Below are 72,089 nucleotides of genomic sequence, written 5' to 3'. Positions count from 1 at the left end.
TGGCCGGAATATACACGTCATCTCTAATCTATCTTGTCACCTTTAAACTTCATTGAGTTTGAAACGTCCCCTTTGGAAAATTAAGAATGACAATGCTAGTAAACCTCTTACGTTATTTGATTTTCAAACAGCTGAGGAAACTGAACGTACTCAGACCTTTCTCTCTCTTATTCTGATCATCATTAAACTGACACAATATTTTTAGCGCAACGCAATCTGACTTTCAATAATCTCTACAAAAGAATGGCCCTGACTAATAATAACCTATACATTTCATGAATCACTTACCTAACAAAAATCGTTACTTGAACTACTGCAATACAGCGTACTCCAATACTGCCAGCTAAATAAAAGATTCTAACTACTGAAGGCACTAACTATTGATAGGCATAGTCAGCAAATGAAAGATTTTGATAAAGAACAAACAATGTACTTACCTTAATCGTGTTCAAAAGTCATATATATATATATATATCTCAGTTCATGCCATCCGGTCTTACAAATTTCGTTTTTCTGACGGACACACGTCCAGATCATCCGCTCTCAAAACTCCGCCATCTCTCTCCCCACATCCACCACTGCTGGCGGCTCACCTCCAACTGCCCAACGCTACGAGCTGTTCACAGCCAACAGCCCAACACTACAATAGCGAATATTCCAACAATGCAAACCAGCCACAGACTGCACACAGCACAGCCAGTGAATGTCATACAGAGCTCTTCGTGGCGTTACCAACATAAAAACCTAAACAACCTACTTACAAGTTTCTACAAATTACTAACATTCTTGAGATTGCAGGCTTTCTCTACGTATTCCAGTGATGAACTCTTCTCGGGTGATCAACCGAGTGGTGGCGTCGTCTTGTCGCAACGTTTCGAAGAGTTTCGTACCCATTATCCTCAAGCGAGGTCTAACATTCTAACTTAACACCCTCCATTTCTGTTAATTTAATTTTTCTTTCTCGTATTACCACTTCGAATTTTTATTGCTGCAAATAATTTTTGTTCTAGTGAACAATTTATGTGATGGCATCAAAAATGTAAATGGCACAACCTGATTTTAAGATACACTCTAAGAAGAAAAAAGGACGCATCACGAAGAAAATAGCCAAAATATCCGAATGGGACGTAAATCAGTGGATGTGATGGGCGTGTACAGATGAGAACGTTTGGAACATAATGGACAGCGCCCTAAATCCATCTCGGGAATTGACGATGTAATGCGCTATTGGATACAATTTGTCACGATATCCCTCAAAAGTACATACAACAACTCGTGTCAGTCAACGATAAGCCGAATAGGTGCTTGCAGAAGGGTCAGATGTGGACCAACGCGTCACTGACGTTCTCAATTTGTGAAGCTCTTTGTCTTGAACAAATCATCAATTTTTTATACTTTAATCATTTGTCTGTACGTACATGTACATCACATCCACCGATTTCCGTACCATTTAGATAATTCCTTAATGGTGCGTCGTTTCTTCTTTCTTTATTTCTTAATTTTTCTTTTTTCTTTCTTCTTTTCTCATTTTTTCCCTTTTACTGGCTAAGAGGTCGCTAAATATTCAATGAAATTAAATGGATAAAATACTTTGAACAACTTTACAGACAATCGGATACAGTGATTGTCTCCCAGTAGTAGCTTTAATCCCATCGTTCAGCAAATATTTTTCCAGCATAGATCATCCTTACCAATTCATAGGGGAAATAATAGGCGAATGCAATGTCGTTATAGTCAGTCCATCAGACAGCATGTGATGGGTACATTCGTTTTTAACTGTCCCGTATAATTTGAAACAGAATTTATATAGAGCTCTTAAAGGAAAAAGAACAACATGGGAATGCAACCTTTCTCGTCGAAAATCGATGATGCTTTCTCTGGATATCAGCCTAGTCAGGGCGTCGTTTTGCGGCAACGTTTCGACAAGTTTCATCGTCAGGCGGACACACTTCACACGAAGATGACGAGAACGAGACTTGTCGAAACGTTGCCGCAGAACGACGTCTTGATTAGGCTGATAACCCGAGAAAACTTGATCATGGAAAAGAGGAAGTTGTAAAATACTTGACGCATGTGACGGTAGAGGACGGGAGCCAGACTACTGGGTGAGTCAGCGAAGCCAGCAGGAAGCGGAAAGGGGGAGGGGAAGGAGAGGAATGGAATGGCGCCACGAATAGCGTGCGTGTGTGCGTGTCCCACGCGTCAGTGGAGTGCGTGAGCGGGAGGGAGGCAACGTCAGGTCTCAGCTGTCAGAGAGCGCTGGAGGACGACGTCGATGTCGTATGTTGTTCGCCCTACTGCGTGTACACCTAGCTGCAGTGAAACCTTCCTAAAGCCAAGATCGCGTAAATATTTCTTTATTTACAAACAACCGATTTCAAGAGTCATGTCTCCATCTTCAGGCCTTCAAAAATATTCGTTGTAAAACGTGTCCATTTTGAGCTGGACCTCACACGAAGTTGTCATGTTGATAAAAAGTAGCACATTATATAAATTCTTTATAAAAAAAGGCGGGAATTTGAAGTCCTGAACATGGCAGAAAAGTCTGTCGAAACAGGCTGTTTGTAAGTAAAGAAATATTTAAACCAATTTAGGTTTAGCAAGTTTTTAATAAATAAAACAGATCGCTCCTTCTACTTTTCCAGCATGAGAAAATTCATTAAGTGTACAGCTATGGTTCTGTCAGACAGCAAAGGACTTGGAAGAGTAGTTGAACGGAATGGACAGTGTCTTGAAAGGAGGGTATAAGATGAACATCAATAAAAGCAAAACGAGGATAATGGAATGTAGTCGAATTAAGTCGGGTGATGCTGAGGAAATTAGATTAGTAAATGAGACGCTTTAAGTAGTAAAGGAGTTTTGCTATTTGGGGAGCAAAATAACTGATGATGGTCGAAGTAGAGAGGATATAAAATGTAGACTGGCAATGGAAAGGAAAGCGTTTCTGAAGAAGAGAAATTTGTTAACATCGAGTATAGATTTAAATGTCAGGAAGTCGTCTCTGGAAGTATTTGTACGGAGTGTAGTCATGTATGGAAGTGAAACATGGACGATAAATACTATAGATAAGAAGAGAATAGCTTTCGAAATGTGGTGCTACAGAAGAATACTGAAGATTAGATGGGTAGATCACATAACTAATGAGGAGGTATTGAATAGAATTGGGGAGAAGAGAAATTTGTGGCACAACTTGACTAGAAGAAGGGATCGGTTGGTAGGACATGTTCTGAGGTATCAAGGGATCACCAATTTAGTACTGGAGGGCAGCGTAGAGGGTAAAAATCGTAGAATGAGACCAAGAGATGAATACACTAAGCAGATTCTGAAGGATGTAGGCTGCAGTAGGTACTGGGAGATGAAGAAGCTTGCACAGGATAGAGTAGTATGGAGAGCTGCATCAAACCAGTCTCAGGACTGAAGACCACAACAGCAGCAGCATGGTTTTACTGTGCACGCCCAGTTGCCGGGTTTGCTTATGGGTACTTCCCGCACGCGGGACCAAAGGTTCTTCTTCACAGCACTCTTGCTCCACACTGCTGGCCGTTAGAACTGAAAACCAAGAAGGCGGCATGCTACAAACGTTAGTCCGGCAGAACGTGTGCTGCGTGCTTGCATGTGTAAAAGGTCGGCGTTTTCTCCCTACCGGGAGGAGGTCATTCTAACCAGGTTGCGTATTGGGCAGTGCCTTTTCAGCCATCGTCATTTGATAAGTGACACTCCCCCACCATTTTGTACACATTGTGGCCAAGTTTTAACTGTCCACCTCTTCCTGACGGTATGTCCATCTTTCAACCATTTACGTTACCGCTTGTGTTTGGGGCCGTAGTAGCAAATGACTTCCGGGCTGTGGACCACGTTTTACTTTTTATGCGTCATAGCAATATGGCGAACGCCATTATTTTTTAGTTTTGCACTTCCGTTTCTTTCTCGTATCTTTAGTAGCCCTTTCTCGTAGTCGTTTTTCGTGTTCTATAGTTTTGTCGTGGGCGCGTATGACCCCAGTTGTTTTTGCGCCCTAAAACAGAACAAAAAAACTGCGGCGACTACAGCCGCTACGAAACGTATCTCAGTTGCGAATAAACATCGGCCTTAATCCTTTGCCCGTCTCTGCACGACCGACGCCTAGACCCAAACTTCCACATGTCATCGTTCCTGTGTCACAACAGTCCTCGTTCATACGTCACGCACATTCCCGTACAGGGGAGAACATGCACGCATGTCCGAAGGAACAGCACATCGTTCTTCTTAACAACACAGGCACTGAAATATTCTATTTACCCGCCGATACTAGACAGCGACTTTCAATTAAAATGTTCTCCCCTGTACGGGAATTTCGTATTATGTGTACAGAGTACAGAGAGAATTTCAAATTTCTTGCCCAATTTTACATCGTAGAACACTTTTGCCAGGTTGACAAATCCTATGTAGGTGTCCTGGTGTTTCTGAAGTCTTGCATCCATTATTCATCAAGGTAAGCGTCGATATTTACTGTTGTCTGAATCTAGTGAACAACAAACGTAGGCACACTATTGGCCCTTAAAATTGCTACACCACGAAGATGACGTGCTAGAGACACGAAATTTAACCGACAGGAAGAAGATGCTGTGATATACAAATGATTAGCTTTTCAGAGCATTCACACAAGGTTGGCGACGCCTACAACGTGCTGACATGAGGGAAGTTTTCAACCGATTTCTCATACACAAACAGCAGTTGTCCGGCGTTGGCTGGTGAGACGTTGTTGTGATGCCTCGTGTGAGGAGGAGAAATGCGTACCATCACGTTTCCGACTTTGATAAAGGTCAGATTGTAGCCTATCGCGATTGCGGTTTATCGTTTCGCGACATTGCTGTTCGCGTTGGTCGAGATCCAATGACTGTTAGCAGAATATGGAATCTGTGGGTTCAGAAGGGTAATACGGAGCGCCGACCTGGATCCCAACGGCCTCGTATCGCTAGCAGTCCAGATGACAGGCATCTTATCCGCATGGCTGTAACGGATCGTGCAGCCACGTCTCGATCGCTAAGTGAACAGATGGGACGTTTGCATGACAACAACGATCTGCACGAACAGTTCGACGACGTTTGCAGCAGCATGGACTATCAGCTCGGAGACCACGGCTGCGGTTACCCTTGACGCTGCATCACAGAGAGGAGGCCTGCAATGGTGCACGAATGGCTAAATGCCATTTTTTCGGTTGAATCCAGGTTTTATTTACAGCATCATGATGGTCGCATCCCTGTTTGGCGACATCGCGGTGAACGCACATTAGAAGCATGTATTCGTCATCGTCATACTGGAGTATCACCCGGCGTGATGGTATGGGGTGCCATTGGTCAGACGTCTCGGTCACCTCATGTTCGCATTGACGGCACTTTGTACCTTAAATTTCAGATGTGTTACGGCCCGTGGCTCTACCCTTCATTCTATCCCTGCGAAACCCTACATTTCAGCAGGATAATGCACGACCGCTTGTTACAGGTCCTGTGCAGGCCTTTCTGGATACAGAAAATGTTCGACTGCTGCCCTGGCCAGCACATTCTCCAGATCTCTCACCAATTGAAAACGTCTGGTAAATGGCGGCCGAGCAACTCTTTCGTCACAATACGCCAGTCGCTACTCTTGATGAACTGTGGTACCGTGTTGAAGCTGCATGGGCAGCTGTACCTGTACACGCCATCGAAGCTCTGTTTGACTCAACGCCCAGGCGTATCGAGGCCGTTATTACGGCCAGAGGTGGTTGTTGTGGGTACTGATTGCTTAGGATCTATGCACCCAAACTGCGTGAAAATGTAATCACATGTCAGTTCTAGTATAACATATATCCAATAATACCCGTTTATCATCTGCATTTCTTCTTGGTGTAGCAATTTTAATGGCCAGTAGTGTAGTTTCACAAAGTCGCTCACTGTGGAATCCGAGCTGACTGCTACAGAGAACATTTTCGTGCTCCAAAAGGGCTGCTCCATGCCAGCGTAAAGCTCGTTCCATCATTGTACAATAGAAAAAGTCAGCGGTACAGGCCTATAGCGAACAATATCTGTCTGACAACCCTTCTCAAAAACTGGAATGACGGTGCCGCATTTTATTAGCTTGGAGCCTTTTGCGACCCAAGCACATCCCTGCCCCTCGTTCCATTGTATTCGCCCTCAGAACAGTAACATAACGTAGCTCGTAAATGTTTATGCTTAGCTTTCGAGTTGTTGCTTGCCCTGAGCGCATGAATAATTTCACACTCGCTTCTTCCCCCCACCCCACCGACTCCCTCCTTCAGTAAGCACACGCTGGCGACTGCCTGGCCTCGGTGTATGGTCTGTTGTTTTCTGTTGTTTATACTTCTTCCTTCCTTGCTCCTTCTCGCGCAGACAAAAGCAACTTGGTGACTGAGTTTGTGACACGCGGACTGTCTGCCCGGCGAGTGTTGACGCCAGGGGAAGGGGGAGCGGCCCGTCCATCACGTAGAGAGTGCGTGTGTGTGCGTGTGTTTATTGTGCGTTCGTTGGCGCCCGACTGTCAGGCAGTGCTATCACCACTGCCTGTGAGCGCGCGCGCGCGCGCGCGCGCGCTCTCGCGCGCACACACACACACACACACACACACACACACACACAGCGCGCCGGTATTTATAACTCTGTTCTCTCGCCTACATACATACGGCTTGTTCATGCAACGGCGCCGTTAAAACTGTTCTTCCTACAGGAAGTGTCCACTCACCTTTCGGTCGTATCTTCTTCCGCAGTCCGGTCCTCACGCAGGACCTCTTAGAAAAGGAATAACGTTCTGCTGGTAGAGAAAAAGCTGTAGCGGAATCTAGCCGGACTACACGCATTTCATCAAATCTTTCCTGGGATCTGGTTAACGGAGCTGTTAAACGATCGATGGTCTGCGAGTGAAAACTTTCATGTATTATTACTCGTTTGCCTCAAAAACACAACACAACATAACATACAGTTTCGACACTAACACGTTATCACAGTGACTCGTAATAGGCTGAATTTTCTCATGCTGAGAAATTAGATGGAGCGATCAGTTTTACTCGGTAAAAACGTGTAAAGCAAAGATCTCGTAAATATTTCTTTACTTACAAACAGCTGGTTTCGACATACTTTGCCGTCATCTTCGGGTCTCCAAAATTTTCATCACAAAACTTGTTGATTCTGAGTTGGACTTCAATCCAAGTTCTCCAGCTGGCCGGAGTGGTCGAGCGGTTCTAGGCGCTTCAGTCTAAAACCGCGTGACAGCTACAGCCGCAGGTTCGAATCCTGCCTCGGACATGAATGCGTGTGATGTCCTTAGGTTAGTTAGTTTTAAGTATTTCTAAGTTCTAGGGCACTGATGACCTCAGATGTTAAGTCCCATACTGCTCAGAGCCATCTGAACCAAGTTGTCCTTGTTGATAAAATCTAGCAAATAATACAAACGTTAACAAAATATTTAAAATCAAGAAGCAACTTGTGTTCATGGCTATGTCTATAAACGTAGCGCTCATATGATAGTTGCGTCACATAAAACATAGTATACAATAAAATAGACAGTATAACGTCTGTTAATGTTAGCTGTACATGTTCTAATCACTGAAGATCAATGATAAGAATACTTCTAGCTAACAATAAAAGATGTGTGTGTGTCTGATTGTATACTTTGTCTCCTGTGAGTCATGCGTGAGCGCTACATGTATGCACTTTGCGGCACTCCACGGTCAAGTTCAGCTCACTGTTTCACAAAATTACTGTATCTATTCAGATCCCCTAATGTATGCGTCCGAACATGATGGTAGCTCAGCTCAGAACTGAACTTAAACTTTAGAAAGTAATTATTCTTCTGTCCCACAAAATACGTACGAACGTACTGTCTTCTGAGTGGCTGACACACAACGGATTATACAGGGTGTTTCCGTAAGAACGTGCGAAAATGTAACAGGACATAGAGGGTGCTCCACTGAACAATTTGAGACAGGGAACCTGGGGTCAGAGAAGGCAGCTTAAGGAGATAACAGCAATAAAATCACATTACTGTGTGCTTTTTTTTATTTACATGCTGATGTTTTTTCGGTAGGGAAGAAGTGTCTAGGTTGCACACAAGGCATAAGCTTTACCGACGCATTTTGTCTTTTTGAGGCCTCTTCGGAATTCGTTTAGGAATCGCGTGTAAAGCATTAATCGTAAGAAATCAAAACTTCGGTGTGCACCTACGGCTGAGACATGGAGCTATGCTTAGATACGTGCACTGACGGTATCGAGGCAAGGGTGCATGCATGCGGTCATGTATTCAGGGCCGCTACAATTTGTTTACCAGCATTTGTGTAAAGATTACAAGTCCTATTATTCTTGTTAACAACTTGGGTACCTGCTACCAGCAAAGCTTTTATTTTCTATTTATTTATTTATTTATTTATTTAAAGACAGTCTACGTAACCCGTGCCAGTCAACTTCCTACATCTCTCTTGCTTCGGCCATCCTGCCTGATCTTGCTGCCTAGGCAGAACAATTCTGTAGCTTCTTTCACTACTCTTTGGTCAAACTTTCCGTGTTAACCAACTCGTTGTTCTGCTTTCTGCTGGTGTTCGTCAGTTTACTCTCATCTTTAAACCATATTCTGTACAAGCACGTTGACCATCCCAGTCAACAGATCTTCTAACAGAAAGTGTTCCTAGTATTCGACCACAAGGGATATGCTATATGCTATCTGCTGTCCTTAAAACTGATAACCGATTATCTTCGTCCTTTACTTCACTTCCAACAATTTGTTACTGATGTTCACCTGTTCCTCGACGTACTAGATGGTGAGTCAGGGTGATAAGTTCAACCTCTAGATCACAATTATTAACCGCTGAGCCGGTTCATAGTCTACCGTTTGCTGTAGATTGTGTATCTAACAGGCTTCCAGGGGCAACAAAAACTAAATTTTCGGTAACTGAGATGGAAAGTGAATAGGCATCTCTTGTTGGAGAAGTAAGATTCTCAATACAGCCAAAAGGTTCCATAATGTCTAAAATATCCATCTTCGTTTTTTTGTGTATTATAATAGTACGTCTGTTATAACAATTACATTACAATAATTCATTCTGTACATACCTGTATCAATTTGAAAATTGTTCGAATCGATTATATGATTAAAAGCAATCGATGTCATTCTTTTGACCAAGTGAGGTGGCGCAGTGGTTAGCACACTGGACTCGCATACGGGGGGACGACGGTTCAGACCCGCGTACGGCCATCCTGATTTAGGTTTTCCGTGATTTTTCCCTGAATCACTTCAGGCAAATGCCGGGTTGGTTCCTGTGAAAGGGCAAGGCTGATTTCCTTCCCCATCCTTCCCTAATCCGAGCTTGTGCTTCGTCTCTAATGATCTCGTCATACACGGGAAGTTAAACACTACCCACCACCACCTCCTCCTCTTCCTCCTCTCCTCTTCCTCTTCCTCTTCCTCACTTTTCTGAAAACGAATCTTTGTTACTGGGAAATCACATTGGCCTGACAAGAGCTGCTTTCAAAACCTGGCAGCTGTATATGCAATGATTTACGAAACAGCGTTGCCTAAATTTTAGAGGCATTTAAGGATCTCAGGTTTTTGTGCAAAACAACAGCATTTTGTGATTACAATAGCGCCAAACAAGTAAAGTGGTCCCTTTTTTATACTCTCCTGGAAATGGAAAAAAGAACACATTGACACCGGTGTGTCAGACCCACCATACTTGCTCCGGACACTGCGAGAGGGCTGTACAAGCAATGATCACAGGCACGGCACAGCGGACACACCAGGAACCGCGGTGTTGGCCGTCGAATGGCGCTAGCTGCGCAGCATTTGTGCACCGCCGCCGTCAGTGTCAGCCAGTTTGCCGTGGCATACGGAGCTCCATCGCAGTCTTTAACACTGGTAGCATGCCGCGACAGCGTGGACGTGAACCGTATGTGCAGTTGACGGACTTTGAGCGAGGGCGTATAGTGGGCATGCGGGAGGCCGGGTGGACGTACCGCCGAATTGCTCAACACGTGGGGCGTGAGGTCTCCACAGTACATCGATGTTGTCGCCAGTGGTCGGCGGAAGGTGCACGTGCCCGTCGACCTGGGACCGGACCGCAGCGACGCACGGATGCACTCAAAGACGGTAGGATCCTACGCAGTGCCGTAGGGGACCGCACCGCCACTTCCCAGCAAATTAGGGACACTGTTGCTCCTGGGGTATCGACGAGGACCATTCGCAACCGTCTCCATGAAGCTGGGCTACGGTCCAGCACACCGTTAGGCCGTCTTCCGCTCACGCCCCAACATCGTGCAGCCCGCCTCCAGTGGTGTCGCGACAGGCGTGAATGGAGGGACGAATGGAGACGTGTCGTCTTCAGCGATGAGAGTCGCTTCTGCCTTGGTGCCAATGATGGTCGTATGCGTGTTTGGCGCCGTGCAGGTGAGCGCCACAATCAGGACTGCATACGACCGAGGCACACAGGGCCAACACCCGGCATCATGGTGTGGGGAGCGATCTCCTACACTGGCCGTACACCACTGGTGATCGTCGAGGGGACACTGAATAGTGCACGGTACATCCAAACCATCATCGAACCCATCGTTCTACCATTCCTAGACCGGCAAGGGAACTTGCTGTTCCAACAGGACAATGCACGTCCGCATGTATCCCGTGCCACCCAACGTGCTCTAGAAGGTGTAGGTCAACTACCCTGGCCAGCAAGATCTCCGGATCTGTCCCCCATTGAGCATGTTTGGGACTGGATGAAGCGTCGTCTCACGCGGTCTGCACGTCCAGCACGAACGCTGGTCCAACTGAGGCGCCAGGTGGAAATGGCATGGCAAGCCGTTCCACAGGACTACATCCAGCATCTCTACGATCGTCTCCATGGGAGAATAGCAGCCTGCATTGCTGCGAAAGGTGGATATACACTGTACTAGTGCCGACATTGTGCATGCTCTGTTGCCTGTGTCTATGTGCCTGTGGTTCTGTCAGTGTGATCATGTGATGTATCTGACCCCAGGAATGTGTCAATAAAGTTTCCCCTTCCTGGGACAATGAATTCACGGTGTTCTTATTCCAATTACCAGGAGTGTATATCAGCTATAAATGCCTACAGATAAACATAATTTCCAACTCTTAAGAAACTCCCACTCCATGACAGCCCCCAGAAAGTGATGAAACGGAAAGGGCTTTTCCATTACTAAATTTGCGCTGCTGTTGCAGTAAAGCATCACACACGACAATTTAAATTAATTACTTCTTTACTATCAATGCTATTCGCAACGCAGTTTGCAGACAGTATCCACCTACGCCGCTGAATAGACCTGCAAGATTATATATCACTGTACTATCCAAGTTGAGGAGACATAACCGTCATAACCAATGACGCGCGTCAAAAACGTGCTTTCGTTTAAAATGGAGCAAAAATTACCTAGACTATAATCGTACACTCTCTGCTAATGAGAACACACAGCGATTTTTTTTAAAAAAAACGTGAGTATAATCTGAATGAAACCTTTTCTAAATTCTTTCACGCTCAGATGATAAACGTTGCCGCGCGGAGTTAGCCGAGCGGTCTACGGGCGCTGCAGTCATGGACTGTGCGGCTGGTCCCGGCGGAGGTTCGAGTCCTCCCTCGGGCGTGTGTGTGTGTGTGTGTGTGTGTGTGTGTGTGTGTGTGTGTGTGTGTGTGTGTGTGTGTGTGTGTGTGTTTGTCCTTAGGATAATGCAGGTTAAGTAGTTAGCTTAGGGACTGATAACCTTAGCCGTTAAGTCCCATAAGATTTCACACACATTTGAACAATTTTTTGATAAACGTCAAATACCTAATAAATCGTCATTTCTGAAGTAATGAAACTATGGAGTATCCGCGTTGGAATAATGAGAATATTACGAAAAGGATGGTCTGCTACTCATGTAGCAGAGATGTTGAGTCGCGCACAGGTACAACAAGACGACTGCTGAGCAAGTAAGCTGTCAGCCAAAGGGCCTTCTTCTCAATTACACACACACACACACACACACACACACATAACAGCTGTTCATACACACACGACCAGACTGTGTTCCAAGCAGCAAGAGTGTGTGTGTGTGTGTGTGTGTGTGTGTGTGTGAGAGAGAGAGAGAGAGAGAGAGAGAGAGAGAGAGAGAGAGAGAGACGCGGTTGATTGTTTGTGTTTGAGCGGGGGGGGGGGGGGGGGGTGTTATTGAGACGAAGGCCCTTTCGCCGAAAGCTTACTTAGAAGGGTTTTTCTTGTGCCTGTCTGCGATTCTGAATTAATTAGAAACTTGAAGCTGCTTTATGCATGGTAGTTCGATTATTTAAAGAACCAGTAGTTGGGGGCTCAGTGGTTAATACCAGAAACTGTATTTCACTGTCACATTTCTCTGTAGGGTAATTCCAGATATAGGTAACTAACTCACGGTGTTTCAGAAACCTCCAGACTTGGGACATGGCAGTGTTTTATCAGATCATCTACCGTCGGCCCTTTCAATTACTGCCACCGGTATGAGGAACTGCGATGTGAGAGCTGTTTGGCAGGGCGCCCCCCCTCCCTCAGGGCTCTGCCCCTCGTGTTTCCATTGTTCAGCGCCACCCCCGCGACCACGCACTCCACACGATGACACCCTCCGCCGCCACCCCAGTGACCCTAAGCGCGCCACAGCCGCATTCATCGGCCTCTGATGGCGTGCGCTGGAGTTCGTCGTTAACGCCCGTCGCTCACCGCCCCGTCTAACTTAGGGATGGGAGGGTGAGGGGGGGGGGGGGAGTGCTGGGGCTTTGGTGGGAGCCTCGAGGCCTGATGCCTCCCCGACATCCAAGTGATGCCCTCTCCATGGGCGATAAGTGACGTCACGTCACGGACCAAGTGCTATCGCGTGAATAAGGCTAAAACAAACCAACTACACCACGAAAATAAGTACTGAAATAACGTGGGATAGAGGTGCACATACAGAAGGCGGTATCATCGCGAACACAAGGTATGAAAGGGCAGTGCATTGAGGGAGCTGTCATTTGTATCCAGGCGCTTGATGTGAGAAGGTCTGCGACGTGATTACGGTCGCACGACTGGAACGGACAGACTTCGAACGCAGAATGGTAGTTGGAGCTAGACAAATGCGAAACTCCATTTCGGAAATCGTTAAGCAAACCAGTATTCCGCTCTTCACTTAACGTCCGAGAGCAGCTGCGTTTGCTTAGAGGTATTGAAACGCCCGCTAAACCAACTGGGCAGAACAGGAAATAGGATTGTGGAAAGAGCCAAGGGTTGAAGTCAGTTTCTGCTTCTATTGTCATTTATTGTAATTTAGCAACTCTTTCATGGCTGAAGGGCTCCAACAAGAAATCCTAACAAGATAAAAAAAATCCAATTAAGATAGCAATAAAATAATTCAAAAACAACATACGCAAAGTGAAATGCAAATGGCTGAGGGCCACAATTAATTTCCAAAATTTTACAATATTTTACCATAGACCTTTAAAGGCAGAAGGCCCACAAGAATTCTTAAAAAAAATCAAAAAGTAAATTAAGATAGCAATAAAATATTTTAAAACCCAAAAGGCAACATATAAAAGGTGCAACACAAATGGCTGAGGACCACAATAAAACTTCAAAATTTCAAAATATATTACCATATTCTTTAAAGGCAGAAGGTCGCAGTGTTTAAGCTTGAAAGATAAATTTAAAAATTAATTTGAAAATTTTGAGAAACAAACAATAACCATAATCCTAAAATTTAAAATAGCTGACAACAGATAATTAAACACCAGTGGCACTCAGAAGCCTCCAGGGAGGTCGGTCTGCCCTCGTTCACTTAGGCAAGACAGGTGGTGACCCGACTACACTTGATAGGTCGGAACCCAACCAAGGGACAGCCACGGACCGATCGACAAGACGACTTGCTTCTCATCAATCGGTACATGAGAACTGAAAAGGTTACGAACGTAATTATCCACAATGAAGTATGTACAAACACTCGGTGTTGCTCGCAGGAAAACAAACGAACCACCACAACATGAATGGACGTGGCTTGGGTAGTTGAAACCACTACTCAGACGTCGTGGTTCGGTGCGCTCGGACGGCTCCACACACGCTCCGACACTGCGCAGGGACCGGCAGAGGACCCAGCGACTGCACCTCGCGGAGATAACTTCCCTGGTCCGCAGCAGCCGACCGACTGCCTGCTGGTCCGTCCGCGACTGCACTGCTGGTGCGTCTCCCACTCACTTCCAGACACACGACGGTGGAAAATGCTGGCTCGGACCCAACCGTGCAGAGGAAACACGCCCACTGGCTGAACGACATCCCTGCACCAGGAAAGGACCGAGCCAAGTTCCACTAGACGGTAATTGAAGGGGACCAGGAGCGCTCAGAGAACCAGTTACACGTCGCCGATGAGACGGAGCACTGCCTTCAGAATGACAACACCTAAAATAGTCATCAATGGAAATAACGGCTACTACACGCACAACCTGACAAACACTAACACGAAGACCTGAACGGTACCCAACAGTCACTAAGCTGTCGACGCAGAGCTCACTGCTGCTCCAACCCGACTGCACTAGTGCCGCATTGCAACTCCCCGACCTGCAGGTCCGGACTGCCCTCCAACTGACTGGCAGCCCGAACTCGCGAGCCGAACTGGTTTACGACAGACAAGGACCGTGAAGTAATAGCAGTCTAGCAAAGATACTAAGAGAGGGGATATATCGATACGCGCTGCTAACGCCGCTCACGGTCGGGCAAAGCAGCAACAGTGACAGTAGTAATTTAAATTAACGTAGTGAGTTGGAAGTACGTTAAAAACACGGTGTAAAATACACAATGGCGGGAACACGAGCCACGCATGGCTCAGGTATGCGTGCTAACAGACAAGTAACACTGCTTGAAATAACAGCAGAAATCAATGTGGGACGTACGACGAACGTAGCTGTTAGGATAGTGCGGCGAAATTTGACGGTAATGGGCTGTGGCAGGACACGGCCTTTGCTAACAGAAAGACATCGCCTGCAGCACCTCTCCTGGGCTCGTGACCGTATCGGTTGGACCCTAGGCGACTGGAAAACCCGTGACCTGCTGAGATGAGTCCCGATTTGAGTTGGTAAGAGCGGACTGTAGGGTTCGAGAGTAGTGCAGGCCTCCCGAAGCCATGGACCAAAGTTTTCAACAGGGCACTGTGCAATCTGGTTGTAACTTCCATATTAGTGGGGGCTGTGTTTGCATGGAATGAGCCGATCATTCACTGGAAAGAGTTCGGCTACTCGAGACCATTTGCAGCCACTGATTGACTTTGTGTTCTCAGACATGTCACCGGGCCACGGTTTTTCACGACTGGTTTGAAGAATATTCAGGACAATTCCAACGGATAGTTCATGTTTACAGATAGCCCGACATGAATTTCATCGAACATATATGGTATATAATCGAGACGTCAGTCCGTGCACAAAATCCCACTCCGGCAACACTTTTGCCGTTGTGGACGGTTATAGAGGCAGAGTGGCTATACAGGGTGAATCGTGTAGGACGTAACTCCCCCATTACTCCGGGGGGCGATTGCACGTATCGACAAGCGGTGTTCGGCGAATCATAGTCGACTATGCGGCACATACGTTGGTACGTGCACAATAATCAGAACGTTTATATTGACCGAGATAATGAGGCAAGTACATGTTTTTTAAATGGGACGATATACTTTTTTTACCATCATTCGAAGGCTCTGGAAAAGACGCGTATATTGATGTAACGCATGTTGCTATTGTGATTCAAACTTCGCTTAAAAGACGCTGGGAAATATTGTAAGATTGAAGGTCGAGGCGGTCGGAAGCGGCTGCAGATTGTAAACACGCCTCGCGCGACCCGCAGGCCGAGTTGCCGTGCTCTGTGCAGCACGCACGGCCTACGCTACGTAGGTAAATCCACATCAGCACTCTTTTAAGCAAAGTTTGAATCACAATAGCAACATGGCGTTACATCACTATACGCGTCTTTTCCAGAGCCTTCGAATGATGGTAAAAAAAGTATAGCGTCCCATTTAAAAACATGTACTTGCCTCATTATCTCGGTCAATATAAATGTTGTGATTATTGTGCATGTACCAACGTATGTGACCCATAGTCCACTATGATTCGCCAAAAACCGCACGCCGATACGTGCAATCGCCCCCGGAATAAAGGGGGTGTTACTTTTTAAGCGGCTCACCACATATTATTGCAGGGGACTTCCTAAAGGTTGTGGAGTTCTTTGCACGTCGAATGGCCGATTCTGATAGAAAGAAACTGTACTTTAATACCCTTTTCAGGTTTCTCTTTGGTTTCCTTCATTCAGTTTGCTCAATGTACAGACTCAAAAACATCTCAGCCCCTTTTCAATTACTGCATCCGCTTTCATATCAGAGTGTTAGAACTGCAGTTTGGTTTCTGTACAAGTTGTACACAACCTTTCGCTCGATGTATTGTATTCTATTTCTGCTGTCTTCAGACATCCAAAGAACGTATTCCATTCGACATCTTCACCAGCTTTTTGTAAATCATCAAATGCTATTCCCGTGGTTTCGTGTTCATTCAACTTTCTTGTCCGCTAACGTGATTATTGCTTCACGTGTTTCTAATTTTCTACTGCAGCTGTTATTCCCCGAATTCGGTTTCTACATCCCAATATACTGCATATGTTTGCATTGTGTTGTTCATTTATGCGAATCGCTCATAAACCTTCCATCTACCATCTTCAGATATTTGTGTTCAAACACTAATCTCTGAGAACATGTTTCGTTGAAAACAGCTGTTCGCTTAAAAATACTTTAAAAGTGGATTAAAAACAGTCTTGACTGTAATAAGATACTTCCAGAATGAGATTTACACTCTGCAGCTGAGTGTGCGCTGCAAGGTTCGCAGGAGAGCTTCTGTAAAGTTTCGAAGGTAGGAGACGAGATACTGGCAGAAGTAAAGCTGTGAGGACGGGGCGTGAGTCGTGCTTGGGTAGCTCATATGGTAGAGCACTTACCCGCGAAAGGCAAAGGTCCCGAGTTCGAAACTCGGTCCCGCACACAGTTTTAATCTGCCAGGAAGATTGAATAAAATACGTAATTACAGCAGTTCCCGGTTTCGGTCAGAATGTGACCATGTCCACACCATCTGTACCACGGTGGTTGGTGGTGATACGAACACGAACGTCAGCTGTTCAGTATCGTCGAATCGTAACATCTGCTCCGTTCACAGCCACCGCCAACCACTGTGCTACAAATGGTCTGCAGATGGTCACATTCTGACCGAAACTGGAAACCACTGTAAACATATATTTCATTTCGGTCAAGACTGTTCTAATCCATTCCTAAAGTAATGTCCATACACTGCTGATAAAAACAGTGAAGTACCTAGAAAAGGAGAAAAAAACTAAATGAAACTTCGCTGAAATGGTATGATATTTCAGTGATTACAATCTCGAGTGAAATCTAGAAAGTACATAGCAGTAGGAGTCCAGGTCTCAGTATGGCGTAGCACCGACTCTGGCCTTAATGAACGCTCTCATTCGGTTGGTAACGTTGTCGTCAAGCCGCGTTATCCTCCCTTCGGGCAATTTGGGCCCAAACTCTTGTAACTGGTCCTTGATATTCGGGATACTGGCACTCAGACACAACTGACGTCAGAGTTGCGCCCCCCCCCCCCCCCCCCGCCCCCCCACACATTCTGTCGGTGACATATCTGGGGATCTTGCTGGCCACAAGAGTACGCAGGCAGAGCACAGACACCCGTGTCATGCGTGAGCGAGCTTTGTCCTGTTGAAAAATACCGCCACAATACTGTCACATAACACTCAACACATGTGGACGCGGGATACACACTGAGGTGGCAAAATTCGTGGGATACGTCTCAATATCGCGTCGGTCCTCGTTATGCTCGATGTAGTGCAGCAACATCTGCATGGACTCAACAAGTCGTTGGGAAATCCACTGCATAAATACTGATCCACGCTGCCTCTATAGACGTCCACAACTGCGAAAGTTTTGCCTTTGCACGCTGTTTGGCAGCAGCTGACCTCTCGATTAAGTCCCATAAAAGTTCCATGGGATTCACGTCGGGCTACCTGGGTGCTCAAATCATTCGCTCGAATTGCTGAGAATGTTCTTCAAACCAGTCGCAAACAGTTGTGGAGCAGTTACACAGTACATCGTCATCCACAAAAATCCATTCTCCTTTTGGCTGCAAATAGCCGCCAAGTAGGAAGTGACCGAGCAGAACCATTTTCCGGTCAAACGATTGCTTCAGTTGGACCAGAGGACCCACTCGATTCTATGTAGAAACAGCCAACACCATTAATGAGCTACCACCAACCTGCACAGTGCCTTGACAACAACTTCGCTCCATGCTTTCGTGGCGTGTGTGTCATCCTCCAACCCTGCAGTCTACGAGGCACTGCAGTCTATGAGGTGCGACACTAAAGTAATGAGACTGATTTTCTTTGCAAGATGTTGCAACCCTGCAGACTTGCGTAGGCACAATATCTTTGACCTTGGTCTATAAGCTGCTTCTAGTCCAAGTGGCACATCGATGCAACTAGCCAGTCGTGAGTTGTGCTGTAATAAGTTAACACGTGCTTGCGTCTCTCGTCACGGAAATGGGACCGAATATGTTGCGAATAGGTATGCCATTTCTTTTTGCGTTAAATTGAGTGAAAACGTGGCAACTTCCGGTAAGCTTCAGAAGGCTTTTGGAGAGGAGGTTATGTCAAGAGCTCAAGTTTTTCATTGGCGTAAATGTTTAGTGAAGCCAGAACAAATGTTGAAGATGATGACTGCAGTGGACGACCATCAACCTCACGGACGGGTGTCAACTTGGCCAGGGTGTGAACTCGTACGATCTGATCGAAGAGTATCCGTGAAAATGATTGCAGAAGAACTGAAGATCTTGGTATGAGAAAGATTTGTGCAAAAATGGTCCCCAAAAATCTTACACCACAACAGCGAGAAACAAGGAAAAATGTGGCAGCCGATCTGTTAGAGCAAACGGAAGTCAATCCAGAATTGTTGAGCCGTGTTATCACTGCTGATGAAAGTTGTTTTTTTTCAGTACGATCCAGGGGCAAAACGCCAAAGTTCGCAATGGCACTCAAAGGGATCACCCAGACCAAAAAAAAGCTCGCATCTCAAAGTCCAAGGTAGTGGGTGCCTCCTGGACAAACAGTTAACCAATACCACTACAAAGAAGTTTTAGAAAGACTTTGTAAAAGAGTTCTTCGTGTTCGTGCCAACATTGCTGATAATTGGATTCTGCATCACGATAATGCGCCATCCCATACTGCTCTGTCAGTACAGAAATTTTTAACCTCAAAACAGATTTCAGTACTGCCACAGCCACCTTATTCAGCAGATATCGCCCCGTGCGACTATTTTCTATTTCCAAGAGTCAAAACGGCGGTCAAGCGATACCATTTTCAAACAACACAAGATGTCCAAAAAGCTGACGAGGGTCTTGAAGGATATTACAGAAGATGAGTTCCAGAAATGTTACCATCAATGGCAGAAGCGCTGGGAAAAGTGTGTGCCATTAGAAGGGAACTACTTTGAAGGAGGCAGCACTAAACTTGACTAAAACGTTAAGCTACATTTTTTCACATCAGTCTCATTACTTTGTCGTTCCTCGTATGTCGTGCTGTTAGCAAAGGCACTCGCTTCCGTCATTTCGTTAAAAGAATCTCTCATTGACCTTCTGACAGTTGCTTTCATTTCGCATATTTTCTGTTTGACAGCGGGGCAATGACTACGTTTAAAATGACTGCAAAATTCTCTGCTTTCTCAGCAACTTCCTAATATGTTTGTTGTACCTTGGCGGATCCTTTCCCTCCCCTATATTTTTGCTAGGCACATACTTCTCTAGCACGTGGTGGACAATATTCTCTAGAATAAATCATCACAATTTTTCGAAAATTGTGATTATATGTTTGTCTGTACATATACTTCATAGCTACCGATTTCCGTTCTATCCGAATAATTTCTTGTAGGTGCAACTTATTTTTGTCTGAGTGTTTTTACAAGCCATGAAGTTATCTCGTGAATTTCACTATTTGACACACTGCCACTGAACACCCTTCAGTTCCAAGCTGCTCACCACGGTGAACCTTTAGCTTCAATGTGTAAGTTAAAATTCATCCACAGTTGCTGTCGTCATTCAAACTGAAGACGCAGCAAATTAACGCCAAAATCCGCCCAACTTTCCTAAACGGATACGTTCCTTGTTCGTTCCACACTGATTTCTGCGGTTATTTCAAGCGGTGTTGCTTGTCTGTTAACACTGTCAACTATACGCAGACGCTGCTGCTCTCGTTCGTTGAGTCACTGGATTGCCCATGGTGAGAGGTAATGCCTGAAATTGGGTATTTATTCTCGGCACACTCTTGACTCTGTGGGCTGAATTCCCTAACGATTTCCAAAATGGAATGTCCCATGGGTCTATCTCCAACCACCATTCCGCGTTCGAAGTCTGTTAATTCCATTCGTGCGCAAACGTTTTCAGAGGAATCATCTGACAGAAATGATAGTTCGAAAGTACAGTACCCTTTTTTTATCTTGTTTACGCAACATTACCGCCATCCGTTAGTGTGTGTGTATCGCTTTCTGACGACTTTTGTCACGCCAGTGTACAGTATTTCAGGCGCAGAAGTGAAGGGGTTACAATGCGCTTAGGTTGTCGGGCCAGAAGCTCAGCTACGAGCAGACCGTCCTCTCGTCCCCATCTGGCCACAGCCTACTGGGCGCTTTGTGTGAGGCGCCGTAGAGCGTGGTTTTACGTTCCAGATTTGCTAGTCCGTGCACTGACGAAATTGCGTCGCAGCTGTAAAGGACGCTCTTGGCGGTGAGCCCCGTTACGAGCAGCGACCCGTCCGGCTGTTAATAGCGCCGTTGCGGAATTAACTCATAAACGCCGCTGCTGGGAGAGGAATCAGCCGAGAGTGTGGTGGCGAGTGCCAGAAATAGAGCGGGCAGGCTGCAAGCCAGGGAGAGGTGGGGACGGCGGCGCCGCACCTGGAAACCCGCTCACCTCTGCATCAGGCTGCACGAGGCTGTGGATGAGTTTTAACTTACGCACTGAAGCTAAAGGTTCACCGTGGTGAGTAGCTTGGAACTGAAGGGTGTTCAGTGGCAGTGTGTCAAACAGTGAAGTTCAGGACGTAAGTTCACAGCTTAAAAAAAAAAAAAAAAAACCTCAAACCTCGAGGACACAAAAGACGACGCACCTACAAGAAATTATTCGGCTAGAACGGAAATCGGTAGGTATGAAGTATATGTACAAACAAACATGTTGTTGTTGTGGTCTTCAGTCCTGAGACTGGTTTGATGCAGCTCTCCATGCTATTCTATCCTGTGCAAGCTTCTTCATCTCCCAGTACCTACTGCAACCTACATCCTTCCCCCCTGCGGGTCCGGGGTAAGAATAGGCCCGAGGTATTCCTGCCTGTCGTACGAGGCGACTAAAAGGAGCTTCAACCGTTTCGGCCTTCCATGTGTTGCTCCCCCTTGGGGTTTGACCTCCATTTTTCAAAATTCTACAGAAGTACGAGCCTTTTGGGGAAGGACACCTTATGTGGTGTACCACTGGTCCTACGTGCACTAAGACCTTGGCACTCAGTATTGTACCGGCGTTGTAACCATACCCACTATTCCTCAAATTGGGCCTAAACGCCTGATGGGTTGTCCAAGTTACGCCCATAGTGCATCTCCATCTGCCCCAGCGATCATGATGGACTTTCCATGGCACCAGAAATCCAGCACAGTAGCCAGCCCGTTGTGGTGGGGTCGTCATGTACCCTCTAGGTGGTAGCCCCCTGACAACACAGGGATCGTACTGCCGATACCTGAGCTGCACCCTCCCCACGTCAGCCAAGGAGTAGATGCCCGTCTCCTTGGGGCATCAGGACTCCCGGCAATGGTCATCCTGCCAGGTGGCCCTTGCTGCGGCTGGGTGGCGCCCGTGGGGAGAGCCCCTGATCGGAGTGGACGTTTCGCAGATGAAACGTCAACACGTATCAGGTCGCTCTGCGGCCGAGTCTTTCAAAAGAAAAGGTACCGTTTCTAGTCCTGGTTCTCCTGCCCTTTCCCCCTTGGCCACTCCATGGGAGGAGGGACAGGCCCGCCGGCTTGGGGCGAAGTACTTCCCCCGCTATTTGGTCTGTTCTCGAACCGATGGGGGGACATTCGCCACCTCCAAGCCCATGTTCTTTGTTGAGCACAGTGAGGACATCTTCGGGGAAATCGAGGCTCTCAGCAAGATGCGTTCAGGGTCTGTACTTATCAAGACCACCTCCGCCACACAGTCGGCGGCGCTCCAGGCGTGCGACCGCCTAGGGGACATCCCAGTATCCATTGTCCCACATCTGGCACTAAATAGGACGCAGGGGGTTATTTTTCATCGTGACCTCCTGCTACAATCTGATGAGGAGCTCAGGGCCAACCTGGAGCGCCGAGGCGTGCATTTCGTCCGGCGAGTCCAGCGCGGCCCCAAAGACCGTCGCATCGACACCGGGGCCTTCATCCTCACCTTCGAGGGGGACGTTCTCCCGGAGAAGGTAAAGGTGATGAGCTACCGCTGTGACGTGCGACCGTACGTCCCGCCTCCTATGCGCTGTTTTAGGTGTTTGCGCTTTGGGCACATGTCGTCACGGTGTGAGGCTGAGCCCCTTTGTGGCGACTGTGGACATCCTCTTCGTGAGGAACATACTTGCACCCCACCACCTCGGTGCATTAATTGTCCTGGCGTCCACTCGCCTAGATCCTCAGACTGCCCCGCCTATCAGAAGGAGAAGAAGATACAAGAAATCAGAACTTTGGATCGGCTCTCTTATTCTGCGGCCAGGAAGAAGTATGATCGCCTTCATCCCGTGCCATTGACCACTTCGTTTGCCTCAGTTGTGTCCACTCCTTCCACGGTATCCTCACCCCTATCCTGTCCCCCCTCCGCCTTCTCCGCCCATCAGGGGCCTCTGCCCCCGCCTCCCAAATCCCTCCCTTCCAAATCCTCCTCCCCTGTGGCCCCCACCCCCTCTGCCCCAGGGGCCACCCTTCCTCCTCCTCCTCCTCCCCCCCCCACGCCACCTGAGAAGCGATCCTCTTCTCAGGCGTCCATCAGGGAATCGTTCCGGACCCCAATTTCCGAGGTCCGGCGTTCCAAAACGGACCCCGCGCGTGAGGACCTTCTTCGGGTCCAGCGCACCATCCCTGTGCCTCCTCGGCCTTCCAAGAAGGCCTCCAAGAAGAAGTCTCTATCCCCCTCTCCACCCCGGCGCGTTTCGCCTGACGCTTCATCCGTGAGTCGCTGCTCCCGGCCGTCCTCAGTTTCGCCGGGACGCTCTGCTGCCAGGCGCTCCGCCGGCCTTTCGTCGGCAAATGATGCGGCCCCTTCTACACAACCAGGGACAGTGGCCGCAGCTGGCGACGAGTCGATGGAACCGGATCCGCCTCCCGTCGGTTGTAGCGTTGTTCCCTCGCAACCTGGCCCTCCGCGGCCGTCGAGGTGACCAGCTCTTCCCCCGTCTCGTTCCCCCAACTTCTTGACTAGCGATGGCGTTGTTTCATTGGAACATAAGAGGTATTCGATCTAATCGGGAGGAATTACGACTGCTCCTCCGCCTGCACTGTCCACTCGTCCTTGGTCTCCAGGAAACCAAGTTGCGCCCGACTGACCGTATTGCCTTTACCCACTATACCTCGGAGCGGTATGACCTCACCCCTGTGGACGGTATCCCAGCTCATGGTGGGGTCATGTTGCTCGTTCGGGATGATGTCTATTACCGTCCCATCCCATTGACCACCCCACTCCAAGCAATAGCTGTCCACATTACTCTTTCTGCTTTTACTTTTTCAGTTTGTACCATCTACACTCCACCGTCCCCTGCTGTTAGTCGGGCTGACATGATGCACCTGATCGTTCAGCTTCCCCCGCCGTTCTTATTGTTTGGCGACTTCAATGCCCATCATCCCCTTTGGGGCTCTCCTGCATCCTGTCCAAGAGGCTCACTCTTGGCGGATGTCTTCAACCATCTCAATCTTGTCTGCCTCAATACCGGCGCCCCGACTTTCCTCTCGGACTCTACTCATACCTACTCCCACTTGGACCTCTCGATCTGTTCTACCACTCTTGCCCGTCGGTTCGAGTGGTATGTCCTTTCTGACACCTATTCGAGCGACCACTTCCCCTGTGTCGTTCGTCTCCTGCACCACATCCCATCCCCACGTCCTTCGAGCTGGAACATACTGAAAGCTGACTGGGGACTTTACTCCTCCCTGGCGACCTTTCCGGACCACGATTTTCCCAGTTGTGACAGTCAGGTCGAATACCTCACGGCTGTTATCATCAATGCTGCCGAACGTTCCATTCCTCGTACTTCTTCTTCTTCACGTCGCGTTTCCGTCCCCTGGTGGAACGAGGCTTGTAGAGACGCTATCCGTGCTCGACGACGTGCTTTACGCTCCTTTCGCCGCCATCCTACATTGGCGAATTGTATTGAATACAAACGACTCCGAGCGGAATGCTGTAGAATCATCAAAGACAGCAAAAAAGCTTGTTGGGCCTCTTTCACCAGCTCCTTTAACAGTTTTACTCCCGTCGTTTGGGGTAGCCCGCACCGGCTGTCGGGCATTAAGGCCCACTCCTTGGTACCTGGCCTGACCTCAGGTAATGAGGTCCTCGTTGATCCTGTGGCTGTCTCCAACGCCTTTGGACGCTTTTTCGCGGAGGTTTCAAGCTCCGCCCATTACCACCCTGCCTTCCTTCCCAGGAAAGAGGCAGAAGAGGCTCGGCGACCTTCCTTCCACTCGCTGAATCTGGAAACTTATAATGCCCCCTTTACTATGCGGGAACTCGAACGCGCGCTTGCACTGTCCCGATCCTCTGCTCTGGGGCCAGATGCCATTCACGTTCAGATGCTGGTACACCTTTCTCCGGCGGGCAAAAGCTTCCTTCTTCGTACCTACAATCGCGTCTGGACCGAAGGTCAAGTCCCGAGGCGTTGGCGTGACGCCGTTGTTGTTCCTATACCCAAACCCGGGAAGGATAGACACCTTCCTTCTAGTTACCGCCCCATTTCTCTTACAAGCTGTGTCTGTAAGGTGATGGAGCACATGGTTAATGCTCGGTTAGTCTGGATTCTTGAATCTCGACGACTACTTACTAATGTCCAATGCGGCTTTCGTCGCCGCCGCTCCGCTGTTGACCACCTTGTGACCTAGTCGACATTCATCATGAACAACTTTTTGCGAAGGCGCCAAACGGTAGCCGTGTTCTTCGACTTGGAGAAGGCTTATGATACCTGTTGGAGAGGAGGTATCCTCCGCACTATGCACAGGTGGGGCCTACGCGGTCGCCTGCCCCTTTTTATTGATTCCTTTTTAACGGATCGAAAGTTTAGGGTACGTGTGGGTTCCGTATTGTCCAACGTCTTCCTCAAGGAGAACGGAGTGCCTCAGGGCTCCATCTTGAGCGTAGCCCTTTTTGCCATCGCGATCAATCCAATTATGGATTGCATTCCACCTAATGTCTCAGGCTCTCTCTTTGTCGATGACTTCGCGATCTACTGCAGTGCCCAGCGAACATGCCTCCTGGAGCGCTGCCTTCAGCGTTGTCTAGACAGCCTCTACTCATGGAGCGTGGCAAATGGCTTCCGGTTCTCTGAAGAGAAGACGGTTTGTATCAACTTTTGGCGATATAAAGCGTTCCTTCCGCCATCCTTACATCTCGGTCCGTTTTTCTCCCATTCGTGGACACAACTAAGTTTCTAGGGCTCACGTTGGACAGGAAACTGTGTTGGTCTCCACATGTCCCTTAATTGGCGGCCCGTTGTACACGTTCCCTTAATGTCCTCAGAGTTCTTAGCGGTTCATCTTGGGGAGCGGATCGCACTGTCCTGCTTCGCTTGTATCGGTCCATAGTCCGATCGAAGCTGGATTATGGGAGCTTCGTCCACTCGTCCGCTCGGCCATCCCTCTTACGCCGGCTCAACTCCATCCACCATCGGGGGATACGTCTTGCGACCGGAGCCTTCTACACTAGTCCTGTCGAGAGTCATTATGCTGAAGCTGCAGAGTTACCATTGACCTACCGGCGCGACGTACTGCTGTGTCGGTATGCCTGCCGGCTGTTGTCTATGCCCGACCACCCCTCTTACGAGTCCTTCTTCGCCGATTCTCTCGACCGTCAGTACGGGTTGTATGTGTCTGCCCTGCTGCCCCCCGGAGTCCGCTTCCGTCGCCTGCTTCGACAATTGGATTTTGCCCTCCCTACCACCTTCAGAGAGGGTGAGAGCCCGACACCACCTTGGCTCCAGGCTCCGGTTCATATTTATCTCGACCTCAGCTCACTCCCGAAGGAGGGTACTCCGGCTGCAGTGTATTGCTCACGGTTTGTCGAACTTCGTGCTCGCCTTGCCGGTCACACCTTTATTTACACCTATGGCTCCAAAACTGACGATGGTGTCGGCTGTGCCTTTGTCGTCGGGGCCGCCACTTTTAAATACCGGCTCCTCGACCAATGTTCCAGCTTTACGGCCGAGCTTTTTGCTCTCCATCAGGCTATTCAGTATGCCCGCCGCCACCGCCATTCATCGTACGTACTCTGCTCTGACTCACTCAGTGCTCTTCAGAGCCTTGGAGCTCCCTATCCGGTCCATCCCTTGATTCAACGGATACAGCAGTCCCTCCATTCTTTCGCTGATAATGGTGGTTCTGTCAGCTTTCTGTGGGTTCCCGGACATGTAGGAGTGCCTGGGAATGAGGCTGCGGATGCTGCAGCCAAGGCTGCAGTTCTCCTGCCTCGGCCAGCCTCCCATTGTGTCCCGTCATCTGACGTTCGTGGGGATGTATGTAAGAGGCTTGTGTCGTTGTGGTGGGATGCTTGGTCATCCCTCCAAGGAAACAAGCTCCGGGCAGTAAAACCGCTTCCAACTGTATGGACAACATCCTCCCGACCATCTCGGCGCGAGGAAGTCCTTCTGACCAGGTTGCGGATTGGGCATTGCCGGTTTAGCCACCGCTACCTGCTCTCCGGTGACCCAGCCCCGCAGTGCCCTTGTGGTCAGGCATTAACAGTGCGCCATGTTTTATTGTCGTGTCCCCGTTTTAGTCAATTTCGTGTTGTCCTGTCCCTGTCATCTACTTTACCGGATGTTTTAGCTGATGACGCTCGAGCAGCTGCTCGTATTCTGCGTTTTATAACTTTAACTGGCTTGTCCAAAGACATTTAACCTTTTTACTTATTTTATCTGCATCTTTGTCAGGTCCTTCTGGTGTCCCCCCATCCCCTTGAGTTGTAACAGATTCCATGTGCTCTAACAACAGTGACTGGGCGCTAATGACCTCAGCAGTTGAGCGCCCTTAAACCCAACCAAAAAAAAAAAAAAAACCTACATCCTTCTGAATCTGCTTAGTGTATTCACCTCTTGGTCTCCCCCTACGATTTTTACCCTCCACGCTGCCCTCCAATACTAAATTGGTGATCCCTTGATGCCTCAGAACATGTCCTACCAACCGATCCCTTCTTCTGGTCAAGTTGTGCCACAAACTTCTCCTCTCCCCAATCCTATTCAATACTTCCTCATTAGTTATGTGATCTACCCATCTAATCTTCAGCATTCTTCTGTAGCACCACATTTCGAAAGCTTCTATTCTCTTCTTGTCCAAACTATCTACCGTCCATGTTTCACTTCCATACATGGCTACACTCCATACAAATACTTTCAGAAATGACTTCCTCACACTTAAATCTATACTCGATGTTAACAAATTTCTCTTCTTCAGAAACGCTTTCCTTGCCATTGCCAGTCTACATTTTATATCCTCTCTACTTCGACCATTATCAGTTATTTTGCTCCCCAAATAGCAAAACTCCTTTACTACTTTAAGTGTCTCATTTCCTAATCTAATACCCTCAACATCACCCGACTTAATTCGACTACATTCCATTATCCTCGTTTTGCCTTTGTTGATGTTCATCTTATATCCTCCCTTCAAGACACCATCCATTCCGTTCAACTGCTCTTCCAAGTCCTTTGCTGTCTCTGACAGAATTACAATGTCATCGGCGAACCTCAGAGTTTTTATTTCTTCTCCATGGATTTTAATACCTACTCCGAATTTTTCTTTTGTTTCCTTTACTGCTTGCTCAATATACAGATTGAATAACATCGGGGAGAGGCTACAACCCTGTCTTACTCCCTTCCCAACCACTGCTTCCCTTTCATGTCCCTCGACTCTTATAACTGCCATCTGGTTTCTGTACAAATTGTAAATAGCCTTTCGCTCCCTGTATTTTACCCCTGCCACTTTTAGAATTTGAAAGAGAGTATTCCAGTCAACATTGTCAAAAGCTTTCTCTAAGTCTACAAATGCTAGAAACGTAGGTTTGCCTTTCCTTAATCTTTCTTCTAAGATAAGTCGTAAGGTCAGTATTGCCTCACGTGTTCCAGTATTTCTACGGAATCCAAACTGATCTTCCCCGAGGTCGGCTTCTACTATTTTTTCCATTCGTCTGTAAAGAATTCGTGTTAGTATTTTGCAGCTGTGGCTTATTAAACTGATTGTTCGGTAATTCTCACATCTGTCAACACCTGCTTTCTTTGGGATTTGAATTATTATATTCTTCTTGAAGTCTGAGGGTATTTCGCCTGTTTCATACATTTTGCTCACCAGATGGTAGAGTTTTGTCAGGACTAGCTCTCCCAAGGCCGTCAGTAGTTCCAATGGAATGTTGTCTACTCCGGGGGCCTTGTTTCGACTCAGGTCTTTCAGTGCTCTGTCAAACTCTTCACGCAGTATCGTATCTCCCATTTCATCTTCATCCTCTTCCATTTCCATAATATTGTCCTCAAGTACATCGCCCTTGTATAAACCCTCTATATACTCCTTCCACCTTTCTGCCTTCCCTTCTTTGCTTAGAACTGGGTTGCCATCTGAGCTCTTGATATTCATACAAGTGGTTCTCTTCTCTCCAAAGGTCTCTTTAATTTTCCTGTAGGCAGTATCTATCTTACCCCTAGTGAGATAAGCCTCTACATCCTTACATTTGTCCTCTAGCCATCCCAAACATACAATCTCAATTTTAGAAAAATTGGATGATTTATTCTAGAGAATATTGCCCACTACGTGCTAGAGAGGTATGTGCCTAGCCAAAATATAGGGGACGGAAAGGATCCATCTTGGTACAACAAACATATTAGGAATTTGCTGAGAAAGCAGAGTCGTTTTAAATGTTTTCACTGCCCCGCTGACAAACATCTACATCTATACTCCGCAAGCCACATGACGGTGTATGGCAGAGGGTACCTTGAGTACCTCTATCGGTTCTCCCGTCTGTTCCAGTCTCGTATTGTTCGTGGAAAGAAGGATTGTCGGTATGCCTCTGTGTGGGCTCTAATCTCAATGATTTTATCGTCATGGTCTCTTCGCGAGATATACGTAGGCGGAGCAATATACTGCTTGACTCCTGGGTGAAGGTATGTTCTCGTAACTTTGACAAAAGCCCATACCGAGCTACTGAGCATCTCTCCTGCAGAGTCTTCCACTGGAGTTTATCATCTCTGTAACGCTTTCGCTATTACTAAATGATCCTGTAACGAAGCGCGCTGCTCTCCGTTGGATCTTTTCTATCTCTTCTATGAACCCTATCTGGTACAGATCCCACACGGGTGAGCAACATTAAAGCAGCGGGCGAACAAGCGTACTGTAACCTACTTCCTTTGTTTTCGGATTGCATTTCCTTAGGAGTCTTCCCAGGAATCTGTCTGGCATCTGCTTTACCGACGATCAACTTTATATGATCATTCCAGTTTAAATCACTTCTAATGCCTGCTCCCAGATAATTCACGGAATTACCTGCTGCCAGTTGCTGACCAGCTATATTGTAGGTAAATGATAAGGGATCTTTCTTTCTATGTATTCGCAGCACATTACACTTGTCTACATTGAGATGGAATTGCCATTCCCTGCACCATGCGTCAATTCGTTGCAGATCTTCCCGCATTTCAGTACAGTTTTCCATTGTTACAACCGCTCGATATACTACAGCATCATCCGCAAAAAGCCTCATTGAACTTCAGATGTTATCCACAAGGTCATTTATACATATTGTGAATAGCAACGGTCCTACGACACTATCCTGCGGCACACCTGAAATCACTCTTACTTCGGAAGACTTCTCTCCATTGAGAATGACATGCTGCGTTCTGTTATCTAGGAACTCTTCATTCCAATAACACAATTGGTCTGATAGTCCATATGCTCTTACTTTGTTCATTAAACTATAGAAATTATGCGAAATGAAAGCAGCTGCCAAAAAGTCAATGAGAGATTCTTTTAACAAATTTGAAATCAATATTTTATCTGCAGATTCTAAAAATAACCCCAAAAAATTTTGGTCGTACGTAAAATCTATGAACGCTACAAACAATTAAATACTTTATAGCGTGTAGGCTTTCACGTAGACTCACCTCAGATGATGTTGCCCGCAGCTGGCAACGAAACGTCAGGGAGAAGTATTTCTACTATTGGACCACGGCCTCTTAGCCCGGAAGTTTTAATTACTGAATTAAATACTTTCTCTTGCTGACAGTACGGGTAATGTAACGGATGATGATAAACAGAAGGCCGAGATTCTAAACGTAGCTTTCAAAAACTCATTTACGGTAGAGGACTGCAGCACCATTCCCCCTTTCAATTATCGAACAAACGCAAGGATGGCTGACATAGTGTATCTGGGATTGTAAAACAGTTAAGATCCTTAGACGCCTGGAAGGCATCTGGCCCACGCGGTATCCCCGTAAGATCATATGTTGACTCTGCTACAAATATAGCACCATTCTTATCCATCGTTTATCAGAGATCATTGGAACAGCGGAAAGTTCCACGGGACTGCAAGAAGGCCCAGGTCACAGCAATCTATAAAAAGGGTAGAAAATCGGATGCACATAATTACCGGCCAATTTCACTGACATCGATTTGTTGTAGAATCATGGAACATAATGTTCAGACATAATGACCTTTCTAGACTCTGAGAAGCTCATCTGCAGAAACCAGCACGGTTTTAGGAAACAGCGGTCATGCGAGACACAGCTGGCCGTCTTTGTGCATGATATACAGCAGGCTCTAGGTACCGGCTCCCAGGTTGATGCCATATTTCTCGACTTTCGAAAGGCGTTCGACTCAGTTCCGCACTGTCACTCTATCCGATGACAAATGCGGTTGGATAGAAAGTTTTCCTACAGACAGAGAACAGTATGACGACCTGAATGGGGAGACTTCAACAGAAACAAGCGTAACATCAGGTGTGCCGCAGGGTAGCGTAATAGGTCCGCTGCTTCTTACGATTTACATAAACGATCTGGTTGACGGTTCTGACAGCGGCATTACACTGTTTGCCAATGATGCTGTAGTCTACAGGAAAGTGGTATCACATGAAAGTTCAGAGCAAATCAATGAGGGTTTGCAGAAAATAAATGCGTGGTGTAATGACTGGCAGTTATCTCTCAATATTAGTAGGTATAACCTACTGCATATAACGAGGCGAAAATCCCCATTAATGTAAAAGTACAAAATAAATGACCAGTAACATCCGTCAAGTATCTGGGTGTAACTATTCGAAATGATCTCCCAAAGGAACGACCAGATTACACAAGTAACGGGCAAGGCGAATTCTAGATTGCGGTTTATTGGTAGAATCCCGGAGCGATGCAGTCCTTCAACAAAGCAAATTGCTTACAATACGTTAGTTCGCCCAGTCTTGGAGTACTGTTCGTCTGTATGGGGCCCTTACCAGTTGGGTCTGATTCAAGAGATTGAGAAGGTCCAAAGAAGAGCGGCAAGATTCGTGACTGGTGCATTTAGCCGCCGGCCGGAGTGGCCATGCGGTTCTAGGCGCTACAGTCTGGAACCGAGCGACCGTACGGTCGCAGGTTCGAATCCTGCCTCGGGCATGGATGTGTGTGATGTCTTTAGGTTAGTTAGGTTTAAGTAGTTCTAGGGGACTGATAACCTCAGAAGTTAAGTCCCATAGTGCTCAGAGCCATTTGAACAATTTCGAACTCCTTGAAAAACGGACAGCATTAAATGCCCTGATGCCGTTGTTAAAATTGACTGTGAGAAAGAAAACTAAACCACACATTTTCACAGCACAGTATTCTTTTTTTTTTTATATCGCAGTCAGTTTTAGCAGAAAACCAGCATAGTATTGTTTGAAAAAATACATAGCCTACGTCCGTGTGAATGTTTCTCAGAGTATTGTGCAAAAGTCTGAAGTAAATCATTCAAGAACTTTGCGAGATTTTTCCTAACATTTGCCTGTCATATCCTATATATTACATATGTTTAAAACTATATAGTCTGTGGCCGTCCAAATTTTACTAGCGTGTTTTGTGAATATTTGAAGTAAATAGGTAAAGAAACTTTCGAGATTATTATATATATATATATATATATATTGGAGTATCGTGTAAAAATTTGAAGTAAATCGTTCAAGAAGTTTCCGAAATTTTTGCTACAAAGATTTCCCGTTTATAGAGTGTGTAAGTACTTGTAAAAAATGTGAGACCTTTGTCCGTCCGAACGTTAGAGTATCGGGTAAAAATCTGAACTATGTTGGTCAAGAACTTCTCGAGATTTTAGGTAACAACGTTCAACTGTGACTTGTCTTTACAGAATAGTGAAAATGTATTCCTATGAACTTACTCCAACAAAGGTTACACATATTTTCAAACCTACACGACACTTTTTCTCGCTGAGACCCACCACGAATTGGTGATAAAAGCTTATCGGTTATTAGATTTTCGCTGCTCATATAGTAAAACTACCACAGGCATGGCATTTTAATTTACCACTTCTTCAGTGCTACCTCTATTCGGAACACATGTTGCACACAGTATATATACACAGCACTGAATATACCTATAAAATTATATCATTGTAGGACACATACATGGAAGTTAGATTCGTTACAGAATGTGGATTTGGTTTTTACTGGTATCTGATCCAAAACACATCAGGGAATGAGTTCCTCGGTACTAGAGGTAGCTCTAGGCGGAGGCACAAGATGGAGTATAGCCAACAAGTAACTGAGGACGTTGGATGCTGGTTCCGCTCTGAGGTGGAGAGTTCGGCACTGGGGAGGAATTCGTGGCGGGCCGCATCAGACGAGACAGAAGAGTGGTGAGGGAGTTCCCGCATACCTGAAGGGCCGAGAGCAGACAAGGGCGGCGTTAGAGCGCCAGCTGGGCGCATACAAATGTCACGTGCGTGCCGGTAATCCCTGCGGAGGCCGTACAAATACAGACGGCCTCACTGGTGTGGATTCTGGCGGCAGGCGGACACACCGGGGGAATGCGGGAATGCGACAGCGTTCGGTCGTCACACATCACTCACAAGGGCACATTCCCAAGCGTCAGTAAACTATTTTGGTGCAATTAGGTGGGTGTGCAGAGGAGGAGAAAACTGTGCAATTGGTGCTAATATTAAAAAATATATCGGCTCAACCACATTTAACATTGACATTCACAACCACGACCTCTCATCCAGTATGGATAAAATCAAGGTGCAATTGCTATCTTTTTGTTTGTGCCCAATTTCACTTTTCGGGGGCAAAATACACCCCGAGAGCTAATTTGGCATTTTAAGTTTAGGAGTATCTCTAAAACGATAATATATATATTTTTTCGTATGAAAGTTGTTGTGTAATTAATGTTCCTGGAAACCTTATAACCAGCTTGCATAATAAGTTGAAATTTTTGCAAAATATCCCATCACTATTAAATAACTTCGTTACGACATAAATTAAAGCTTTCAAGCCACATACAGCCATGTTTAATAAAGCTGGTTTTATAAATACCGGTTTTGGAAAATAAGCTGCACAGAATGTGCTGTCAGAGTACTTTCAGTACGCCTAATTAAAATACCTGAACACGTAAGTTTTATAGAAAAGTGCTGTCTGTATGTGAGAAAAATGAAATTTTATATATCTCTCTCAAAAACCCTTTTGCACGTGTATTTTAGGTATCTTGTTGAATTTCTGAGCAACACTGACTTCTGGACTGCCACTGTGTTGCGCATGTGGACAGTACCGTGATATAAAACTTTAATCTTCATGAAATACAGTATTTGAAATAATGGGTCAAATGGCTCTAAGCACTATGGGACTTAGAACTACGTAAACCTAACTAACCTAAGGACATCACACACATTCATGCCCGTGACAGGATTCGAACCTGCGACTGTAGCAGCAGTGCGGTTCCAGACTCAAGCGCCGAGAACCGCTCGGCCACAGCGGCCGGCTTGAAATAATGAAAATGAATCTAATTAAATGTCAAAAGAAACTAATTGTGCACTCAATGAAAACTATATAACTAAAACTAAGTAACGAAATACACTCCTGGAAATTGAAATAAGAACACCGTGAATTCATTGTCCCAGGAAGGGGAAACTTTATTGACACATTCCTGGGGTCAGATACATCACATGATCACACTGACAGAACCACAGGCACATAGACACAGGCAACAGAGCATGCACAATGTCGGCACTAGTACAGTGTATATCCACCTTTCGCAGCAATGCAGGCTGCTATTCTCCCATGGAGACAATCGTAGAGATGCTGGATGTAGTCCTGTGGAACGGCTTGCCATGCCATTTCCACCTGGCGCCTCAGTTGGACCAGCGTTCGTGCTGGACGTGCAGACCGCGTGAGACGACGCTTCATCCAGTCCCAAACATGCTCAATGGTGGACAGATCCGGAGATCTTGCTGGCCAGGGTAGTTGACTTACACCTTCTAGAGCACGTTGGGTGGCACGGTATACATGCGGACGTGCATTGTCCTGTTGGAACAGCAAGTTCCCTTGCCGGTCTAGGAATGGTAGAACGATGGGTTCGATGACGGTTTGGATGTACCGTCCACTATTCAGTGTCCCCTCGACGATCACCAGTGGTGTACGGCCAGTGTAGGAGATCGCTCCCCACACCATGATGCCGGGTGTTGGCCCTGTGTGCCTCGGTCGTATGCAGTCCTGATTGTGGCGCTCACCTGCACGGCGCCAAACACGCATACGACCATCATTGGCACCAAGGCAGAAGCGACTCTCATCGCTGAAGACGACACGTCTCCATTCGTCCCTCCATTCACGCCTGTCGCGACACCACTGGAGGCGGGCTGCACGATGTTGGGGCGTGAGCGGAAGACGGCCTAACGGTGTGCGGGACCGTAGCCCAGCTTCATGGAGACGGTTGCGAATGGTCCTCGCCGATACCCCAGGAGCAACAGTGTCCCTAATTTGCTGGGAAGTGGCGGTGCGGTCCCCTACGGCACTGCGTAGGATCCTACGGTCTTGGCGTGCATCCGTGCGTCTCTGCGGTCCGGTCCCAGGTCGACGGGCACGTGCACCTTCCGCCGACCACTGGCGACAACATCGATGTACTGTGGAGACCTCACGCCCCACGTGTTGAGCAATTCGGCGGTACGTCCACCCGGCCTCCCGCATGCCCACTATACGCCCTCGCTCAAAGTCCGTCAACTGCACATACGGTTCACGTTCACGCTGTCGCGGCATGCTACCAGTGTTAAAGACTGCGATGGAGCTCCGTATGCCACGGCAAACTGGCTGACACTGACGGCGGCGGTGCACAAATGCTGCGCAGCTAGCGCCATTCGACGGCCAACACCGCGGTTCCTGGTGTGTCCGCTGTGCCGTGCGTGTGATCATTGCTTGTACAGCCCTCTCGCAGTGTCCGGAGCAAGTATGGTGGGTCTGACACACCGGTGTCAATGTGTTCTTTTTTCCATTTCCAGGAGTGTACATTATGAACATTGCGTTATATGAAGCACAATGTTTGACTTGTAATATCCAGAAAAATAAATTACTACTGTACTCAGAAGAAAGTAACTGTTTGCAATTAGCAGAACGGTTCACTGACAATTAATGTGCTCACTAGCACGACACGTGACGATCCCGACTATGCACTCTTCGCTCAAGAATGTAAGGTGAGATCTGCCCTGTTATAAAAGTGACTTACCTCTCGCTCAGCTTGCTGTTTGTGTGTTAGGAGCACTGACGTTCTCGAAAGCAAATACAAGTCTGCAGATGCAGCAGCTAAATAATGTAGGCTACTCTAACTTATTTTCCTTGTTTGAAACAATCTGTGATTTCGTGTGGTGTAAGGTGCAATGCACACACGACGAAATATTCTTAGCTGTATTATGAATCATGGAGGCGGGTTTTACTTTAAAGAAAATCGTTTATGAGAAATAAAACTCTGATTATTGGCAAGAGGACTGGATAGAATGAGATGACTTAAACAATAACAAATTTCTCCAATTACAAGGAAACTACAAACGTACCTATAGAGTTCCTCCAAAATAATCTCCAAAGGATTACAAATGGGTCTTAATCCCACTAATGAAGTATTCCAGATAGCCTCTCCGAGATTGACAAATAACAGATGTATTTTTCTGAGAATCTCAACTGCAAGCTACTGTGTCTCGATTAAGAATGTCCCAACGCTGCGTAACAACTGACCAGCAAGTCAGCCACGGTTGAAATTAAACACAGAGTCAAGGATCTTATTTACTCGTGTAGTGCCCTCGGTTATCTTTGTCCCCGTATAGCAAAAGCGAATTATTTACAACAGGAGAAAACATATGAGATCCCTACAAACCTTAATTACTATTCTGATTATTTATTTTACTTTTATTTGTTTTAGAGTTCAAATTGTGACTTTACGTTATACATTCATGTATTTTTTGTTTTTTAGTTCACCATTTCACATACGTGTATTTTGTTAATTCAGAATAAGGAACTCATTATTATGGCAGAAAATAATTACAATATTAATGACAGCCGAGAAATGCTTCAAACTTTTTTACACCATGCACATAAAATGAACGAAATTTCTTCAAGTAATATACACGAAGGAGAGGACAATATAAAAAAAATTCAGCACGTTTTCAGATTGTCGTGGGTGATCGTTTAAATATTCAGGTTTGTACCATGCATATTTCGGCAAATTGTTAAGCCTTCGCTAAGAACATTGATTATTTACCATGGACGGCAGCCTGATTGTATTATTTCTCAAGTGCAGATTGACATAATCAAATCAACAGAAGTAGATCTGAAAATCTTCTCATAATGTTCTTACAACGTCGAAAGCTGTATACATCTCGACATTGCGCCTGTGCCATCGAGCCCTTTTGGGTTCACCAGATGTTCCTTGTCCTAGATTACGACGCCCAGAATGACTTTCACCAAGCGAGGTGGCGTAGTGGTTAGCACACCGGACTCTCATTCGGGAGGACGACGGTTCAAACCCGCGTCCGGCCATCCTGATTTAGGTTTTCCTTGATTTCCCTAAATCGCTTCGGGCAAATGCCCGGATGGTTCCTTTGAAAGGGCACGGTCCATTTCCTTTCCGATCCTTTCCTAATCCGATGGGATCGATGACCTCGCTGTTTGGACTCCTCCCCCAACCCACCAACCAACCAAAATGACTTTTCACTCTGACCACCCGCCTTTTCATAGTTCTAAAGGAAACTAATGGTGAGTTTGGATCGACAAATCGAGAATCTTTTTTTTGAAGCCCCAAATGCCCTCGTGACTGCATCTAAATATGGTACAGAGACGTCCGACCATGTCAAAAAAAAAATTTTTTTCTATTCGTTTTCTTTCCTAGTGAGGGTGAAATATCTGCATTATTAGATTCTTGTGGTGGTCAATGTGTAAGAACCCTTTGTATCTGAGAACCCTTTGAACCTGAGAACAAACAAAGAACCTTTTCATCTGCTCGACTGCACAGGTACAGTCGCATGACGTATACCTCTTTCGATATTGTAAGAACTGGGTGAGAAGACTTCCAGGTCTGCCGGCCGGTGTGGCCGAGCGGTTCTAGGCGCTTCAGTCAGGAACCGCGAGACTGCTACGGTCGCAGCTTCGAACCCTGCCTCGGGCATGGATGTGTGTGATGTGCTTAGGTTAGTTAGGTTTAAGTAGTTCTAAGTTCTAGGGGACTGATGACCTGAGATGTAAAGTCCCATAGTGCTCAGAGCCATTTGAACCATTTTGAACTTCCACAAAGCCTTGTTGAGAACTTGGGCCTACGGGTTCTTGACGTCAGCGTCATACACAAGCCCTACCATCAGGGAAATCGGGAGTCACGTGACCAGGCCACGGGTTTCCAGCGGTGTACGGTCCAGCCGTCATGCTCACCAGTCCATCCGCAGGCGACGTGGTGCTGTTAGCAAAGGCACTCGCGTCGGTCGTCTCCTGCCGTAGCCCATTAACGTCAAATTTCGCCGCACTGTCCTAACGGATATGTTCGTCGTACGCCCCACATGGATTTATGCGGCTATTTTACGCAGTATTTCCTGTCTGTTATCGCTGACAACTCAACGCAGACGCCGTTTGTTCTCGTTCATTAAATGGAGGCCGTTGGCCCCTGCGTTGTCCGTGGTGAGAAGTAATGCCCGAAATTTGGTATTCTCGATACACTCTTGACACTGTCGATCTCGCAGTATTGAATTCCCTAACAATTTCCGAAATGGAATATCCCATGCACCTAGCTCACCACCACCACCACCACCACCACCTGTATATGTGAATATCACTGTCCCATGGATTTTGTCAGCTCATTGTATACATCTGTAGACGCGATACGGTTCGTCCCTCAATCATTCGCGCAATTAGGGCGATGAGTTGCTCTGTAATACCCAAATTAAGAACTCAGTTAGAGGTACGAAGTATGGAATACTAAAGGACTGTGGAAGACAATCGGGGTGGTTTTGTGGTTCGCCAGGGCAATGCTGTTGGTTAGATGTTGCATGCCACCAAGCCACAATCAAAGGCTTAACGTACATTCGACCAATATCTTGTGCGCCTAGAATACTGAGACACGACAATTTCAAGCAATACGGTTTTTAAAGTTCAAACTTGGTATCATAGGAGTCAGCACAGTGGCCATAGGTTTGTTACCAAAGATTCACCTGTTATAAATGGCTGACATTGTCGTGTATGGAGCGATCATTTAATTCTGTGTAAAGAAACCTTCTGATGTGTTCTTTATTCTCTTGGCCGCGTGTATGTACACTAGGTTCCTAGTTTCGATAGGATTAAGCTGCCATCTTTAGATCCACAGAGTACAGCTTATGAATTCACGCTGTGCGATAAGCCGCACGTTTGTATTCGTACCACCGTAATTGTTATCGAGAGTTCTTTACGACGGTAGGGATATGAGCGTGCGGTTTATCACAGAGCATGATTTCATAACCTGTACTCTGTGGATCCGAAGATGGCGGCTTAGAGCTGTCGAAACTAGGAACCTACAATGGTACTCGGCAGCACACATTGAAGTTTGGATAGTTTGGCTCGCGCTCTACGTGCTATGGCACGAAAATATATATATGTGTTACACTCAGCTTAATTGAGCGGCCCAGAGATGTGGCTAGTCTCAATGTTCGGCTTCGTTTTTCGTCACACGGTGCCAGCTCACACCTGTCGTAAACTCAATTTTTAAAGCTGAAATAACATATAACAAAAAAAGCTGGCCGGTATTGTGGTGAAAGATAAAAAAATATTGAGTCACTCACGTTGATTTAAAATTTGAATAAGTAGTTTATTTCTATTTTTCCTCGAATAGTCTTCAGCAAATTGAGTATACACTTAAAATGCAGTCTGAGGGGCTTCTACGTAAGGGCGACCGTTAATAACTGATGCTACAACACTTCACTATAAAATTCATACTTCGCGGTCACGGCACTCGACAGTCTGTTCACAGTGTTCAAAATACACCGTTGCCTGCTGTCCTAATCCATTACATTGCGCTCAAGTTGATCGTTTTCGAACGTCGCTACATACAAATGATTCAAATGGCTCTGAGCACTATAGGACTTACCATCGGAGGTCATCAGTCCCTTAGAACTTAGAACTACTTAAACCTAACTAACCTAAGGACATCACACACAACCATGCCCGAGGCAGGATTAGAACCTGCGGCCGTAGCAGTCGCGCGGTTCCAGACTGAAGCGCCTAGATCCGCTCGGCCACACCGGCCGGCTCGCTACATACATACCTGTCCCCGAATGTGGCTTCCAAACCGCCACTACCCCCTGAGGTGCGGCGTGTCCGGATCAAACTCAACTCCCCTCTCATCCAAGATGGCCACCTTATGCACCCTCGAAACGACTGTATAACTCGAAACAATGTTTGACAAAAAGAATTACGAATATTCTAAAACTAAACACAAAGCACACATGATACATTGAAAAATATGGAAAATTTCTGGCCAATAACAATTTAAAGTCCAATTTTCTTTATCTGCCACCGTTTTTTCACAAATAATGTTCTTGTAGCATGATATTGCTTTTCCCGGATGTTTGATGCTAAACATAAATAAATAAAAACCACATTCTTAATTACTTATCTACCTGTTTAAACTTTGGAATGCTGCCACTAGTATCGGCTCTTTAAATTTATCACCAAAAACAGTGTTTCTCCCAGTCGAATCCCATATTCCGACTTCCCATTCGAAAATGGTACATATTCAGCTAAATCGACTATAATTGCTCGATGCATCTTTAGCCGCGTCCGTAAAGACTTTGTTCATATTAATTGGCCAAAGCATTGCCGAGATATTACAATTTACAATTTTTAAGACAATAACTTTTCAACTTTTATATATTTTTATTTGGCGTCTAGATAATTTGGCTTTACATATTTTTCTATCCATGACTGCCCATTCGCATCTCCATGTGACACTTAGTTTTGTTCTTATCAATTTTTCTCTGGCATACAAATTTCTCCAAGCGCGCGCACAAGGCCATACGCGCCCCTGCCAAGCGTTCGCTTGGGTTTTTCCAAGGCCGCGCAAACGTTAGCCGCTCGCCACGGACAAGCAGCAATCGCCAGCCACGTGCTCTGCGGCGGGAATATCGCCCCCACCCCCTACATCTTGTACGCTCACAAACCCAATGTGAGGGTACATACACACGGTCAAGGAAATAAAGAACTTCACATCAGAAGCTTTCTTTACATTGAATATAATCATGGTTTTAAAACACCCGTTTGATATGATGTTTGATGCGGTCACAATTTTCTTCTCGTTTGTAACGTTTCTCCTTACACAAAGTCTTATACATATTTTCTGTTCACAGGTAATCTTCCAGAAAGAACGTACCGCCACTGCAGCTTCGCCACCACTAGATGACGTGACATCTGCCAATATCTCTAGACTTCCAGCAGGGTGAGTCATGAACCAAGAACTATTATTACGTGTCATATTTACCCAGTGAGTCACTCACATTCAACACTAAGCTCTCGTAAGGTTCATAGCTGATGTAAAACAGGGTGCCCAAAAATCCCTACCACCGTTTAAAGAAATCATAGCTTGGAAACAGTTAAAGCGTAGCTTCATGGGTTGTTGTACGACATTCAGTAGCTCGCAAAAGTTTTTTTTTTAAAAAAAAATCATGTAGGAATCAGCACTGCAACGTCAACAATTTTCCTTTAATTTACGTCTGTGGTCACATAGTTTTTGTTAACAGATTACCTGTTTCGATTTATGATGACCATCATGAGATCTGTTTTATAAAAACAAAGTTCTAATAAAAACACATCTGATGATGGTCATTATAGACCGAAACAGGTAATCTGTTAACAAAAAGTTTGTGGCCATAGACGTAAATTAAAGGAAACTTATTGTATATACGGGTCCCTGTTTTATTCGCGACAACAATTTCGATTGCTTCATTTATTGTTGCATAAAGGGTTGGAATGTGATTGGTGATGTGAATGGGCGATTCTTGACGTAACCGAACTAAAAGAATTCCAAGAGTGTGAAAGAGAACGGGTGCTATGCGTGGCGTTGTGAACATCAGGACCCACCCAACCGTCACGAAATGTCAAAAAGCCCTCAAGTTTCAGCTCCAATGTGGGAGCGAACGATCTCAAACAGAATGTCGCCACCACCACCACCACCACCACCACGAATCCTCAAAGGTTTCATTCACTCGCTCTGAACTTCATTCCCCTTCTCAAATGACTCGTTGTGTCCCTTCACAACTTGCACAATAGACAGACTGAATAACATTGGAGAGAGGTTACAACCTCGTCTTACTTCCTCTAAACTATGCCTTCCCTATCTTGTCCTTCGAATCTTATAACTGCGCCCTAATTTCCTTATCAGTTGTAGATAACCCTTCGTGTATTTTATTCTTGTTATCCTCATAATTTCAAACAGTCTGTTCCAGTCAATGTTATCAAAAAGTTTCTCCAAATCTGCGGAAACTTTCTTCAGCTAACCAGGAATAAATAGCATCCAGCCAGACGTTTCCGAGCTGGCACTTTCGCCGTCCTCAGGGGAGAGTTTAGCTGGCTTCAGCGCGTCGTGCGGGGGAGGTGAGCCCTCGGCCACGCCCGCTCGTTACACGGCGTCGCCATGGCGACCCGCCCTCCGCTACGCGACCCGGGGAAGCCGCCGCGCGGGCTGCATACGCAGCAGGGGCAACGACGCACGCGGTGCGCGGTTCATTCTGCTACTCTATCTGATCAATAGCATCCGCAGGGCCGACAGTGGACGCTCTTCTTTATTACTGCTCGATCTCTGCTGCTGACACTTCCAGTGAGGCGTGTGAACGTCTGCGGGGTAACAGCCCAAAACAGAGATGATGGTGAATTTGGACGTTAGGGCCTGAAGTGAAATCCATATTCCATCTCATCCCGAAGGTGTTCCGCTGTTTTCAGGATGGGACTCTGAGTACGTCATTCCGTTTCAGCATTATTTTGGTTCACTAAACATTGCTTTAAGGGTGTGTTGTCCTCCTGGTACTATGAATCACTGCATACCAACTGTTCCTCTAATGTACAAAGTACAGAATGCTGTAAAACTCAAGTGAAACCTTCTGCGCCCGTTGTCACTGTCAGGGTATATGACGGCATTGCCAAATACATTGACGTGACAATTGTCATGGGCTAGTGAATGCACGTATACAGATCGTCATAATATCGCGTGTACAAGGTACAACAGGGCAAACGCATCGACGGAACTGTCGTTTGGACTCAGCTGATTCATGTGAAGACATGTCTGACATTGATCATGGCCGCACGACGGGGAATGATAGTTTCAGCTAGATGCATCGGACATCCCATTTCGAAAAACGTTAGAGAATTTAATATTGCGGGATCCACAGTGTCAAGAATGTGTCGATTATATCAGACTATAGGCATTCCCTCTCAACACGAAGAATGCGGTGGCCGACGGCCTTCACTAAAACACCTTTGGGTAGAGTTGTCACTGCTAACAGACAAGCAACACTGTGTGAAATAATTGCAGAAATCAGTGTGGGACGTACGACGAACATATTCGTTAGGACAGTGCGGCCAATTTTGGCGTCAATGGGCTGTGGCAGCAGACGGCCGACGAGAGTGCCTCTGCTTGCACCACGACATCGCCTGCAGTGCCTCTCCTTGGCTCGTGGCCGTACCGGTTGGACCCTAGACGACTGGAAGACCATGGCCTGGTCAGATGAGTCCCGGATTCATTTGGTAAGAGCTGTTAGCAGGTTCGAGAGTGGCGCAGGACCCACAAAGCCATGGACCCAGGTTAACAAGGCACTGTGCAAGCTGGTGGTGGCTCCATTCAGCTGTGGGCCGTGTTTACATGGAACGGACTGGGTCCTCTGGTTCAACTGGTCTGATCATTGACGGGGAATGGTTATGTTCGGCTATTTGGAAACCATTTCCAGCCGTTCATGGATTTCATTCCCAAAGGAACTTTTGTGAATAACAATGCGCCATGTCACGAGTTCGCGGTTGTTGGCGACTGGCTTGAAGAACATTCTGGACAGTTCGAGTGAATGATTTGACCACCCAGATCTCCCGACAGGAATCCCATCGAACATCTGTGGTACATAATCGTGAGGTAACTTCGTGCACAAAATTCTGCACTGCCAGCACTCGCAATTAGGGACGGCTAAAGAAGCATCAGGGGACATCCAGAGACTTGTTGAGTGCATGGCACGACGAGCGGCACTATGCCTGACAAAATGTGGTCCGACACGATATTAGGAGGCATATCGTTACTTTTGTCAGCTCAGAGTGCATAAAATTCTCCAATGTTTCGGTCACGGTTACATACAGCCTTCCTGAGGGTGTCATGCCGACTGCTGATGAGAATAACTTAAGTGGAAGAAACCGTATATGTAATGTATGATGAGCAGTTGTCCTTTGTTTGTGTTTGCTTTATTTCTTGCCAGTGGAGGAAAAAGGCGAGTGAGAAACGGGCGGCAGCTGTGACGTAGCTTTGTTTACTTGCTGCGTAGTACCGATTTAGGCGAGCCTTTAGTCTTTGTGTATTGTACGTGCGGCTCCTGTGCGCGAGCGCCTGTGTGTGTCTGCTCATGTTGGCGGGTCTACGACTCTTTATAACGCCTCCTGCTCAAGGTGAGTGGCTGATCCGCCAATACGCGACCTTCCAGAAGTGTTGTCTGTCTGCTGCTTTCATCCTGGTGTTCCGCCACCACTGCTTGGTGTGTTGTCTTAGACGAATATGTACTTCATGTTCAGATATCCGTGTGCTAGTCGGTTGCCACGTCTCACCTGTTGTTGTTGTTGTTGTTGTGGTCTTCAGTCCTGAGACTGGTTTGATGCAGCTCTCCATGCTACTCTATCCTGTGCAAGCTTTTTCATCTCCCAGTACCTACTGCAACCTACATCCTTCTGAATCTGCTTAGTGTATTCATCTCTTGGTCTCCCTCTACGATTTTTACCCTCCACGCTGCACTCCAATACTAAATTGGTGATCCCTTGATGCCTCAGAACATGTCCTACCAACCGATCCCTTCTTCTGGTCAAATTGTGCCATAAACTTCTCTTCTCCCCAATCCTATTCAATACTTCCTCATTAGTTATGTGTTCTACCCATCTAATCTTCAGCATTCTTCTGTAGCACCACATTTCGAAAGCTTCTATTCTCTTCTTGTCCAAACTATTTATCGTCCATGTTTCACTTCCATACATGGCTACACTCCATACAAACACTTTCAGAAAGGACTTCCTGACACTTAAATCTATACTCGATGTTAACAAATTTCTCTTCTTCAGAAACGCTTTCCTTGCCATTGCCAGTCTACATTTTATATCCTCTCTACTTCGACCATCATCAGTTATTTTGCTCCCCAAATAGCAAAACTCCTTTACTACTTTAAGTGTCTCATTTCCTAATCTAATTCCCTCAGCATCACCCGACTTAATTAGACTACATTCCATTATCCTTGTTTTGCTTTTGTTGATGTTCATCTTATATCCTCCTTTCAAGACACTGTCCACTCCATTCAACTGCTCTTCCAAGTCCTTTGCTGTCTCTGACAGAATTACAATGTCATCGGCGAACCTCAAAGTTTTTATTTCTTCTCCATGAATTTTAATACCTACTCCGAATTTTTCTTTTGTTTCCTTTACTGCTTGCTCAATATACAGATTGAACAACATCGGGGAGAGGCTACAACCCTGTCTTACTCCCTTCCCAACCACTGCTTCCCTTTCATGTCCCTCGACTCTTATAACTGCCATCTGGTTTCTGTACAAATTGTAAATAGCCTTTCGCTCTCTGTATTTTACCCCTGCCACCTTTAGAGTTTGAAAGAGAGTATTCCAGTCAACATTGTCAAAAGCTTTCTCTAAGTCTACAAATGCTAGAAACGTAGGTTTGCCTTTCCTTAATCTTTCTTCTAAGATAAGTCGTAAGGTCAGTATTGCCTCACGTGTTCCAGTGTTTCTACGGAATCCAAACTGATCTTCCCCGAGGTTGGCTTCTACTAGTTTTTCCATTCGTCTGTAAAGAATTCGTGTTAGTATTTTGCAGCTGTGACTTATTAAACTGATAGTTCGGTAATTTTCACATCTGTCAACACCTGCTTTCTTTGGGATTGGAATTATTATATTCTTCTTGAAGTCTGAGGGTATTTCGCCTGTTTCATACATCTTGCTCACCAGATGGTAGAGTTTTGCCAGGACTGGCTCTCCCACGGCCGTCAGTAGTTCCAATGGAATATTGTCTACTCCGGGGGCCTTGTTTCGACTCAGGTCTTTCAGTGCTCTGTCAAACTCTTCACGCAGTATCATATCTCCCATTTCATCTTCATCTACATCCTCTTCCATTTCCATAATATTGTCCTCAAGTACATCGCCCTTGTATAGACCCTCTATATACTCCTTCCACCTTTCTGCTTTCCCTTCTTTGCTTAGAACCGGGTTTCCATCTGAGCTCTTGATATTCATACAAGTCGTTCTCTTATCTCCAAAGGTCTCTTTAATTTTCTTGTAGGCGGTATCTATCTTACCTCTAGTGAGATAGGCCTCTACATCCTTACATTTGTCCTCTAGCCATCCCTGCTTAGCCATTTTGCACTTCCTGTCGATCTCATTTTTGAGACGTTTGTATTCCTTTTTGCCTGTTTCACTTACTGCATTTTTATATTTTCTCCTTTCATCAATTAAATTCAATATTTCTTCTGTTACCCAAGGATTTCTACTAGCCCTCGTCTTTTTACCTACTTGATCCTCTGCTGCCTTCACTACTTCATCCCTCAAAGCTACCCATTCTTCTTCTACTGTATTTATTTCCCCCATTCCTGTCAATTGCTCCCTTATGCTCTCCCTGAATCTCTGTACAACCTCTGGTTCTTTTAGTTTGTCCAGGTCCCATCTCCTTAAATTCCCACCTTTTTGCAGTTTCTTCAGTTTTAATCTACAGGTCATAACCAATAGATTGTGGTCAGAGTCCACATCTGCCCCTGGAAATGTCTTACAATTTAAAACCTGGTTCCTAAATCTCTGTCTTACCATTATATAATCTATCTGATACCTTTTAGTATCTCCAGGGTTCTTCCATGTATACAACCTTCTTTCATGATTCTTAAACCAAGTGTTAGTTATGATTATGTTGTGCTCTGTGCAAAATTCTACCAGGCGGCTTCCTCTTTCATTTCTGTCCCCCAATCCATATTCACCTACTATGTTTCCTTCTCTCCCTTTTCCTATACTCGAATTCCAGTCACCCATGACTATTAAATTTTCGTCTCCCTTCACAATCTGAATAATTTCTTTTATTTCATCATACATTTCTTCAATTTCTTCGTCATCTGCAGAGCTAGTTGGCATATAAACTTGTACTACTGTAGTAGGTGTGGGCTTCGTATCCATCTTGGCCACAATAATGCGTTCACTATGCTGTTTGTAGTAGCTTACCCGCATTCCTATTTTCCTATTCATTATTAAACCTACTCCTGCATTACCCCTATTTGATTTTGTGTTTATAACCCTGTAGTCACCTGACCAGAAGTCTTGTTCCTCCTGCCACCGAACTTCACTAATTCCCACTATATCTAACTTCAACCTATCCATTTCCCTTTTTAAATTTTCTAACCTACCTGCCCGATTAAGGGATCTGACATTCCACGCTCCGATCCGTAGAACGCCAGTTTTCTTTCTCCTGATAACGACATCCTCTTGAGTAGTCCCCGCCCGGAGATCCGAATGGGGGACTATTTTACCTCCGGAATATTTTACCCAAGAGGACGCCATCATCATGTAATCATACAGTAAAGCTGCATGCCCTCGGGAAAAATTACGGCTTTCAGCCGTTCGCAGTACCAGCACAGCAAGGCCGTTTTGGTTATTGTTACAAGGCCAGATCAGTCAATCATCCAGACTGTTGCCCTTGCAACTACTGAAAAGGCTGCTGCCCCTCTTCAGGAACCACACGTTTGTCTGGCCTCTCAACAGATACCCCTCCGTTGTGGTTGCACCTACGGTACGGCTATCTGTATCGCTGAGGCACGCAAGCCTCCCCACCAACGGCAAGGTCCATGGTTCATGGACACTAAATCCGTACTCGCGGCCGATTTCGTAGCTCCAGCAGTACGTACCCTGTCGACTACAGGCGAGAACGTCTTTCATTTTCAGAATGAGATTTTCACTCAGCAGCGGAGTGTGCACTGATATAAAACTTCATAGCAGATTAAAACTGTGTGCCGCACCGAGACTCGAACTCGGGACCTTTGCCTTTCGCGGACAAGTGCTCTACAAACTGAGTTACCCAAGCACGACTCATGCCCCGTCCTCACGGTTTTACTTCTGCCAGTACCTCGTCTCCTACCTTCTAAACTTTACAGAGGCTCACCTGCGAACTTTGCAGAACTAGCACTCCTGAAAGAAAGGGTAAGTTCGAGTCTCGGTCCGGCACACAGTTTTAATCTGCCAGGAAGTCTTTTATTTTGAGGCTGCTTCGAAAAATTGGTGTTATACCTGCTCGGCGGAGAATTTTGCCCAAAATTTCAGTGACCACTTGTACCTGTTGTAATAGGACCATGTTTCGTAATGGGTTGGTGGACAAGTTCGTAGCGATCTTCCGTAAGTTTAATAAGCACAACAGATACACATAACAGAGACTTGAGTCATTCATAATATATTTTCCTTCAGTTTTTACTACAGTCTACAAACGCTGGGGTAACTTTCTGTCTCCGCGACAGGTGGTTTTGAGCCACGTTCGGAGTGCATTTTCATCCAGAAAAGTTCTTTGAAGGCTGACCGATAGAGAGTGGAAAAAATGAAAGTATGAGAGCGCAATATCTAGTAAATAAGGCGCGTGTGGAATGACTTCCCAACGTAACTCCTGTATAGTGTTTTTGGTCAGTCCACCAGAATGCGGACTGATGTTATCGTAGAGTAGCGTCACGTCACGCAGTCTTCCTGGTCGTTGCTCTTGGACTGCGTCTGCAAGACGTCTCGGTTGTTGACAATCAGTGTCAGCAGTCATGGTTGCATCTCGGGGAACAAATTCGTAGCACACCACACGGCTGTTCCACCAGACGCGTAACATTCTCTTCTGGATGCGGGGGCTTTGTACGGGAACTTATTGCTTTGTTTCGGCTCAGCCATTCCTTTCTTTTCCTTATGTTAGCCAAAAAAACCGCCATTTCTTGTCACCGTTAACGATACGAGATAGGAATGGTCGGTGTTGTTGACGAGCCAATTGTTGTCGAGCAAGCAGAGATGCACATATAGATACCTACTCATTTTTGTGATGTTGGATTAGAGCATGCGGTACCCGTACACCCGATTTTTGAACCTTCCCCATTGCATGCAAGTGTCGCCCGATGGTAGAATGGTCGCAGTTCATCACGTTTCCCATTTCTCGGGTACACTGACGTGAATCATTGTGGATTAATGCGTTTACGTCGAAGGCCTATCTGTACGTGGAGAGTCACTAAATGTTAAAACGATCCTCCCTGAGACGAGAAAACCATTTTCCTGCCGTGATCTGTCAAATGCTATTATCCCCATATATGGTGCAATTGTTTCTGGCTGCATCCGCTGATGTTGCCCCACTACCGAACTCAAACAAAGAATATGTCAGGAACGTTCAGAGTTCTCCGTTTAGCTCTCCATTTTCTAGCGTCCACAGCTGCTCTCGCTATCTCCAAGTGATAAAATGAAAATATGAAAATATGTAAACTCAAAGCCGAGCAGGACTAGCCGAGCGGTCTCAGGCGCTGTAGTCATGGACTGTGCGGCTGGTTCCGGCGGAGGTTCGAGTCCTCCTCCCTCGGGCATGGGTCTGTGTGTTTGTCCTTAGGATAATTTAGGTTAAGTAGTGTGTAACCTTAGGGACTGATGACCTTAGCAGTTAAGTCCCATAAGATTTCACACAGATTTGGACATTTTTGTAAACTCAAAGAGCAACAGGAAACTACAAATGAAATACAGTAATCGATCAATAAAACCGTAGCAACCAGAATACCAACATGAAAAACAAAAAAATCTGCGGACTTATGCACCGACCTAATTTTTCCTCTTGCCTTTCCCTATTAACTTCATCATTTTTCAGCATAGTTTCGTGCATAGCCCCCATCCCATGACCATTGGCTCCAAAGACGTACCTCAGATTCTGTAGTTCAAGATATCCTGATCCTTAAGGCACTCATTGTTAAATTGCGCAAGGCGGATTTCTTCTGTGTAGGGTAATGGATGGAAGAGGCATGTAGGTAACTGGCCGTGCTGTTGGGTTTTCTATTCAAATGGTTCAAACGGCTCTGAGCACTATGGGACTTAACATCTGAGGTCATCAGTCCCCTAGAACTACTTAAACCTAACTAACCTAAGGACATCACACACATCCATGCCCGAGGCAGGATTCGAACCTGCGTCCGTAGCAGTTGCGCGGTTCCGGACTGAAGCACCAAGAACCGCTCGCTCACAGCGGCCGGCTGGTTTTCTGTACACTCTATGGCAGCGTTTACTGTCAAAATTTCGGTAAACTTCATGTTGAGAAAAAGCAACACCCCGTTATTTCCTTTCTGCATAGTAAATTAGATTTTGCTGTGCTGCTGACTGAAGGTGGAAGTTTCGTAGCTCTTCTCCATGTAGCCGGCTAACTACGGTGTCATCAACATACCGGGACCAGAATATTGGGAGTTACAGTGCGAACTGGAGAGCTGTTTCTTCAAATGCCTCCTTGAAGACATCTGCTGCTATAGGCACCGTTTGTGCATCCGCATGTCCGAAAGAAGAGATACCATCTTCATACATATGTAGTTAAGGCTCACCATCTTCTTCTGTGCGGATGCACAAAGTGTGTGCGAACTCTTACGGGAATCGGCAGTAAAACCGCGAGTAACGAGTATAATAGGCAGAGGTACTATGAATACAGTGCGGGACAGTGAGTTGCGAATGTGGATCTCAGGGAAGCCGTGCCAGAGAAAAGTCCCTGCCGTCGCACTATCCTGTGTGTCCTCGGTGGCTCAGATGGATAGAGCGTCTGCCTTGCAAGCAAGAGATCCCGAGATCGAGTCCCGGTCGGGGCACACATATTCAACTGTCCCCGTTGACTTACATCAACGCCTGTAAGCAGCTAGGGTTCTCATTTCATTGTAATTTCGTTCCAACGAGCTGCATGGTCCAAGATGGTATCTGTTCTTTAGGACATGTCTGAAAGAACAGATACCATCTTCATATATATGAAGTCAGTTTTAACTTTGAAAAAGTGTATTTAAAGATAAAACTACAAATTACATATTGAGAGTACAACATTAAATACATAATGGAATTTTTTAAGCAAAAATTGGTTTTTACTACCACAGGAAACTAATGTAAGTTTAGGCACAATTTTCGCACAAATAGCAATTTTCGTCCTCACCAACAGGTACACATTGTTCGTAGACCCACGCTGGGTACCCTGCCAAATGCACCCACAACCTCGGTGATGAAAATATTTTCCGTAAAGTGTAAGCCCACTGCTTAGCAGCCATTATAGTATCCTTATTGAAATTATGAGAAATATTATTCGTCAAGGCTGGTTCAAATGCTGCGCATCGTAGGTTCTTAACTGGAGTGACGTAACATGTTCCCTCCAGCGGCACCAGATGGTCATAAATTGCCTTAACTGTTTAGAGATAAAAATGGCCGATACCCTCTAAATACCTTCTTTTGTCTTTAGTATTTGTTCACGTAAATAACAGAAAAACGGAGGGAAAAAGTTTTAGTTCGTGGAGATAGGGAAGGGGGGGGGGGGGGAGGTATACATGCCACTGACTGGCCACTTTTCTCGCCCAGACGCCATTCCACAAAAGTTTGTTTTTAGTTGTCGACGGCCTCTCATGAATCAGTCGTCGACGTGGGAATTTGTCGCTACGTGACCACTCTATTCCAACGCAATTACGATAGAAAAACCTAACATGTTATGAAAATTTGTAATGATTATATGGAGCAAGTACTTATATTAGATCAGAGGCCCTCAAAACTATACAGAACGTGACAGAGACAACACGATATCCTGCTTCCTTCAAACGGCTGGGAGTAACTGACAGACTTTCGAATGACACCTTTACGCAGTTTCCGTACGATTGCAGCTCTGTACACACACATACGAGGTGTGACATTAAAGTAATGAGACTGATATTCTTTGCAAGGTGTGCCAACCCTGCAGGCTTGCGTAGGCACAATATCTTTGACCTTGGTATATAAGCTGCTTCTAGTACAAGTGGCACATCGATGCAACTGCTCAGTCGTGAGTTGTGCTGTAATAAGTTAACAACTGTTTGTGTCTCTCGTCACCGAAATGGAACGGATTAATATTGCAAAACGGTATGCCATTTCTTTTTGCGTTAACTTGGGTGAAAACGCGACGACAACTTAAGGTAAGCTTCAGACGGCTTTTGGAGAGATGGTTATGTCAAGAGTTCAAGTTTTTCGTTGGTATAAAATGTTTAGTGAAGGCAGAACGAATGGTGAAGATAAAGACCACAGTGGACGACCATCAACCTCACAGACGGATGTCAACATGGCCAGGGTGCGAGAACTCGTACGATCTGATCGAAGATTATCCGCAAAAATGATTGCAGAAGAACTGGACATCAATCGAGAAACGATTCGTCTGATAATAACTGAAGATCTTGGTATGAGAAAGATTTGTGCAGTAATGGTACCCAAAAATCTCACACCACAACAGCGAGAAACACGGAAAAATTTGGCAGCTGATCTGTTAGAGCAAACGGAAATCAACTCAGAATTGTTGAGCCGTGTTATCACTGTTGATGAAAGTTGGTTTTTTCAGTACGATCCAGGGACAGAACACCAAAGTTCGCAATCGTACTCAAAGGGATCACCCAGACCAAAAAAAAGTGAAATGCATGCTTGCGTGCTTCTTTCATTCCAAGGGAATTGTTCATAAAGAGTGGGGGCCTCCTGGACAAACAGTTAACCAATATTACTACAAAGAAATTTTAGAAGGACTTCGTAAAAGAATTCTTCGTGTCCGTGCCGACATTGCTGATAATGAGCCATCCCATACTGCTCTGCCAGTACAACAATTTTTAACTTCAAAATAAATTTAAGTGCTACCACACCCAGCTTATTCCCCACATATCGCTCCGTGGGACTTTTTTTCTATTTCCATGAGTCAAAACGGCGGTCAAGAGACACCATTTTCAAACAACACAAGATGTCCAGAAAGCTGTGAAGAGGGTCTTGGAGGATAATACAGAAGATGAGTTCCAGAAATGTTACCATCAATGGCAGAAGTGCTGGAAAAAGTGTGTGCAATCAGAACGGAACTACTTTGAAGGGGACAACACTAAACTTGACTAAAACGGTAAGTAACATTTTTTTTCCAGATCAGTCTCATTACTTTATTGTCGCACCTCGTATACAGTACAAATAGCAGTTATGCCCGCACTGGGCATTAATACTCGCCCTTGGCCTACGCTTCAACTTCACTGGAAACATTTCATGTTTTTAACCCAATTACCTCGTTTCATTTCATGTCAGTGAAGTTAATTCGAGTATATCTACATCTACATTTCATCTACATTTATACTCCGCATGCCACCTAACGGTGTGTGGCGGAGGACACTTTACGTGCCACTGTCATTACCTCCCTTTCCTGTTCCAGTCGCGTATGGTTCGTGGGAAGAACGACTGCCGGAAAGCCTCCGTGCGCGCTCGAATCTCTCTAGCTTTATATTCGTGATCTGCTCGGGAGGTATAAGTAGGGGGAAGCAATATATTCGATACTTCATCCAGAAACGCACCCTCTCGAAACCTGGACAGCATGCTACACCGTGATGCAGAGCGCCTGTCTTGCAGAGTCTGCCACTTGAGTTTGCTAAACATCTCCGTAACGCTATCACGCTTACCAGATAACCCTGTGACGAAACGCGCCGCTCTTCTTTCGATCTTCTCTATCTCCTCTGTCAACCCGACCTGGTAAGGATCCCACACTGATGAGCAATACTAAAGTATAGGTCGAACGAGTGTTTTGTAAGCCACCTCCTTTGTTGATGGACTACATTTTCTAAGGACTCTCCCAATGAATCTCAACCTGGCACCCGCATTACCAACAATTTTATGTGATCATTCCACTTCAAATCGTTCCGTACGGATATTCCCAGATATTTTACAGAAGTAACTGCTACCAGTGTTTGTTCCACTATCATATAATAAAACAACAAAGGATCCTTCTTTCTATGTATTCGCAATACATTACATTTGTCTATGTTAAGAGTCAGTTGCCACTCCCTGCGCCAAGTGCCTATCCGCTGCAGATCTTCCTGCATTTCGCGGCAATTTTCTAATGCTGCAACTTCTCTGTATACTACAGTATCATCCGCGAAAGGCCGCATGGGACTTCAGACACTATCTACTAGATCATTTATATATATTGTGAAAAGCAATGGTCCCGTAACACTCCCCTGTGGCACGACAGAGGTTACTTTAACGTCTGTAGACGTCTCTCCATTGATAACAACATGGTGTGTTCTGTTTGGTAAAAACTATTCAATCCAGTTACACAGATGGTCTGATTTCCGTAGGCTCTTACTTTATCAGGCGACAGTGCGGAATTGTATCGAACGCCTTCCGGAAGTCAAGGAAAATGGCATCTACCTGGGAGCCTGTATCTAATATTCTCTGGGTCTCATGAACAAATAAAGCGAGTTGGGTCTTACACGATCGCTGTTTCCGGAATCCATGTTGATTCCTACAGAGTAGATTCTGGGTTTCCAAAAACGACATGATACTCGAGCAAAAAACATGTTCTAAAATTCTACAACAGATCGATGGCAGAGATATAGGTCTATAGTTTGGCGCATCTCCTCGACCACTCTTCTTGAAGACTGGGACTACCCGTGCTCTTTTCCAATCATTTGGAACCTTCCGTTCCTCTAGAGACTTGTGGCACACGGCTGTTAGAAGGGGGGCAAGTTCTTTCGCGTACTCTGTGTAGAATCGAATTGGTATCCCATCAGGTCCCGTGGAGTTTCCTCTGTCGAGTGATTTCAGTTGCTTTTCTATTCCTTGGACACTTATTTCGATGTCGGCAATTTTTTCGTTCGTGCGCGGATTTAGAGAGGGAACTGCAGTGCGGTCTTCCTCTGTGAAACAGCTTTGGAAAAAGGTATTTAGTATTTCAGCTTTACGCGTGTCATGCTCTGTTTCAATGCCATTATCATCCTAGAGTGTCTGGATATGCTGTTTCGAGCCACTTACTGATTTAACGTAAGACCAGAACTTCCTAGGATTTTCTGTAAAGTCGGTACATAGAATTTTACTTTCGAATCGACTGAACGCTTCAATCATAGCCCTCCTTACGCTAACTTTGACATAGTTTAGCTTCTGTTTGTCTGACAGGTTTTGGCTGCGTTTAAACTTGCAGTGAAGTAATAAACGTTAAGTAAATCGTAAGGGGAGGGGGGGGGGGGGAGGGGATGAAGGGACGTTTCGGATAGCAGGTGCTCCGCCTGCTCACGGCGGCGCCTGCGTCGCTCGGCTCGCTTCCCGAGTCGGAGTCGCGCACAGCTGTCCCCCTCTCAGCCCGGTTACCACGGCAACCGTCGTTACGACGCCGCGCTGGTTGCGCGGCCGCCAGTCACAGCGCCAGACGGCGGTCGGCCGCCACCGCCACCGCGCCGGGAGAGTCGTAAAGCGGTTTTCATGGCAACGCCACTGAAGCGGCAGGTGCGCTCGCGTGGCTATTAAACTCGAGGCAGACTTGGCCAACTCCGGAAATTGCAAAGTGTCTGCGACTAACGAACCAGTGGTTCCCTGGAAGCTCGTGAAGGCGCCACGAACAGCGGTTCCAACTCCGCCGCTAGTCAAACTATTTACTGTCTGGGTTAGTGAATGGCAACAGTATCTACTCCTTGTAGCAAATGCGGCTCAACCAACTAATTATCAGCATCGGAATCAAACAAAAAGATCTTACATTCTCTGAGAGACATGATTTTACAACTTCAGTACGTCTGTCTGTCTGTCTCCCTTTTGTCGGCTCTGAGTCTGTAAGGCTGCAGTCACAGTAGGCACAGACGCTGCTGGATTCCGCCGACGACCGACATCGGCTGAAGACCGCCCGTATTTCCAAATCATTACGCGTTTGCGTGCGCGGTCACAATGCAGCCGATCTCATCGCCCGAACGACAGTCAGTGAAACGGAAACATTAATTTTAATAATTAACAGTCTCAGTTGCACCGTTTACCTAGAAATTTACCTAGGTTTCAGTCGGGATAACCCAACCTTCTTCAGAGTAACTGCCGTTTGTCCATAGCGGGCTGTTACTGTTATTCTGAAGGAGGTTGGGTTATCCCGACTGAAACCTAGGTAAATTTCTAGGTAAACTGTGCAACTGAGGCTGTTAATTATAAAATTAAAATTAATATTTATACAGTTGCTGACAGAGCCGCGAAATGTTGCTTTAAGAAACAGAAACAAATTTGTTTATTATGGGATCTGCAACATAATATATTATGTCACAGTAGGGCGTTATGCAGAGAATTAGTAGACGATATGCTGCTTGATATTTTATTTTTGCACATACGTTTTTTTCGGTTTCATTGCCTTCATCAGTACATCTGCGAACAATCGCGTTTATTTGCATTTTACACAATATACGAGGGTTGAAACTTTAATAGTGGCAACTATTTATTTACAGCCCGTACAAAATAGATACGTGTTTCAAAGTTTTACTGACCTTCAAAGTAGTCACCAGCATTGTGTATAGCCCGTTGCCAGCGATGTGGCTCTAAGCTGGTCGTAGGTTGTGTTCCAAAAATGAACAGCATAGAGACTGAAGTGGTGACACTTTCTGCAGGACTTGACCATCATTTTGTAGGACAATGCTCAAGCACGTACAGTGCGTAGAACAAGATAGCTTATTTCGGCTTCTTGCCTTCGTCAGTACTTCTGCAGACATCTATTATTTTATATTTTACATAGTACATAATTTGTAAATGGTTTTTATATTGGATGTTGTACTCGCGTTTTGACGATGTAGACGGACGTACGTCAACTTTGAGAAAACTATTACTGGTCTCTGCAGTTGCTGGATGTAATATTTTGAAGTATTCTATGATTTGATGTTGCAGTTACATTACAATACTTTTTTTTTATTTTGACAGTCGCAGAAAGTCAAGTCTGACAGCTGTTTATGGTGTTGCCGGCCGTGTATCTACGCAACTGTTATGGACATGTTTGTAATCTCCGATGTTTTGGTTATCCGTTATCCCTATACAAAATTTCAATATTTTTTTAAAAACCTGTGTGCGCTTGAAGCGTACAATTTAAAAAATGTTATTGAAATTTTGTGTAGGATTTAAATGAACAAAGCGATTTCAAGTGCACACTCGTCTTAAAAACTTTTATATAGGGATAACGAATAACCAAAACACCAGATATTACCAACAGAGTAACAATTCCATAGACGCAAGACCCACAACAACATAAATATCTTCGAGCAGACAACTAGCTCATAGACTCGAGTTTCCACCCTTGTCAAAATAATAAAAAAAATGTTTTATGTGCATTGTTGAATCATCAAACAACGTTAAAACGTTACTCAAAAAAGTATTACATCTAATAACTACGGACAGCAGTAATACGAGGGGTGGATCTTAAATAGCGGCAACAATTTATTAACAACCGATACAAAAGAGTTACATGTTTGCACCTGTTACTGTCCAAAGTAGTCACCAGCGTTGCGTATAACCCACTGCCAGCGATGTGGAAGGTGTACTATACAGTTAGCAGAGCCTGTTCTGTTGCTGGTATCTTGTTCTAAAATGTGGATTTGTCTTACACACTATGCTAAATGACAGTCATTGAAATGAACTGACATTTCTGTTTTTCTAAAGTTATTTGACATGGCCTTGCGTTTGTGTCATCACTAATCATATCGACTATCTGCTAGAGCGTTTCTGTCTTCATCTCTCTCCCCGACTTACTCACTCACTGACTCATCACCACTCAGCCCAAACCTCTAAGGACTTTTTCTTGTTTTTGAGTCATCGTCCTTCTGATTGGTTTGATGCGCCTCGCCATGAATTCCTTTCCCGTGTCAACCTCTTCATCTCAAAGTAACACTTGCAACTTTCATCCCCAGTGATGAGCTGGATGTATTCCAATCTCTGTCTCCCTCTACAGTTTCCACTCTCTACAATTCCCACTTGTGCAATGGAAGCTATTCCCTGATATCGTAACACCTCTCCTAACATCCTCTCCCTTCTTCTTTTCACTGATCATATATTCCTTTCCTCGCCGATTATCCAGAGAACCTGTTCATTCCCCACCTTATCTGTTGTTGTTGCGGTCTTCAGTCCTGAGACTGGTTTGATGCAGCTCTCCATGCTACCCTATCCTGTGCAAGGTTCTTCATCTCCCAGTACTTACTGCAACCTACATCCTTCTGAATCTGCTTAGTGTGTTCATCTCTTGGTCTCCCTCTACGATTTTTACCCTCCACGCTGCCCTCCAATGCTAAATTTATCATCCCTTGATGCCTCAGAACATGTCCTACCAACCGAACCATTCTTCTTGTCAAGTTGTGCCACAAACTCCTCTTCTCCACAGTTCTATTCAATACCTCCTCATTAGTTATGTGATCTACCCTTCTAATCTTCAGCATTCTCCTGTAGCACCACATTTCGAAAGCTTCTATTCTCTTCTTGTCCAAACTATTTATCGTCCATGTTTCACTTCCATACATGGCTACACTCCATACAAATACTTTCAGAAACGACTTCCTGACACTTAAATCTATATTCGATGTTAACAAATTTCTCTTCTTCAGAGACGCTCTACTTGCCATTGTCAGTCTACATTTTATATCATCTCTACTTCGACCATCATCAGTTAATTTGCTCCCCAAATAGCAAAACTCCTGTACTACATTAAGCGTCTCATTTCCTAATCTAATTCCCTCAGCATCACCCGACTTAATTCGATTACATTCCATTATCCTCGTTTTGCTTTTGTTGATGTTCATCTTATATCCTCCTTTCAAGACACTGTCCATTCCGTTCAACTGCTCTTCCAAGTCCTTTGCTGTCTCTGACAGAATTACAATGTCATTGGCGAACCTCACAGTTTTTATTTCTTCTTCATGGATTTTACTACCTACTCCGAATTTTTCTTTTGTTTTCTCTACTGCTTGCTCAATATACAGATTGAACAACATCGGGGAGAGGCTACAACCCTGTCTCACTCCCTTACCAACCACTGCTTCCCTTTCATGCCCCTCGACTCTTATACCTGCCATCTGGTTTCTGTACAAATTGTAAATAGCCTTTCGCTCCCTGTATTTTACTCCTGCTCCCTTTAGAATTTGAAAGAGAGTATTCCAGTCAACATTGTCAAAAGCTTTCTCTAAGTCTACAAATGCTAGAAACGTAGGTTTGCCTTTCCTTAATCTTTCTTCTAAGATAAGTCGTAGGGTCAGTATTGCCTCACGTGTTCCAATATTTCTACGGAAACAAACTGATCTTCCCCGAGGTCGGCCTCCACCAGTCCTTCCATTCGTCTGTAAAGAATTCGCGTTAGTATTTTGCAGCTGTGACTTATTAAACTGATAGTTCGGTAATTTTCACATCTGTCAACACCTGCTTTCTTTGAGATTGGGATTATTATATTATTCTTGAAGTATGAGGGTATTTCGCCTGTCTCATACATCTTGCTCACCAGATGGTAGAGTTTTGTCAGGACTGGCTCTCCCAAGGCCGTCAGTAGTTCTAATGGAATGTTGTCTACTCCCGGGGCCTTGTTTCGACTCAGGTATTTCAGTGCTCTGTCAAACTCTTCACGCAGTATCGTATCTCCCATTTCATCTTCATCTACATCCTCTTCCATTTCCATAATATTGTCCTTATCAGTCCACCTAATTCTTAACCTTCTTCTGTGGCTCTAAGTCTCAAATGTTCCGATTCTCTTCGGCTTTGGTTTTCCCACTGTCCCTGTTACACTACCATGTGATGCAGTTCTCCAAGCGTACATTCTCAGGAATCTCTTCCTGAAATTAATACCTATGTTTGATACTAGTAGACTCCTACTGGACGGGAATACTCTTTTTGTGTGAACCAGCGTGCTTATTACAGCCTGCATGGTGGGTTATTTTGCTGCCCGGACAGCAGAACTCCTTAAGTTCGTATCTGTTGATGTTTCTCGGTATTCTCATTTCCGCTCTTCTCATTACTTTCGTCTTTCTTCGATTTACTCTCAATCCATATTCTGTACTCACTAGACTGTTCATTCCATTAAACAGATTCCGTAATTCTTCGCTTTAAATGAGGACAGCAATGTCGTCAGCAAATCATATCATATTATATCCTTTCATATTAAATTTTAATCACAGTCTTGTAACATTTATTTCCGTCGTTGACAGGATAGAAACTTGAAATTTCCAAAGGGTATTGAACTTCATGTTGTAGGCGTCGTTTAAGAAAGGATTTTTCGATAGTCCACACCTAGGGGGGGGCGAAATAGGAGGGTGAAAAGTTCTTTGAAAGTATGTCCTATTAGTCTAATTTTGAAACTAGACTTATGAAAATTGGTATTTGGTTTCTCGATCAGGAATAAAAGAGATACGTGTTTCAGCATGTCTTGTGAACGTAATCCGTCTGGGGATGAAATAGTGGCCGAAAGCTTTATTTTAAAATAAATCGTTATTACAGAACTGCTGAAGTATATTTAAAGCTACATCTATGAAAACTATTTCCTAGAAGTTCAAAGAAGGGCAGCTCGTTTCGTTGGTTGGTTTGGGGGAGGGTACCAACAGCGAGGTCATCGGTCCCATCGGATTGGGGAAGGATGCGACAGGGAGTCGGCCGTTCCGTTTCAAAGGAACCATCCCGGAATTTTCCTGAAGCGATTTAGGGAAATCACGGAAAACCTAAATCAGGATGGCCGGACGCGGGATTGAACCGCCGTCCTCCCGAATGCGAGTCCAGTGTGCCAACCACTGCGTCACCTCGCTCGGTTCCTTTTGTACTGTCGCGAAATAGGGAAGAGGGTGTCTCGGATACCATAAGCGACTTGAAATGGCCATCATTAAAACAAAGGCATTGTCTACTGTGTCGGAATTTTTTCACGATGTATGAATCACCGTATTCGAATCCCAGTTCATGTTGCTCCTGCATATTTTACCGAGCGAGGTGACGCAATGGTTCGCATCCTGGACTCGTATTCGGGAGGACGACGGTTCAAACCCGCGTCCGGCCGTCCTGATTTAGGTTTTCCATGATTTCCCTAAATCGCTTCAGGCAAATGCCGGGGTGGCTCCTTTGAAACGGCACGGCCGAATTCCTTCCCCGTCCTTCCATGATCCGCTGGGACCGATGACCTAGATGTTTGGCCCTCTCCACCAAATCAATCAACCAAACGTTGACGTCAACCTGTTGTAGAATTATGGAACATGTTTTATGTGCAAAAGTTATGACTTTTTGGATAATGAACATCTCCTCTATAATAATCAATATGGATTCCGCAAACAGAGATCCTCCGAAACTGAGCTTTCTCTGCTACTCCATGAGATGCACAGCGCAGTGGATAACGGCGCTCAGGCTGATGCCGTGTTCCTTGATTTCAGTAAGGCACTGGACACCGTTCCGCATTGCCGCAATCCGGCCGGCCCGCAGGTGACTGACTGTCCACTATGGCCACAGTTCACATTACCAGCGGAGGCTTACCATATAACAAACATACATTACAGACAGATTTGAACTTAGAAGAGTCTTGGTTGCACCTTATTGCTTTATTAACAACGCGTTTCGCTCTCGTGGGGCATCTTCAGATCAACTTAAAATTTTCCTTTCACAACATATTAAAAACAGCTCTGTGCTAGACCGAAGCGCGCGTCGAATCAAATGAACCCACAGACACCTTAAGGAAGTCGTACCAGCGCGCCAGAGTGTTGCAATTGTAGGACCACACTCACGAAGCAGTGTACACATTTAAACGTAATACAACACTGGTGTCGCCGTAACTTCACGGCAAGGGCGCCAGGCACTACAGGAGAGCAATGGCTTCATTCGATATGTGCTTCAGTCCAGCACAGAGCCGTTTCATACTTTTTTAATGTGTTTGGAAAGGAAAATTTTAAGTTTAACTCAAGATGTCCCACAAGGCGAAACGCGTTGTTAATAAAAGAATAAGGTGCAACCAACACTGTTTTTAGAATGAGATTTTCACTCTGCAGCGAAGTGTGCGCTGATATGAAACTTCCTGGCAGATTAAAACTGTGTGCCGGGCCGAGACTCGAACTCAGGACCTTTGCCTTTCGCGGGCAAGTGCTCTACCAGCTGGGCTACCCAAGCACGACTCAGGTCCCGTCCTCACAGCTTTACTTCTGCCAGTTTCAACACTGTTTTTAATTCAAATATTATACGTACGGTTGCTGTTCCCGATGGTATAATGGAGCGGAATAAATTGTAAGATTAGAGGCACGTTTAATGTGCCTTTGAATGGAGCGCGATATCTGTACAGAAAATAGGCCTGCAGGGTTTCCATAGCCCACCAGACAGATATCCTGTAGTAATCTTTAATCTTCTTTTAAATTCTCAATCTGTACATTTGCTGTACATGTTTTTGAGCATCGTTCAGAGGCGCGTATAATGTTTCTATAGTCTATTCTGAGGTTTGATTCCATTGGGGACCATGTGCTCAGTGACTGCAAACAAGAAAAATGGCAGCATCGGCAGTAAAAGGTTCGAAATCATTTGTCACAGCACATCGATTTCAGCCATTATTTGGCCATCTTCAGTGCAAATATTAGTCTTGAAGACTCATGTAAGGAAAGCACATATTACAACTTCAACATGACGTCAATAGAGAAGAATACAGCAGCTAACTAACAAATCTTTTGAGTTCAAAATTTGCTCGTTAGATGCTGTGGTCTTCTGTATTGACGCCATGTTGGAGTTGTAATATGTGCTTTTATTACACGAGTCTTCAAGACTAATATTTGCACTGAAGATGGCCAAACAATGACTGAAATCGATGTGCTGTAACAAATGATTTCGAACCTCTTACGACCGATGCCGCCCATTTGTCTTGTTTACAAAACTAATCTGTTTAATTTCTTACTTTTAAAAAAATTGTCACAAAACATTTTAACTGCTTCTTCAAAATTTGTAAATTCAAAAACTTCTCGACTTTTGAAAATGACATCGATGTAACATTCTATGCGCAAAATAGGTAGGCCTTGTAGAAATGAACTTTTTGACACTTCATTTACATAGGCGTTCGTGCCTTACTTAGATTTTTACTCAGATCACTATGTTTTACTGAATTACGCTGATACGTAGAAGCAATTGAATCTTCCTCTTTTTTGGCAAAATTCTTAATTATCTGATTACTTTCAAATATTTAGACACATTTCTGCAAAACTAGACCTCACGCTGGTCTGTTTGATACATTGTTTGCCCATCTGCTGCACCTCTTCGTTTGGCTACGAAAATTGAGACAAAAATCCATTTCTAAATTCTAGGGAGCCTCGATTTCGCGGTCCGCTGGAACGTCTGACCAAAGATCCGTTTCCGTAATCCGGTTTCGGCCTTCCGCAAGCTGTGTGGAAAGGAGGCGTGGTCTGCTGTGTTGCTGTCGGAACGCGTGGTCCGTCTGCCGCTGCGAAGCCGCCCGCCATTCACGACCACGACCACGAGCGGCGGCGGCGGCACTCGCCGATCGATACGCGACCCTCAATGGCAGGGAGTTGAAGGGACGCGCTCAGGGCAAGTGCAGCCTGTACGCCTGTTACAGGAGGTGGGCGTGGCGGAAGGGCATCCCCGCGAGCACCCAATACGTTCTCAAGGCTTAGCAACGATATTAAAAAGCATTACACCACGGGTGGCGCCGTGTTCTGCCTCGGGGCGAGTGTATCTAGTGTGACGTGATAATTTTAGTTACTCCTGTATTCAGTGCTTTTTTTTTCTAAAAAGAGAAAGTTTGAGGGTACTCCGACATTGGGTATAATCCAGCGAAAATTACTTATAACAGAAGCATGGGATACCACACGTCTGCTTTCAGCCATGACGTCATCAACATGTCGAGCCACAAGAAAAAAAAAATTGTTTCGGACTCTTCAGTTGACTTGGTCAAATGAAGCAGGCGATACAGAGAAACGCCCAAACATACAAGAGAATGTGGTATCGAACTCATCAGTTTACATCACCTCAAATGAAGCATGCGATTCCCATCAACCCCTGAACAATAAAAGAAAATGGTATCGTACACTTCAATTAACCTGTAATACACCTCAAATGAAACAGCAAACGGAACGGCAAACGCAAACGAATAAAGAATAACAAAACAATGGTGGCAATGAATCACGAAGGATCATGGTAGCGGGACCGTACAGACATCTATCGGTAGCTCGGCTTTGAGCGTACGCATATCCGTTCAGCACTACCATCGCCCACTATTAGCGGGCGAGGGAACTACATGCTTGTCGAACTGGCTGCCAGCGATTCAGCTGTCGAGAACGGTTGCCGCAGCTTCGAAATTCTGGAAACAGTCAATAACATCGCTTTTCCCACCAAAAACTGCACTCGTGTCATTCGTATTGCAATTACCAACACGAAAAAATGAAAACCGAGCGAGGTGGCGCAGTGGTTAGACACTGGACTCGCATTCGGGAGGACGACGGTTCAATCCCGCGTCCGGCCATCCTGATTTAGGTTTTCCGTGATTTCCCTAAATCGCTCCAGGCAAATGCCGGGATGGCTCCTTTGAAAGGGCACGGCCGACTTCCTTCCCCATCCTTCCCTAATCCGATGAGACCGATGACCTCGCTGTCTGGTCTCCTTCCCCAAACAGCCCACAGCCCAAAACATGAAATAAAAAATTTACGTCCGTGAACATCTCGACGAAAAAGTCTAGGGGTACGCATCCCCCAGCGTTCCCACAGAAAAAAAGCACGGCCTGTATTAACTAGGAGGGAGGTTCACAATGGCATTCAATAAGTTGCTCAAACCACAAACTGAAATTATGACATTCAAATATTGTCAAAAGTTGACTCTCAGGAGAATCTGTTCCTCCACAGTAAAGAGCATCCCATAAACGGACAAGAGAATTGTTAAGGCTTTCGTGGCCACTTGTTGACAAATTGTCAGTTGGCTTCTGTCTCCGGTTCGTCGGCCAACGTTTGTTTTAAAAATTTTCTGACACTTCCCCAGCACGAGTGGCTGGCGTTATCAAAGCTTCACCCTCCGTTGCTTGTCCACCACCAGCAATGGAAAGTGAACCTTTGAATATGCCAATCCCTCGTGCCGGCGGAACGTCAGAAAATTTATAAAACAAATTTCGGCCGTAGAACGTAAGACCGAAGCCAACAGGCAATTTATTGAAAAGAGAATGTTACACAAGCCTTCCTGAGAATAGCTGATCCTGTACATTAAAACCGAAAACATATAGAATTATCCATGACATAAATTCAAACATTATGAATCACCTCGAAGGGAACGATATATTGATACCTAATTAGCATAGTTGCAGAAAACATCGTTCTTGTGCAACGCTGCTAGCTCTTTATTCGCACGAAGTAATGGCCGCTGTAGACAGGGGATATCAAGTTGATTCCGTATTCTTGGATTTCCGGAAAGCTTTTGACATCGTCCCTCACAAATGACTTCTAATCAAGCTGCGGGCCTATGCGGTATCATCTCAGTTGTGCGACTGGATCCGTCATTTCCTATCAGGAAGGTCGCAGTTCTTAGTAATAGACGGCAAATCATCGAGTAAAACTGAAGTGATATCGGGTGTTCCCCAGGGAAGTGTCCTGGGACCTCTGCTGTTCCTGATCTATATAAATGACCTGGGTGACAATCTGAGCAGTTCTCTTAGGTTGTTCGCAGATGATGCTGTAATTTACCGCCTAGTAAGGTCGTCCGAAGACCAGTATCAGTTGCAAAGCGATTTAGAAAAGATTGCTGTATGGTGTGGCAGGTGGCAGTTGACGCTAAATAACGAAGTGTGAGGCGATGCACACGAGTTCCAAAAGAAATCCGTTGGAATTCGATTAATCGATAAATAGTAAAATTCTCAAGGCTGTCAATTCAACTAAGTACCTGGGTGTTAAAATTACGAACAACTTCAGTTGGAAAGACCACATAGATAATATCGTGGGGAAGGCGAGCCAAAGGTTGCGTTTCATTGGCAGGACACTTAGAAGATGCAACAAGTCCACTAAAGACACACCATACACTACACTCGTTCGTCCTCTGTTAGAATATTGCTGCGCGGTGTGGGATCCTTACCAGGTGGGATTGACGGAGGACATCGAGAGGGTGCAAAAAAGGGCAGCTCGTTTTGTATTATCACGTAATAGGGGAGAGAGTGTGGCAGACATGATACGCGAGTTGGGATGAAAGTCATTAAAGCAAAGACGTTTTTCTTCGCGGCGAGATCTATTTACGAAATTTCAGTCACCAACTTTCTCTTCCCAATGCGAAAATATTTCGTTGAGCCCAACCTACACAGGTAGGAATGATCATCAAAATAAGAGAAATCAGAGCTCGAACAGAAAGGTTTAGGTGTTCGTTTTTCCCGCACGCTGGTCGGGAGTGGAATGGTAGAGAGAGAGTATGATTGTGGTTCGATGAACCCTCTGCCAAGCACTTAAATGTGAATTGCCGAGTAATCATGTAGATGTAGAAATTCCGAAGTCCCCTCTCCCCACCGCCACCCCCGACTTAAAATGAATAAGTAGCCAGGAATGACTATGCCGCAAAATAACCAACAATAACTTTTCTTCATATTACTAAAAATCTATAAACAAATGCTTACAACTACATAGAGAAGACCCCAGTATAACTCTGCCATTTAATCAACGTATCTTTAATTGAGGAGACGTCCGGTAGAATTCCTTAACCGTGTCTCTGAATGAGAACATTTCCTAACATGCCACGCCTCCTATTGTTCAAGAACCCGTAGTCCTCCACTCATAACACTGAGAGCTTCGTGCTCCCAGCTCCAACGGGGCAGGTCGGACACAATAGCCCACACGACACGTGCTCAGCATAGTGCTCAGTTCCAGTGTCGCTAGCAGAACAATACCGCAGCGGTCAGTGTTCTTCATATTACTTTCCTAAAACCCACATATCATGTGGTTCAGTACAATATCTGTTCTGTAACATCACACTGTGTAAGCGTAGACCAGATGTGATTTAAATTCAAAGAAACAGTACCGACGGCAACTTGACCTATACCTAATAAACTAATAACAGGAGGACTGATCCCATATGGTACACGAAACAGATGAGAACACTGTTGCAAAAGCGATGAAAAAAGTATGGAGAATTCAAAGAAAGCAAAACACCCAAAATAACGAAGTTTTACGGAGGCTCGAAACTTAGTGCGAACTTCAGTGCGATATACTTTTAATACTCCGTCTCGAAATGGGGCATAAAATGGAGAGACGTTCTGGTCAGCGGAAAGACGCAATTAATATCTTCACTGTTCAATAATAATGCTGATGACTATGCCACTAAAGCAGAGTAACTACATACGGTTTTCCGAAATTCCTTCACCAAAGAAGACGAACTAAATACTCCAGAATTCATATCAAGTACAACTGCGTACATATCTTAGAACTAGAGATCCTCGGTGTAGCGAAGCAGCTTAAATCAATAAAGGCGTGGCGTCCGATCGACATTCTATACCAGGCAGGTTCCTTTTACAGTCTGCCGATAAGATAGCTTTTCGTTTAGAAACCATGTAGAACCGCTCGCTCTCGAAAGATTGTACTCCTATTCTCAGGAAGTAATGAGTGCTATTGACCGGGGATGGCAAATAGATGCCACATGTTTAGATTTCCGCAAGGCTTTTGTCACCGTTGCCCACAAGGAACTTCTAATCAAACTGCGTGCCTGTGGAGTATCATCTGAGTTGTACGCCTGGGTTCGGGATTTTCTGTCAGAAAAGTCACAGTTGGTAGTCATGGAGTAAAACAGAAGTGATTTCTGACGTTGCCCAAGAAAGTGTGCAGGCCCTCTGCTGTTCATGATCTACGTAAATGATTTAGGAGACAGTCCGAGCAGCCCTCTTAGTGTGTTGACAGATGATGCTGTCATTTACGGTCTAGTAACGTCATCAATGATCAAAACAAACTGCAAAACGATTTAGACATGATATCTGTATTGTGCGAAAAGAGGCAAAAGTCTCTAAATAAGAAACAGGTGAAACCATTCTCGTAACTACTAAAAGGCATCCACTAAATTTGGGTTACACTATAAATCACACAAATCTAAATGTTTCAAATTCAACTCAAAAGTTAAGGATTATAATTAGTAATAACGTAAACAGAATGACCACATAGAAAATGCTGTGGTAAGTAAACCAAAGACTGCGTTTTATTGGCGGAACACCTGGAAAACAGAACAGGTGTACTTAGTAGACTCCTTACACCATGCTTATCCGCCCTCTTCATGGGTACCGCCGTGCAGTGTGGGATCCGCATCAGATGGGACCGACGGAGGACACTGAAAAAGTTCAAAGACGGGCAGGTCGTTTTGTATCATTGCGAGATAAGGGAGGCGATGGTTTGGTTTGGTTTGGTTTGGTCTGTGGTGCACTCAACTGCGCGGTCATCACAGCCCGTACAAAGTCCCAACTTTTTACATCGTTCAATCTAGCTACTGTCACGGATGATGATGATGATGATGATGATGATAAAACAAAGACCCAGTCCCCGGTCAGAGAAAATCCCCAACCTGGCCGAGAATTGATCCCGGGACCCCCCTGGTCCAGAGGCAGCAACACTAGCCACTAGCGCCGGCCGAAGTGGCCGTGCGGTTAAAGGCGCTGCAGTCTGGAACCGCAAGACCGTTACGGTCGCAGGTTCGAATCCTGCCTTGGGCATGGATGTTTGTGATGTCCTTAGGTTAGTTAGGTTTAACTAGTTCTAAGTTCTAGGGGACTGATGACCTCAGCAGTTGAGTCCCATAGTGCTCAGAGCCATTTGAACCATTTTGAACTAGCCACTAGACCACGAGCTGCCGACAAAATAAGGGAGAGTACCACAGATATGATAAGGCGTTTTTCGTTGCTGCAGGATCTCCTCGTGAAATTTCAACCACCAACTTTCTCCTCAGTGTGTGAAAATATTCTGCTGGCGCCCTCCTACTTACGAAGAAATGACCACCATAATAAAATAAGAGAGATCAGAGCTTGCACGGAAAAAAATAAGGATTCTCGTTTTCCCGCGCACTGTTATAGAGTGGTACGGTAGGGAAGAAACTTGAAGGTGGTTCGATGAACCCTCTGACAGAGTCACTTAACACACTGCCGTCTAGCGACACCACAGTGGTGTCGTGTGAGTAGTATCGCGCAGTGGCCGGCGACAGCACTTCAGTATCTTTTGCATTCTGTTGGTGTTTTGTTTAGGTAACAAGAAGTTGCACATGTCAACAAGTCTTTTTGGTTTTATGATTACTAGTGCCCCTTCTTCATGGCAGAAGAAAGAGACGATACGGTAATTCACGATGAATGCGCAGAGCAAAACTTGGAGGTTGACAGGCACGGCTCCTCATGATCCGGTTGACAGACTTTCCGGTCACGTAAAACAACACCAACTAATAGGCCCACGTATTTCTCAAACAAATAAACGAAAACGAAAAAACTACCATGTATGTTCGAAAAACAACGAAACGAACAACAAACTTAATGTGCAACTCTTGTGGAGTTGTGTTACATCTTGGATACTGTTTAGCTGGATATCATATGAAAGAAAAATACTAAGTACCAAAGACAATGCAAGTAAACAAATATATGAAACAAACAAATTTTTTATTTATTTACGTATCTTCGAAATTTCATGAAAGTAGGGGAACAGGGTTGAGACCTTATGAGAACTAACGATGGGATTAGCAAAACGTAACAATTTATAATCTCCCGATAATGTCAAGAATGGCCGGTGACAGGCCAACCAATACGAATTAGCGCTGCCGGCGACAAGCGAATAAATTTGTACGAGACGTGCGGACGGCAGAGTGTTAATTGTGAATGGCGGAGTAGTCATGTAGACTCTGAGGATAAAGACGCTAGACACTTATCGACACCAAAATCCCTGTCGATTCGCAGAATCGTGCCAACCGCCGCACAAGGAACACACGATGTTTTTTTGGTTGCTAGCTCAGTCTCGTGAGTGATTTTACAACCATGAGAAGGAACGCGTACTGCAAATAACCATAAGCAATACCAGACATTTTCTACGGTTTTTGTTGTTATTAGAGACATGTAACCTCCTTCCTCTCCCCTTTATCTCGGTATTTACGTTATTCTCCGACCCGTCAATCGCCAAGTCTCAGTGGAAGCAGGACGACCTTTGCGTCAGAAGCAAAAATGTTTCATGGACCGCGACCATACAACCCGGAAGATTCAACAGCAGCTAAGTAACATGAGCATCAGTATGTGCCATTAAGGTACATATATTGTTAAAATGTTAGGAATATAATTACGATAATATCAGAACTGTATATATATATATATATATATATATATATATATATATATATATATATATATATGTATATAATTGGTGTTTTGCCCTTAAAGAGCGCATTTGGACTAAACTACATGGCCAGTTCCTTTTGCTGCCTTCCTTGCTGCCCAAAATTCCCTCATTCGCTCGCTGTGTTTCTGTTTCCGGTCCTCTGTCCATGCTTCTTGTCGGCTTTGTGTCTTCGGTTTCATCTTGATTGCCTTTTTGGTTGCCCATATTTCTTTCATCTTCTGGCTGTGATCTTACTTGCGTTCTTCGGTCCATTTTATGCCTGTTCGTTTGTCGCATTGTATCTCATGTAGTTTACTTTTCTTAATGATGTTTCTGAACTTTATTCTGTCGTTTATTGTGTCTGCTGTTATGTTGAGCTGGTTCAGGTCGTTTTCTACCTCTGCCACCCATTTGTTGTTTCTAGTGGTTACCCAGTCAAAGATCTGTTTGGTCAGCCTGTGTGATGGCATTCTGTATAGGTGTCCGTAGAATTGTAGTCTGCGTTTTCTAATCTTTTCTGTGATTGTCTCCGTATGTTTGTACAGTTCCTCTGTAGGTTTCTTGATCTATATTCCATTGTTGTTAGTTGCGCCAAATATTTTCCTAAGTATTTTCCGTTCTACTTTTTCTAATTGTCTGATACGTGTATGTCCTAGGATTAGTGTGGTCTCTGCTGCATATAGTGCCTCGGGGAGCACCACCGTGTCGTAATGGCGTAATTTGGCTTTTTGTGAGATAGACTTCTTGTTGTAATGATTCCACACTACTTTGTATGCCTTGTCCAGTTTAGTCTTTCTTTCTTCGTTTGAGTCTCTGTTATGTCCACTCATTTGTAGTGTTTCACCGAGGTATTTGAAGTTTGCCGTTTGGTAAATCGTGCCATACTTTGTGTTCAGAGATGAGAGTTTCTTTGTGCTCATAAAATGTGTCTTTTCGTAAGAGATCTGTAGTCCAGTTTTGGAAGCGATTTCGTGCAGTTTTTCAATAGCGTCTTTTGTTTCCTTTATACCTTTCGTGACAATCGCCAAATCGTCTGCAAAAGCCAGGCATTTAATCTGTAGGATTCTTAAGGTTATCCCCTGTTGTGATGTTTCCCAATCTTTTATGACCTTATCTAACACCAGATTGAAAAGGAGAGGTGAGAGGCCATCGCCTTGTCGGACACCTGTGCGAATTTCAAAGGGCTCTGATAGTTCCCCACAGAACTTTACTTTGGAGATCGTGTTGGTTAAAGTTTGCTCTATGATAGCCCGTGTTTTGTTGTCTACTTTGTATTCTGCTAGAATTTTGAAGAGAGTTTTCCGGTCGATAGAGTCGTACGCCTTTTTGAAGTCAACAAAGGTAATGATCAGGTTCTGTTTGTTTTGTAAAATCATTTTCGGGTTCCAAATTTGTTCCGCACAAGACCGCTCTTTACGGAAGCCTGCTTGGTATTCCCCAATCAAGTGGTCGGTTTGGCATTCTAGTCTGTTCAGTAAAGCTTTAGAGAGGATCTTGTATGTGACCGGTAGTAGGGATATTCCTCTGAAGTTGTTCGGGTCAGTCTTGTCACCTTTTTTGTGTAGTGGGTGTATCAGGGCAGTTTTCCAGTCGCCAGGAATTTTCATGGTCTTCCAGATGTCTTCCAAGATCCTGTGGATGTCTTTGGTGAGTTCTGGGTCTTGCAACTTCCAGATTTCCGCGATGATGCCATCTTCTCCTGGTTCTCTACGATTCTTGAGTGACTTTATTATTTCTTTAACTTCTTCTAGAGTTGGAGGTTCACTATCTGGATTGTATGTGCTCGTTTCTGTCATCATTTCTTCCACGGGGGGGTCCGT

This window comes from Schistocerca piceifrons, chromosome 10 (genome assembly GCF_021461385.2).
Source record: "Schistocerca piceifrons isolate TAMUIC-IGC-003096 chromosome 10, iqSchPice1.1, whole genome shotgun sequence".
Taxonomy (NCBI): Eukaryota; Metazoa; Arthropoda; class Insecta; order Orthoptera; family Acrididae; genus Schistocerca; species Schistocerca piceifrons.
The sequence above is the reverse complement of the archived record's forward strand: the minus strand, read 5'-3'. Positions refer to the sequence as shown.